The sequence below is a fragment of the Muntiacus reevesi genome, chromosome 3 (genome assembly GCF_963930625.1).
Source record: "Muntiacus reevesi chromosome 3, mMunRee1.1, whole genome shotgun sequence".
Classification (NCBI taxonomy): domain Eukaryota; kingdom Metazoa; phylum Chordata; class Mammalia; order Artiodactyla; family Cervidae; genus Muntiacus; species Muntiacus reevesi.
The window spans coordinates 5,714,184-5,784,766 of record NC_089251.1 but is presented as its reverse complement, the minus strand read 5'-3'; the positions used below and the strand labels follow the sequence as shown (position 1 = coordinate 5,784,766).

Here is a 70,583-nt window from a genome sequence, read left to right as displayed (position 1 = left end):
GCTCTTACTGTTTAGAGATAAAAGCAAGGTTGCAGGGATAAACCAGAAGGATGTAGAGCTATGCCTTTTCATAGATGTTAAATGCTGAGACCTCCTGGGAGAAGTAGGAAGTTATGAAGACTGGGCTATCGCCGAGAAGCCTTGCTTTATTTCCTCATGTGTTTATTTATTCCTTTGGGAAACCTAATTGAGCATCCACTCTTCTCCTTCTGTAAAAATAATTCCTGAGCACCTACTCTGTGCCACACAATGTTCCAGGCACAGGCGACAGTGCAAAGAAGGCCCTGCCCTCAAGCTCCCAGCCTCAGAGCCCTCTGGCAACCGAGGCAGGCCTGGCTGGACTGGGAGCACCTTCCTGCCGCCGTGCTCCACGCTCCACCCTCCTCGGTCTCTGCCACAGAGTGCTCACAGGCTGGGGGCTCAGTCCTTAGGACACAGCCCACAGCCTCCGCAGAGATGCCAATCCTAGCAATGGGCCCTTGCGAGCATCCTCTGGCCACTGTTTGCCAGAGTGCTCTGCGTGCACCCCACATGCGCTCCATAGAGTGGCTCTGGGACATGGCCGTTCTCCAGGAGGGACATGTGGCTTAGCCAGAGACTTAGGGGACTTGTCCAAGGTGAGTCAGTTACTAAGGGGGCAGAGCTGGGATTGGGCCAGGTCTGACCCCAGAACCTGTGCTCCTAACCGCTGGGTAACCTGGGCAGGGCATCTGTTGAAGGTTTCCAACCAGCTCAGGCCTTCGGGATTCACTTTTCTTTTCTTTTCTTTTTTTCACACTCTAGTGCATTGCCCTGGCTTTTCACTGCAGTGGCTTCTCTTGTCTCGGAGCTCAGGCTCTAGTGCGCAAGGGCTCAGGAGTTGTGGCTCCCGGGCTTAGTTGCTCCAAGGCATGTGGGATCTTCCCAGACCAGGGATCGAAGCCCAGTGCCCTGCATTGGCAGGCGGGTTCTTAACCACTGGGCCACCGGGAATCACCCCATCTGCTACTCAGACTACCTTATCTCCTAAGAATGCTAGAAGAGTGGTGGGCGTGGGGAAGGGAGGAAGGAGGAGAGAGATACCTCCCAGAGAAGAGGTGCGGGGAATCCTGTGGGGTGACGCTGCAAGAATCCCGAGGGGGACTTCCCGGTGCTCCAGTAGAGCTGCAGTGTGCTCACCTTGGACTGACCTTGGGCAGATCCCTTTAGCTTCCCGAGTCTCAGGTTCTTCATCTGTAACATGGGAATAACTAATAGTACCCAACTCGTAGGGTCATAAAACGTAGATAATGTAAGTAAACGATTTAACACGAGGCTGCTCCTAGTTCAGTAAACTCGACAACACCCTCACCATCATGATCACTTCTTACAATGAGGGGAAAATGACAGGTAAGTGTTCATTTCTATCCTTGAGTTATCTGACCTCCAATATACATTTTTCACCCACTTAGATATCCTCATTATGCCTTAAAGAATAAGATCTTTTCTCAAAATTGATTTCTAATTTGGAACTGTTTTCAATGTCTTGTAATACCCTATAATGGAAAACAATCTGAAAAAGAATTGATTTCTATATGTGTATGTGTTACCTGAATCACTTCACTGTACATCTGAAACTAAGACAAACTTGTAGATCAATTAACAAAGAAAATTATTATATGAGCAATGCACAAATACACACTGCTTGTTTTTTCAAAGCTACAATTAGGACTTCCCTGGTGGTCTGGGTTAAGACTTTGCCTGCAAGTGCCGAGGACACAGGTTCGAACCCTGGTCCAGGAAGATCCCACATACTGCAGAGCGACTAAGCCCATGCTTCCCAACTTCTGAGCCCATATGATGCAACTACTGAAGCTGTCTCACCTACAGCTCACACACCCCAACTAAAGAGTAATCCCCACTCTCCACAACTAGAGAAAGCCTGCAGGCAGCAGTGAAGACTCAGGGCAGCAAAAAAGAAATAAATGAATTAAAAACATATCATTATAGGTAAGACTGAAAAAAAAAGTGAATGTGAAAGTCTCTCAGTCATGTCCAACTCTTTGTGACCCCATGGACTATACAGTCTGTGGAATTCTCCAGGCCAGAGTATTGGAGTGGATAGCCTTTCCCTTCTCCAGGGGATCTTCCCAAACCAGGGATTGAATTCAGGTCTTCCACATTGCAGGCAAAGTCTTTACCATCTGAGCCACAAGGGAAGCCCATTTTACTGCCTGTCTTGTAGGTTCTGCCTTCTCCTCACACCTTCCCTCCCCTCCCCATCCTTCTCTAAAGTGTTAGTTTCTCAGTCATGTCTGACTCTGTGCGACCCCATGGACTATAGCATGCCAGGCTCCTTTATCCATGGGATTCTCCAGGCAAGAACACTGGAGTAGGTTGCCATTTCCTTCTCTAGGGGATCTTCCCAACTCAGGGATCAAACTCAGGTCTCCTGCATTGCAGACAAATCCTTTACCATCTGAGCCACCAGTGATGCCCACCATTCTCCATAGGTAATCTCTATTATCATTTTACTGCCTCTTCCTTGGGTGATTCTTTCCTTACATTTGTAAGTATATATACTTGTCCTTTGAAATAAACTGGGTGGTTTGTGTGTGCAGTACATCTGATTTATTTTTACATAAAGGTATTGTACAGGTCATATTCTCCTACTATTTGCTTTTTTTTTTTTTTTGCTCAGTAACACCTCCTGATTCACTGATGTCAGTGAGAAAGGAAGGAGGAAGGGAGAGGGTTCCCAGGTCTGGCAACTTCAAGACCAAAGCCTGCAACTTGGACTAGTCATTCCACCAGGGCACTTGAATTTGCTGGGTTCGCCTTTGCTCTCCCCGTGGCTTATATATTTTATCTTTACAAACAAACCACAATTGTTCTCTGCCTGAATCACCTGCAAGCCTCAGGTTCTGAAACATGAAAACATCTTTCTCTCCACTCTGTCGGGCCAGACTATCCCTTAGACCCCACCAGTGGGAGGGAAGCTTTCTATGAGCAGCATTTATTTCTTCTTTACAAGATTATGAAAAGACAGCTCAAGGGCTGTGGGTGTGAGGCGCAGGCCTGTTGTCAAGGCCTCTTTTCTTGAGCCCCAAGTCTTTGGAAGCTGTGATGATCAACAGGAAAAACCAGAAAGACATGTGTCACTGCAAAGCATGGAATACGCACCCAAGGGTTAAGCAGCCTGTGCTTTGACCCTGGAGTCAGACCCTGTCTTTTGGATTATGGTGAGAAAGATAACCCACTACCTGGCCTTTAGGACTTTTTGACCCTTAAGGCAATCCCAGCCACTGATTTTGTCTCCAAGATGAAGTGCCCTTAACCAGGAGTGACATTTTGGTGAAAATGCAGCCAGGTTACTTCCTGCTGCCACAGGGGGTAGAATTTTCTTTGGAAGCATCACATTTTTCCTGCTTCATGGCAGCCTGGTTCTAGAGAAGTGGTCATTGTTTTTCCCCCTGGCCTCCAAATCCAGAGCTGAGCCAAGTACAATACCAAGCTGAAGAGCAGAAAACCGGTGTTTCTTTTCTTTTTTTTAGAAAGCTGGTGTTTCTAAGACGGATGTAACATAGGAGCAGGACACCCATGTGACTGGGAGAGAGAAACCTGACAGATACTTCCAGCCTTCACTAGGTTCAACACACACACACACACACTTTTAACTTTATCCCTAATCTGTAGGACCTAAAGACTTGAGAATCTCTAGAAATCTCCAGGTAACAAATGGAGCGTATGCTCTAACAGGAGCTGTTCTTTTCCTTTATAACATGCAACTGGCCCCCTCCCACCAAAGGCCTACTTTATACTTTGCAGTGTTCATCACTGCTACCACCAGCACTCCAGCCCATTTCTGTCCACTGACTCATGTCTCTTTCCCGTCACAGATATCAAGGGTAGGCTTTCTTTATGGTTTGGTGATTACCTTCTGTCCTCTGTGACTCCTTTCGGGATTTCATTTCCAGTCCCCGTCCTAACTATCTTGTTCCTGATACCATTCTGTCTTGGTGAGGATGGATTATTGCAGGCAAGGGCCTTTCAGAGACCATACCTCAATAATCTAGACACAGGAAGAGCCTTTGTTGGTTGGATGGACAGATGGAAGGAAGGAGGTTTAATGTAACAATCCCTAGCAGTCATTAATTACTCTCTGTGCAGAAGGAAAGAGTTTCACAGGCAATCAAATGATTTTGCGAAAGTCTAGCCAGGAAAGAAGCTGTCTGTCCAATGCATAGTTAAGGATGAGAAGGGCTGAATGTGTCCAGCAAGGTACATATATTTTATTGATATATAGTTGATTTACAATGCTATGTCAATTTCTGCTATACAACAAAGTGACTATATGTATGTGTGTGTGTGTATATATATATACACACACACACATATATATATTCTCTTTCATCTTCTTTTTCATGATGGTTTATCACAGAATATTAAATACAGTCCCTGAGGGCATGTATATTTTTGAATGCTGTCTGAGCAGGACCCATTTAAATTCATTCCCTTTCAATCAAATCTGTTTCTTCTCGCACACACTCAAACTGTTTTGGGGTCACTATTTTTAGTGGACAAGAGTTGTTTTTTCCATTGTACCCACTTTTCTTCTGGTAACAGTTTTATTTTCTTCAAGCCCTTCATTCCCTTCTCAGGTCTATGGCTCTGAGATCTTAAAACACTGTGGCTGAGATTCATGGCTCAACTTTCTTCCCCCAAGATGGCTGATGCAATTTTTTTTTTCCCAGTGTGTTATAACAAAAGTTTCAAATAGACCAAAATTGAAAGAATTTAATAGTGAACACCTGTTAACCCCACCTCAGTTTCTCCTATGAACATTTCACTACATTTGCTTTATCTCCTGTCTATTCACTTAGCTGCCCCTCCCTCAAGCAATTAATTCATCTTATTGTTGCTGCATCTCAAAGTAAATTGCAGATATCAATACATTTCTTCATAAACCTGTATCATTTGGTACATTTTTTCCTAAATGTATATCATTGACCAGAGTACAATATTTGTCTGCATGCTTTTTCTCTCATTATAGAGTTTACATACAATAAAATACACTGATATTGACATACGCTAACTTCCATATGTACTGTGCAGCCCAAATTCCTATGAATACACAGAACATTAGCTTTGCCCCAGAAAGTTCCCTCATTCTCCTTTCCCATCAACCTCCATCCTCAAATTTCAGAGGCAACTACTGTCCTGATTTTTTCCACTTGGGATGTTTCCAGTTTTAGGCTATGATGAAGCTATTGTTACAATTACTATATAACTTTTTTTTATGGACCCATGTTTTAATTTCTCTTAGATAAATATGTAGGACTGGAATAGCTGGGTTAAAAGTGGGCGTATTTTTAATTTATTAAGAAACGTCCACTCTTTTTCTATTTGGTTGTAGCATTTTACAGTTCCCAAAACCATGTGTGAGCATTCCAGTTGCTCCATACCTTGTCAATATTTGATATCTTTTCAGTTATAGTTTTAGCCATTCTAGCCACCCAGCCATTCTGGGTGTGTGTTTTAGTTTGCGTATGTTTAATGACTAATAATGCTGAGTACATTTTCTTTGGGGGTATTGACCGTTTATTCATATTCCTTTGTGGTGTGTCTAATTTCTTTTTGCCCACTCAAAAAGATGCATTCACTCCAATGTTCACCACAGCACTATTTACAATAACCAAGACATAAAAGTGGCCTAAGTGTCCACTGACAGATAAATGGACAAAGACGATGTGGTATGTTTATACAATGGAATATTATTCAGCCATTTAAAGAATGAAATAATGCCACCTGCAGCAATATGATTGGACCTAGAGATTATCATACTAAATGAAGTCAGAAAAAAAGACAAATATCATATGATATCACTTACATGTGAAATATAAAAAAAATTATTCAAATGAATTTATATACAAAACAGAAATAGGCTCATAGACAAAAAAAACAAAACAAACTATGGTTCCCAAACGGGGGAGGGGGGGGCAAATTAGGAGTTTGGAATGAACATTTACACTCTGCTATGTAAAATAGAAAAGTAACAAGGATCTTGATGAACGTGAAAGAAGAGAGTGAGAAGGTTGGCCTAAAACTCAACATTCAGAAAACTAAGATCATGGCACCTGGTTCCATCACTTCAGGACAAATAGATGGGGAAACAGTGGAAACAGTGACAGACTTTATTTTTGGGGGGCTCCAAAATAACTGCAGATGGTGACTGCAGCCATGAAATTAAATGATGCTTGCTCCTTGGAAGAAAAGTTATGACCAACCTAGACAGGATATTAAAAAGCAGAGGCATTACTTTGCCAACAAAGATTCATCTAGTCAAAGCTACGGCTTTTCCAGTAATCATGTATGAATGTGACAGTTGGACTATAAAGAAAGCTGAGTGCTGAAGAATTGATGTTTTTGAATTGTGGTGTTGGAGAAGACTCTTGAGAGTCTCTTGGACTTCAAGGAGATCCAACCAGTCCATCCTAAAGGAAATCGGTACTGAATATTCATTGGAAGGACTGATCGTGAAGCTGAAACTCCAATACTTTGGCCACCTGATGAGAAGAGCTGACTCATTGGAAAAGACCCTGATGCTGAGAAAGATTGAAGGCAGGAGGAGAAGGCGTCAACAGAGGATGAGATGGTTGAATGACATAACTGACTCAATGGACATGAGTTTGAGTAAACTCTGGGAGTTGGTGATGGACAGGGAGGCCTGGCGTGCTGCAGTCCATGGGGTGGTAAAGAGTCGGACACGACTGAGTGACTGAACTGAGCTGAACTGATCATGGCACCTCATCCCATCAATTCATGGCAAATAGATGGGGAAACAATGGAAACAGTGACAGGCTTTATTTTCTTGGGATGCAAAATCACTGCAGATGGTGACTGCAGCCATGAAATTAAAAGACGCTTACTCCTTGGAAGTAAAGCTATGACCAACTTAGACAGCATATTAAAAAGCAGAGACATAACTTTGATGACAAAGGCATGTATAGTTAAAGCTGTGGTTTTTCTAGTAGTCATGTATGGAAGTGAGATTTGGACCATAAAGAAAGCTGAGCGCCAAAGAATTGATGCTTTTGAACCTTTGTGATGGAGAAGACTCTTGAGAGTGAGTGACTGGACTGAACTGAACTGAGACGTTCTGGAGGTGGATGGAGGGGGTGGTTGCACAGCAGTGTGAATGTACTTAATGTCACTGAACCGTACACTTAAAACTAGCTTAAATGAGGACTTCCCTGGTGGTCCAGTGGTTAAGACTTTGCCTTCCAATGCAGGGGGTGCAGGTTGGATCCCTGGTCGGGGAGCTAAGATCCCACAAGCCTCGCAGCCAAAAAAAGCAAAACAGAAAACAGAAGCAATATTATGACAAATTCAAAAAAGACTTTTAAAAATCTTTTAAAAATAGTTTAAATGGTAATATATGTAATCACAATATAAAAATTAAATATTTATTTAAAAATTTTAACTGATCAAATTTCAAAAACTAAAAATTGTGATATAAACAAGTATCAGCCAGGAGGAAGAGTAACAAGAACTCATCTGCAGCTGGTGGAATGTGGGTCCTCCTTCAGAAATATTGTCCATGATGGAGAGCAATTGGGCTTCATCTACCAAAGCTGAGGAGGTGTGTTCCCTATCACTCTCCCCACTCCCAGCAATTTCACCCCTGGGTGTATATCCTAGAGAATCTGCCAAACACTACATAAGCAGACAAGTTCAAGAAAGCTCATTGCCACATCATTTTGTCACAGAGAAAAGAAACATGGAAACAATTTAAATGGTGATCCATAGGAGAAAGAACACATAATTTCTGGTTTATTCATATAAGGGAATCACAGAGTAAAAGAATCTAAAATATGGCTACATATTCGAACTTGCATACACCTCAAAAATACATGTTGGGCCAAAAAAAAAAAGACATAAATGACAGAAGGATACATAGAGCATGATACTGTTTATATAGTGTTTAAAAGCATTACGCACACACACACACGTGAACACAATGACCATTAGAATGTATTTGTATGATGTTTAAAGGCACTACACACACACACATGAATACAGAGACCATGAGAATGTATATCACCAAGTTCAGGAAGGCAGTTATTACTGGAGAGGGAAGGAACAGGCAAGGATCACGGGGGGGTTACACAGGACTCTTCACTAGTAACTCCAAGGCTGATTTCTTATGTTGACATTAGGGACAAGGTCATTCATTACATCATTTTATATAATTTTTGTATGTCTGAAACATTTCATAATAAAAATAATAGATCAGAGATTGAGATAATATGATGGGACATTGCCAAAAGGGTCTACTCATTAATTTACAGAAATCATTGTTCTTTGAACGTGTACTTGGGCTCAATACTGGAGATACAATGGCAAACAGCATGGACATAGCGCTGCTTTCTCAGAAGTGATGGTCATGTGGGAGTATTAATCAGATCATCAGGTGAATGAATGTATAATTTAAAATAGGTGCTCTGGTTTCCAGAAAGCAGATTGAGCATTTTCTATGGGGAGTCTAACTGGCCCAAGAGGAACAGCTTTAAGATGCTGACATTGGGAGATGCCCACCAAATAGCCCAGTTGGACCATTCTACATTGAAGTCCACAGTCAACAATCCTCACCTATGCTCACTTAATCACCCACTCAGAAGCATGAACAGGCCACCATGTATTCCCAAACATTTGAGGAAAGTCTGCAACGTGAAAGATGGGTACCATAAAGCCTACCTACTTGATTGATAGATAATTACATACATACATACAATATGAGAACAGTGACCTGTAAGCAACATGAAATGTGCAATGAGAGTAAAATTTTATTTTAAAACTATCTTTATCATCCTCAGGGAGATAAGGAAAGATATTCTATCCAGGAAACAAGAAAAAAGTGCTACTTTTTAAAGAAAGGAATATTGGGAGAGTGAAGAAGAGCTCTTAGGAATTAAAAACATGAGAGCATAAATGAAAAACCCCACAGAAAGACAGGAAGATCAAGTTGAGGGGATATCTCCATAAAGAAGAGCAAAAGACAAAGAGATGGGAAACAAGAGATGGAACAATTCGAGGACAAGTAGAGAAGGTCTGATACTCAAATGATAGCTCTAGAGAGATGAATGGAGAAAATGAGGGGGGAAATCCTCAATTAAATAGTTCAAGATAATATTCCAGAATTGAAGGATGTTAATTTCCACATTGAAAGAGTAACTGAGGGGTCAGCATAATGGATGAAAAAAATATCCACTTCAAGATACACCACCATGGAATTTCAGAACACTGTAGGAAAAAAGGAACACTGGATATTAGAAGCCAATGAATGATATCTTCGATGTCCCAAAGGATGATTATTTGCAATTCCAACTTCTACAACTATCTGAACAGTTAGTTAATTGAGAGGGCAGAATGAAGATTGTTTTGGACAAGCATGGTCCCAGAAAATTTACCTGTGTGTATCCTCACAGGAACTTACTTGAAGATGTAGTACTGCTCTAGGAAGAGCAGGGTGGTATGGGGCAAGATTGATACTCTTACTCTGATGGTGAGATACAGGGTAACTTTGTAACCATCCAATCACTCAACATTGCTCTTAGGAATGTCCCTATTCCTCATCAGTGCTGGAGATTCTTAATAATTCTCCTTTACTTTTACATTTGATGTTGAGATGCTCTTTAGCCTGCATTTGAAATCCCAGTGGATGCTTGACATTAGAAAAGAGGACCAATGAAAACCTCTAAATGGAGAACACCCTGCTCACAAAGAGTTACTGCTGGGAATTCTTTATGCCTCAGGGAGAAAGAAAAACAGTGCAAATCCTGCAATGGGAATGCAAAGTTTCCCCAAATTACAAATGACCAGATGCCAAGGATCCTTAGCATAATGAATACTGAAAACTGGAAACACCCATACAAAACCCTCTAGGCTAACGGTCTACTCTACAATACTCCACCTTCATATTTTGTTTCTCTTAATTTCTTTAGAAAATCACATTACTGTTCAGAAATAGTTGCCTTTTCTCCCTGGAGGTGGATTGGGTTTCTCTGCCATTTGGCCAGTACTTGACCACTTGTCTTGTTTTGGTCAGTTAAGTGTGAGCAAATGTAATGCCTATCACTTTTGAGGTAGAAGCTTTAAAAGACAGGTCGTGATTTACCACATTTTCTTTCCTTTTTGCCTCGATGATGTTTGATGTTTGAGACAGAGGCTGTTCTATCAGCTCTGGTTGAAGAGTGAAGACAATGTGTCGCAGAGTTATAGTCTACCTGTCAAGTTCTTCATGCAGCATGAATGTTCATGTTCCGGTGAGAAATAACCTTTCTTGTTATAAGCCACGACAGTTTTGAGGTTTGTTACTGAAGCACAACCTACACTTTTCTTACTGATATAATTTCATTTTAGAGTGGCTTCTAGTTGCTGATATCTAAGGAGGCATTTCAATGTCATCAGGAATGTATTTCTAAACCTCTGAGTGGGAATGGCCTATTTACACGACAGTCTCATATGCAAAATGAGTAACCACAGAGTATGTGAATTTTTTTTTAACCTCTGAGAAACTTATTTCTACCCAATATGAGCAAAATCATTCCCATTCACTAATTTCAGAAATATTGAGAGCCAACCAAATGCCAGTCATTGTGTTAGGTACTAGGGAGAACAAAGAGCAAGATGATACAGTCCTGGTCCCAGCAGAAGTGTTTTATCCTAGTAAAAAAGACAGATAATAAGTAAGTACATAGTGATTTAAAAGCAACTGCAATACAAGCAAGGATGATGAAGTCTAGGGTGTTAGTAGAACATAGAACACTGGACCTGACTGGGTCTGGGTCATTTTCCTTTTTGGTGCCCCTAGAAATATTAATGAGAGTTGTCCAAAGCTACTCAATCACTAAATGGGAAGAATGGGAACCTCATTGTCTTATTTAGGCATTCTGTGGTCTTTGGAATAAACCTTGAACTGTGTCTTACATTTGGACCAATCACCCTGTTTTCATTCAAAGGGCCAACCAGCTGGAACTTGGATGAATCAACATGGTACTCAGTCGTGTCTGACTCTGAGACCCCACGGACTGTAACCCACCAGGCTCCTCTGTCCATGGAAATCTCCAAATAAGAATACTAGGATGGGTTGTCATTTCCTCCTTCAGGAGATTCCAAACCCAGGGATTGAATCTGGGTCTCCTGTATCTCCTGCACTGGCAGATGGATTCTTTACTACTGAACCATGGGAGAAGCCCATAAATCAACGTACTCACCTCAGAATTTTTTAAAATATTCAAAACACAAGTATCACTGATACTGGGTCAGTAGAACCATTCTCATTTCGGAAGGCTGATGCCATATCCTTGATTTTTTAAGAAAAAGAAAGTTAAAATACTAGCAAACCCAGGCTGGACTACAAATAAATGTGCTGGCATGTTTTGGCCTGCCTCATCACAGCACTTAACAGCAGCAACACAGCCAGATATGTGATTTCCAACATTTCAGCCAAAAGTGATCATCTCCAATATTGCAATCTTGCCAAATTCTTTTATTTTACCACAACCTGTGGAGAAGGAAATGGCCACCCACTCGTGTTCTTGGCTGGAGAAACCCATGGACAGAGGAGCCTGACTGCCTCCAGTTCATGGGGTCGCAAAGAGTTGGACATGACTGAACAATGAACACTACACACCATAATCTAGCAATTAATCCAACTTGGTTTTATTCAATTCAAAATAAGTTTCTAGGTACCTAGGGATACAGGGAAAGATAAGACTCAGTCTCTCCTCTAAAGGGACTCAAAGTGGAATAGTGAAGTCACTAACAAAGGAAGAATTGTTCTTGGATTATTGGCCAATTATGGCTCTTACTACTTTGCAAAACCTACAGTCTCCTATTAGTCTAACAAAAAGGCTCAAGAGAAGTCACACTTGATTTTTTATCTTTATTTTCCCTTTCTTAGAGCTCATCTTCCTTTATAACTTCTTCAGATAATGCATTAAATGGTTGACAACATGACTCTCCATTAAAATTCAATTCCTTGGCACCATAAGGCTTGGAAATATTAATCACGACGGTAATCTGGTTAAGCCAAAGAGGGACACCCCAATTTGGACCTACCACTGACAAGATGGGACTTCCCTGGTGGCTCAGATGGTAAAGAATCTGCCTGCAATGCAGAAGACCCAGGTTCAATTCTTGGGTCAGGAAGAGCCCCTGGAGAAGGGAATAACTACCCATTCCAGTATTCTTGGGGTTTCCCTTACAGCTCAGTTGGTAAAGAATCCGCCTCCAATGCAGGAGACCCTGGTTGGATTCCTGGGTTGGGAAGATCTGCTAGAGAAAGGAAAAAGTTACCCACTCCAGTATTCTTGCCTGGAGAATCCAATGAACAGAGGAGCCTGGCAGGCTACAGTTCATGGAGTCACAAGACTTGGACACGACTTAGTGACTAAACTACCACCACCACCGCCACCACAGACAAGATGCATGTCAAGCCTCTAAATCTTGTTTCTTTGCAGGGGGAGGGAGTTTGCTCATTTGTAAAAATCCACCTCAAAAGCTCAAGGTGTCCCAGTATTAAGATTCCTTCTCTCGCTTTTAAATATCCGTTATCTAGTTACTTAGGCATTCCAAGAAGCCCTCTAGCAACACTGTTTTGACTCAGCAAAAGCAGTGAAGCAATGATGGTCCGGTGGTATTTTCTGCTTCCCCAGAGCCCCAGAGTTCGTGAAGGAATGTGTCAGAAGATACTGCCGCTGGCTTCCACAGAAGCGTCCTTTCAGAGCCGTGTCGCTAGGCAACGCCAGGTGTGGCATTAGCTCATCCTACTGCAAACTGATGAGGCTGCAAGAACTCGGGCCCAGGATTCTGCAAACAAGGGGCACTGACATTTTTGTCGTGCTGTTGCTTGCCCTCCAGCCACCCTCTGGGTCCTCACGGTGCCATTTTAAAGCGCTTAGTTCCAATATTTCTAATCGATGGTCACTTTCTGAGAGGGAGAGACAGGGTGCCGTCTGGGAAAGCCACGTCACTCCCCTCTGGGTTTCCAAACACCCGACAGCCGGGCATCTCGGGCCACAGACACACGCCTCAAAAAGCCTCTCACGAAATCGTCGACAGCCCTGGATGAAGTCGCGTCTGGAAATGGCCAGAGAGCGACTCTGGTACCCAGACCAGACTACGGGGCCCGCCCCCCCACTTCCGGCCGGACCGCGGTCACGTGCCCCGACTCAGCCCCGCAGACGCGGCTCCTCTCGCGTCGGCGAGCGTCCCGGCTTCCCTTCCGCCGGAAGTGGGGCGACTTTCCCTTTCCGGCTACGGGTCCCCAAGTGGAGCGGGAGGCCGGACAGGGGATCCGAGCGGCGGTGGCGGCGGCGGAGGCGGAGGCGGAGGCGGCGGCGGCGGCGGGGGGCGGTAATGGCGGAGCTGGTGCAGGGGCAGAGCGCTCCTGTGGGGATGAAGGCTGAGGGCTTCGTGGACGCTCTGCACCGGGTCCGGCAGGTACGGGCGCGGCCGGCCGGCGGGAGCACGGGAACCCGAGGCGGGGCCGGGTCGGGCCTGATGAGGGGGAGGAGGGGGTCTGGTCTGGGGGCGGGACGTAAACCTGGGCTGACGCCCCAGCTGGGCGCTTGGGCAGTTTCTTGGGGCGCCTGCAGCCGGGAGGAGCCATGGGATGAGGCGCCAGTGGGAGGACCAAGGCCCAGACTGTCGGGCGGGTCTCCTAGGTTCCTGCAGCTGCTGGGAAAGGGTTGACCCGGGACGCCTGGGCCCTGTCGCGCCCTCGCGCCGTGGCGGGGTCTGGACCCGCAGGGCAGCCAGCATGGAGTTCTGAGGTTTATAGGGGTAGGGAACTGGGGGACTCACGGAGTGAACCTGGGTTTGGGCAGAAGGGGCCTTTCTCAGACACAGTAGATTCTTAAAACTGGGGAAACAGCCTCTTCAGACTAGGAAATTAGAGGGTAGTTTACTTTTGAGGGTGCTCTGGGAGAGGGGAGTTGTTAAGTAGATGTGGACGGTCCATAAGACATAGACATTCCTTATGGGCAATAGTTTTTCCTCTTTCAGGGAGCATGTGATAATGGAGTCATTCCAGCAGTGAAATTTGACCATCTGACAATGTCGTTCATTTTGTCAGAGTTAAATAAACTGATTTTTAAGAGGTTGCAAGCTTCCCTGGAGAATGAATATGGGACCTGCCAGAAATACTCTTTGGTTTCTGGTATGATGCTTAGAACAGAACCTGTACTGTGTGTGAAACTTAGTGATAAGTTAGCTCTAACATTTAAACTTCTTTGCTGAGTGTCTCATGCTCATCATTTCTTCCTATTTAATTGTAGGCATACTAACGGATTCTTTAAAAGTTGGGCTATAACTAATTACTGCTTGATTCCTAACAGAAAGCTACAGGACCCATTGTATTAGAAGAAAGTCTCAACTCGGTCGCTTGAAGATATGGTCTTTACACCTCTTTCCAGTATTCCAGGGGAGGGAACCCTACCTGTTTCCCAGATACTGACTTTTCATTTTAATACTGATGCTCCTGTAGACATTGCATTGGATCCCAGAAGTTTCCAAACCTGTGGTTCAGCCTAAAATTTTGTCCGATGACTTGTTACTTACTGCCTAGGCACCGAGCACTATGCTAGTGAGTATCCATCTTACTTAGACTTCAGAGCCTGCCAGTGGCTGTGATGGATGAACAGTGCCCTCCAGCTCCCCTCCCACCACCCTGCTTGCCGGCGTGTTTCACTGCTGTCCTCTACAGTACAGGGTCCTGAACCTTGTTTCTGACTGGCTACTAATATGTAATGGCTTTTCACCCTGTGCTGGTGTGTGACAATCACCTTGTCGGCCTCTGTATCCAGGAAGAAGTATAGTCACTACCCTAAAGAGCTCAGATCCTCAGTTTGCAGAAGGCCTGTAGTTGAACATAAAGTGAATTTTGAACCATTGAGAAGACTTTCTGCTTCTCTTGAGCCAGTGGTTGAACTCGTATTCTTGGACAACCTGCTCAAGAGGGAGGGAGACCCTCTGTTTATATGCTGACCTAATGTGGATTGTTGAAGCAGTGGTGTTTACTACTAGCAGAGGAAACTTCACTGGAACTGTTCCCAGCTCTGAAATGCACCATTGACTGGAGCAGTTTTAAGCCCAATGGAGACAGTGCTGTAAGTGTATCACTTCTGAATGTTAACAGCTGGAGGTCGATACTATCTCCAAGGACTGATGGCCTTAAAAACTAAAGAAAACACAGGTTTGTGGGTAATTTTAGGTTTATTTATAGATTTGCATTGGGCACGAATGGGATGTTAGAAATCTAAAATATTGTGTGCTTACAGTAAAGCTTATCTCAAAGGGCCTCATACTATTTGGGCATCTGGTGGTGGTGTTTCTACTTTGCCATTGTATACACAGCATGTTACAGAGGTGTGATCTCCTCCCCCCGCCACCCCCCCCCACCCCTCCCAGTAACTGGAGATAAAAGACAGTGTATTTCTTTAAATGATTACAAAGCTTTCCCTTCTCTCAGGTACCCTTGTGAACACCAGGGGTGGTTGGTAAGGCCCTCATAAGCTTGTCAGGGCACACTGAGCTGTCTGATGCTCAGTTTATCCAGAATATCACAGTTGAGTCTGAGTTGACCCTGCTGGGATTTGAACCTGCGGTTTCTCTTCAGTCTGGTATGTGGAGTCCAGCACCTAATCCACTAAGCTTCCCTCCTAGCCTCTGGAAGCCTCTTGTCATATCCTTTGGGTGCTTTCCAACAAAGGGAGCCAGTTGTTGCTGTTAGTTTGCCCTGAGCCTGGCATTCCTAGATCTGAAGGGAATCTCTGAAGATGTCATATAAAATTTAAAATCTCTGCAGCAGCATGAAGTCTGGTGAGTTAATAGTGTTTGGCCAAAGGGCTCACGTAGCCATCTTGTAGGGAAGTACACACACGTGTAGAAAGATGTTCTAATTTGATCCCACTGGTGAAGATCTAAAACTGCTGGGTATTAAAAAAAAAAATCACGTCCAGTTCTCGGATGTCATTGACTGGTTAGCAAAATGAAAGTGTGTCTTCCACTCATTGTTTAGAGAGCACAGGGTCCTGATAAGAATGGGATGTGGACTCAAAGCCAGGTTATCCTGTACTGTGGCCCCACTGCACCTCTACCCTGACTACTGTCTCTCAGGCTTTCAAGGGAACTTCATGGAAATTACGGATGAATAGATGCAAACCTGTTTTGTCTTGTTTCCTTTTCCTAAAAATACAAAAGCATTCCTGAAAAGCCCACTGTGATGATTTAGTAGCATCCATGTCCAGGTTCACCCATCCACATGTTACCAGGACAGTGTCACACCACAGTGTGTTAGAGGTTCCCAGCAGCCTTCGATGAGCTGGGCCAACTGCCTGCCAGTCGTCACCCAAATAGACATTCTTTTGCCAGACTGCCAGGACTTTTGAAGACTTTAAGCTCCTATTTTGCCCTCAACTCGGTCAGCACCTCTGAACTGCACAACTCGAGAGGGTTCGGTTTCCTCACATACAGTGTATGTATGGTGCCTGGTGGCGTTGGGTGTCTGGGTGCTTCTGCTTCCAAATAATTGTGACCACGCCAGTGGAGAGTCTGTGGAAAGTAACGTTTTGACCAGTTTTAAGACCTAGAACCTATTCTTTACCAGCGCTTTTTTTGGGAGCTGGTGGGCGGCTCAGGGCCTCAGGAGTCCCACAGTCCTCCCGAGCGTGCTTTCCAGTGCCGCCAGTTCACACTTGGAGGCTGAGCAGTGGATGGTTCGGCCCGTGTGCTGTGGAGACACACTGCATGTCCTTTAACAGACTGTGCCTCCATCACTTAAAGAGAAGGCCTGTGTTCACTTCCCGCTGCACACCCCTGGAGGAAGGACGCCTTTGCTCACCTCATGTGTGATGTGTGCGCCTCACAGCAGAGTCACAGGTACTGCATGCTCAGTCGCTGTGAGTTTACTCCACTGAGACCATCTCAGGCATGCCTGCTGGTTGAGGAGCTCAAGTCATCATTTCACAAGGGACTAACTCTGGTGTGTGCATTCATTTGAGCTTCCTCAGACACTTGAAGAAAAGCAGTGTCTGCAGGACATCTGTGGGCTGCTCGGCATTTTACTTTGGTGGGACCCAGTAGAGGACCCTACAGGGATCAGGTTCCTGGGTAAGGGTTTTCGTAATGCGACTGAGCCCCTTTGGGTCACCAGACTTCATCTTTGGTGTTGAAAAGTAAGGGGTAAATAAACAGTGCATTCCACTGGATGCCTCTGAACACTTCTCATTTCAGCTGAGGCTTCTTTATCTTTCTTGTAAAATCTGACAGCCCATATGTATCATCAAACTAATGTTTCTGTTACATGTCCCCAATACAAATTTGCCTAGACCAGAGTTTTCAGACTGGTGGCCTGTGGACTGGAGAAGGCTCAGAGTGGTCCTGCAGGCCTGCGTTGTTGGACCACAGGGGTCCAACACTTGGTAACCAGAACAATTTCATGCAAAAATGGAAATTTCCAGCTCAGACCTGGTCACACTGCTCCCATGCTCTGCGGCAAGCTGGAGCTGAGTAGCTGGAGCCCAGTAGCTCCCCTGGGCATGTGATGTTGACTCTGGGTTGCCTGGGTTCCCACCACTTCATTTTACACTGCCCATTGGGTTGCCTAATTGGCAGCTCTTTTCCCCTCTTCTTTGTCCAAATTGTGAGTCCATACTGTTAAAATTTCTGTTGGCGAGAACTCTGGGTAGAGAGTTAGGACATCTGAGTCTCCTGCAGATAGCTGCATGACCTGGGGCCAGCTTGGCCTTTCCCAGGATTTGATCTATAAGTTGTTCATAGGTCTTCCATGGAAAAGGCTCGTGGCCAGAGAGGTTTGGGGGATACAGGGTTAAATAAAGGTGAATTGGCTTCTTCAGTTCAGGACTTCTCAGAGCCCTTGTTGTGTTGTTACACCCAGTCTTGACTAACTCTTTGCAACCCTCTGCCTGCCAGGTTCCTCTGTCCATGGAGTTTTCCAGACTAGAATACTGGAGTGGGTTGCCATTTCTCAGAACCCTAAGTTTGCTTCTATACATAAAGTCATACTAGGGTTTGAGATATGCATTGTAAATATGCCAAAGTTCTATCACTTCTTACCCTCTTTTTATGAAACCAGATCACTTCCTGTGGATCAGACTTTAGGAAACATTAAGCTCGATAATCTCAATGGCCCCTTTAAGCTCACAAACATTCAGAGCTTCCATCTAGCTAGATCCGAAAAAAATTTTGACGGTATTATTTTGATTCTTTTCCTGTCTAATGTGTTGTGTTGAGTGTCTATTCAAGCTTCTCCTCTCCCTAGCTTTTCTGTGCAATTCTTTCACTCTGTTAAGAATCATCCCTCTTGAAAATGTTTTGCATTTAAAGTTCGGTTACAAGGACACTTGGGAAAGAATAGCCAATACTTTAGGAAGCATGAACTGCATTTTTATCCTAATGTCAGATGATAGCAAATCATTTGCAAGACTGAGTAGCGTTCATGGAAATTGTGATGTGATTCAGATTGCCTGCCATTGTTTGAGGATCTGCTGAGTCCAAGGCCCCTTGCTGGGCGCTGGGCCATTGTAACGGTTAATAAGACAAGTTTACCGCTGGTTTTATCTTACCATGGTATAAGCTTCTCACAACAAGCAGGTGAAATAGTCAGGATCAGGGTTATAATTCTTGTTTCATATTTGAAAATAATAAGCCAAAGGTAGATAAAGCAGTTTTCTCAGAAGCACACAAATAGTTAATATATGCAGTAGTTCTTGGACCATGTCTTCTGTGTTCTAAGAGAGACTTGGTTCCTTTCTAGTGGTAGTTGGGTAGTTTTCGATTTCAATGAGAATTCTGCGGCAGGGTCTTCAAAAAAAGCATTGAAAGGATGCTTGTGGAATTAGATGGAACATAAGGAAGAGAGGGCTTTCCTGATGCCTCAGAAGGTAAAGAATCTATCTGCAAAGCAGGATACCCGAGTTCCATCTCTGGGTCAGGAAGATCCCCTGGAGAAAGGAATAGCTACCCACTCCAGTATTCTTGCCTGGAGAATTCCTTGGACAGAGGAGCCTGGTGGGCTATAGTCCATAGGATCCCAAAAGGTCAGATGTGACTGAGCAACTAACAGTAGGGGAGAAGAGTAATGGTCATGCCGTCTTTCAGGCCTTTGCAGGGGGCTCCTGGCTGGAAAAGTGTTTTGGCTTAGAGCCTCCGCTGGTCATCGCAGCGTTAGTCTACAGATAGGCTTCTCTGTATAAATTTAGCAAACATTTACTGAGTACTTACTATGTGCCAAACATTTTTCTGTGTGTTAGGGAAGTTCTTTAACTTTTTTTGGAGCGTGGACCTTTATAAGACTGAAAACTGAACTACGTCTCAGAAGTATTTAAATAGTTCTGTCTATTATTTCAGGAGGTTCATGAATTCTCTAAAGCTAACCCCTGGAGCTTCCAGTTAAGGAACCTTTTTCCTTGGAGTACCAGGATGATTGAGAGAGGTCCATGCCTCAAAGAACTCCCTGCAGTGAGGAGAGTATAATCAATAACTTCCTCCATGAGGTCGCACCACTTAAAGGTAGTTTGCACAGTGCTTTGCAAACAGATAAAAGAGTGTTTAATTCTCACCAAATGTGGGTGGCTTGTAGTTGTCAGGAAAAGCTACCAAGAGCTGATATCATATTTGATTGTTTTGGTTAATGCCAGTTAATAGGGCAGGATCAGACAGGGCCTCACCTCTAATGACAACAGCAATAGGTCCCATTCATTGAGCTTGTGTTGTGCTGCGTTCCAGGCAAGAACTTTTATATAAGCTCTCTAATTTGATGGTTGCAGAATACCCAGGAGGTAGTGAAGTGTAGTGAAGTGATTATTAAGATGACTTTGGATTCAGTCTATATGAGTTCCAATTCTGGTTCTGAAAATTATTAGGTTAGTGACTTTGGACAAGTTATCTAACATCTAAGCCTCAGTTTTTCTTATATGTAAAATGTAGATCGTGGATGGTGGTTTATATGTATATACACACACATATAAAACCACCATATAGATACATGTGTGTGTGTATATATATATATATATATATATATATATATATATATGGAATAGCTTGGGAGGTAGAGGTGGGTAGTGACCGAAAGGAGTTTGAGACCAGCTTCGAGGGTACCAGTTTTGTTCTGTTTCCTGATCAGGATTCACAGGCATTTTTGTATATGAAAATTCAAGTTAACAACTTGCCTGTGTACTTTTCCGTATTATTATTAATTCAGTAAAGGGTTAAAATAGCAAACATTTCTCATTACTTACAGTGTGCCCAGCATTGTTCCGGGTGCCTTACATTACTATCTTGGTATCCCCTCGAATACAGTTCCAGGCAGATTGGCTCCAGACCCCACAGAATTGAGACTAGTAGCTACTTTCTGAGGTCACTGTGAGGATTAAATGAGGGCGCCCTCAGACACTTGGTGTACAACAAGCTTGATATACAATCTGTCTTCAGAGTAACCTACATCGTGGACTTGACTCTGTATCCGTGGCTCTAGACCCTGCCCTCTGGGATTTGCTCACTCTTAGCCACTGGGTTCCACTGCTCTGGCTACATACTCTTTCTTCCAGCTGTCGGGAGTAGAGACTTTCCATCCAGCCTGTGAGTTCGCCAGGGGTGAATTCTCCAGGGCAGGGCCACTCGGGGTGACTTTAGAGCAGAGGTTCCAGGGACGCAAGTTGGGTTCCTCCTCTCCACGTGGTGGTGTGAGCTGTCCCCTCTGCTTGCTGGCCCCATGAGAGTCAACAGTGACTCTTTTAAGCAGCCCGGACACAGCGTGTGGATGACTTCCTGCGTTCAGATGGCCTTGCCTGTTTCCATTTAGTGTAAACTTATACTGAATGTGAAGTTGTGAAGAGACACAGCTTCCTGTTTGAATTTATAGAGTGAGCGACTCTGATGACAGAACCTAAAGATGTGCTCTGGGAGTAATTCATTGCCCTGGTTCCTAATGTCAGTGAATTGTGTGCCGCCTGTAAGTGGACCCTCAATGTTCTTTTTACTTCATATTTTAAAATCATTGTAAAATTTAGATTTACTTAAAATATTTTTGAACATTCATCCATGCATCTCCCCAAATTGCCTTGTGCTCCTTGGAAAACAGTGGTTTAGTTCGTCCCTGCATTTTTCAGGGAGCAAGACCATTGAAAGTGGAGGTCTTGCCCAAGGTCATACGCTGGAAGGGCCGGCTAGAAAAGCCAGACTCATGACTGACTGTTGGTCCAGTGCTCCCCTTCCCTTCTCCACATTTCCACTAGCTGCTGGCAGTGGAGGTTAAATGTCATGACATTGATTTATAAATATTTCATCTATTACCATGCTTAAAATAGCACAGGTAGTGAGGTAACCCACTCTTGCCGCCTTCCCCCCAGAAAGGGGGGAAAGTGAGTCAAGTAGCAGAAAATCAGTACCAGCGTTCCCTCAAGGTCGTGCTTTCAGATAAGCACTGGCATGGCCTTGTTCTTCTTGGAGTATCCTGGCTTCTGTGGCTATTTTCTGGCCTACTCCATTATTAACTGAAGAGGTACCTTGCTTCTCTTAAGCAGCTACTGTTCAGAATGGTCAGTTACAGACATGACGAATTGCTGGAGTTCTGTGTACTGGAACTCATTAGGCTTTAAGTCCTTGGGGAATGACTCTGGTTAAGAAAGCATTAGGTGGAAGAAAGAGGGCTAGTTAGCCTAGTGCCGTGATTAGTAGCATGGACTCTGGAGGCAGGCAGGCCTGTGCTTCAGGACTGTTTTTGCTACTTATAAGGTGTGTGACTGTGGGTAGGTCACTCAGCTTCTCTAAGCTTCACTTTTCCTTGTCTTAAAATGGAAGTAATACTACTAACCTCCTAAAGAATCATCATGAGAGAGAAATGAGATAGCATCTTTAAACTGCTCTTAGAGTGCCTAGACATAGTAAGCACTCGTAACACTTTAACTCTTATTATTTTAGAAGGCATTTAAAATCATTACTTAGAACAAGGTTGCATTTGTTTGAATAAAGAAATACATTGTTTCTTTGTTGCTATAAGGAAATATTACATTACAAAAATATTATTATAAAATATTACATTATAAATATAAAAATTATAAAGTATATTGTAATATACAATGTAATATCAATGTAAATTATGATATAATTGTGTATTATAATGTTAAAATATTTCTAACATTTGTTTAGCCAGGGTTCAAGTGCAGCTGTTGACTTCAGGGCTACAACTCTTAACCATTATCCTGTTCTACTTTTCTCTTAGCGAAAATTTCCCAAATTTATAGCTGCCTGAAGCAAACATGATTTAAAAACAAATCTGAAATCCTCAGTCATGTTTTAGGAGCTTGATTAAATAATCAAAGTTAGGAGCAGAAAAGCTACTATAATGTAACCATTTAATATCTCAGCTTTGGGAGAAAGTGACATTCTGGCAACTATATGAAACATACTATATAAATTATAAGGAAGGCCAAGGACTCAGCAATAACATCTTGGCTACTTTGGAAGGAAGGAAGAAGCTCTGGAAGCCAAGAGGCATCAACAGAAGAGGGTAGAGAGGGACTTCCCTGGTGCTGCAGTGGTTTAGATTTTGCCTTCCAATTCAGAGGTTACCAGTTCGATCCCTGACTGGGGAACTAAGATCCCACTTGCCTTGCAACCAAAAAACCAAAACCTGAAGCAATATTGAAAGAAATTCAGTAAAGACTTTAAAAATGGTCCACATTTAAAAAAAAAAAGAAAAGTGGATAGAGAATGTGCCAAATATGTAGAGCTCATCCTCTCTTTGAGAGTGATTGGGCACGCACGCTGCTGGGGGACTCCACTGATAATCACGCCCTTTTCCTCTGTGTTTCGGGGTCATCCTCACTGTCTCTTGCCAATATTTTGGTCTGTCTTTAAACCAATAATCTTGGGAAGCCCCACATCAGCCATTTACCTGCTCAGTTCGTTGCGGCAAATGAAAGGGTCTCCGTGGGGGCATAAACTACTGCAGTATTCTCACCTTTTAATCACTTGCTTTCACAGCTGAATCCTTGAAGATAATTTTTGCATCTTAAGTAAGTAGCCAGCCTTCTATTAGCTTATCCAAAAAAGGGCGTGATTATCAGCGGAGTCCCCCAGCAGCGTGCGTGCCCACTCTCAAAGAGAGGATGAGCTGTACATATTTGGCACATTCTCTATCCATTTTTTGCAAGTTGGTGGTAGAATGTTGTTAGGCAAGATTTATACAGTATTTTGTTTTAGAGCAAATGGCCACTTACCTTGAAGTTTGAGTATCGGAGATGGAGTTTCTATCAGCAGTCTCTCTTAACTTTAAGTCTTTAACTTAAAATAATATTTTAAAACAAGCACCTATCCAGGCTACCATCATCTGTAGCCTCGACAGGGCAAACTTTTCTTTTTTTAAGTTCAGATATTAAATTATATACATATATATGTTCTGCACAGCATATGATCTCTGTGAAATGGGTGTGGCTGTGTTCTAATGAAACTTTATTTACCAAGATAGGTAGTTCCCCAGCTATGGCTTGCTGACTTCTGGCCTAGAATAATTCCTAAATGGTATTGCTACTTTCGCCCCCTTATAATCTATTTCCCTTGTCCAAGGGCATCTTTTAAAATCATCAGTCAGCAAGTTACTTCTCTTACTAAGCCTTGTAGTTGCCTCCCATCACCCTTCATATAAAACCCAAGCCCTGGATTTGTCTGACAATCCAGTGGTTAGGACTCCATGCTTCCACTCCTTGGGGCACAGGCTCAATCCCTGATCAGGGAACCCAAGGGGGTGCAGCATTAATTAATTAATTCTCTCTATATACATATAATTCAAGCCCCTTCCAATGACCTCTAAAGCCCTACATGAACTGGCCATTGCCCATCTCTTGGAATACGCCTGGTTCTTTCTATTCTAGTGACATTGACTTCTCTTTCAGGCTCATACCCGCCAAGCTTGCTCTAGCCTCAGGGCCTTGGAACAAGCTGTTTCGTCTGCCTGGAATGCTCTTCCTCATCATGTAGCTCTCAGATCACAGCAGCCTTCCCTGATCACCCCGTTTAAAGTGGCCCTCCTGAGGCCTTTTCGTTAGTATCGTGTGTATCAGCAGCTGAAATGATCAGCTTACTGATTAACTTGTGTACCCGTGACTCCCCCTGAGTCGTCTTCACCACTGAGCCTGGGACATAGTAGGCCCCCAGCCCTTGTTGGGTGAGTTGCCTTGTCTTACAGCCCTGGTATCCGTGAAATGCTTTCTCGTGCAAAGCTCCTTTGTGTTCAGAGTATGTTGTTATCTTTCCAGAAACTACGAAGCAGATGGTGTTATGCCCGGAAGATCTTAGGCAGAGAGGAAAGGTACTTGCCCGACATCACAGAACTAGTAAATGAAAGGATGAGTCCTGATCCAGGGTACCTAACATTAAATTCTGCCTTAGGTTCTCAGTATCATGACTGTCTTTGGTTGTTTATTTGTCTAAAGTACTTTAATTTGGTTCCAGAAGCTGTCAGACTTCTGGGCACATTTGAACAACCTCAGGAAAGCTACCTCTGAAGGCTCTGCTCTGGGACATCTGTGCTGGCTGTCCCTTAATCCACCCTGGCTTGTTAGGCTTAACTGAGGGACTAACATCAAGAGCAGTTATAAGCATTCCTTTGATTGAATCAGAGTTCATTTATGTGAGCATCACATTTAATCCCTAATTCCTAGTAGATAAGTGTAGGGAGCTCTCCACAGCATCTGTTTCTGGAGGAAATTTAATAGCTGTGTTCTGTTCTTTAACTGACAGGTAAATATTAAAAGTTAAAGTAGCACTCATAGGTTATCTTGATTTCTCCAGAGCAGGAATCCTTCCAAACTAGCCAGGACAGACGGTCATCCCCCTGCTGTTTGGACTTCCAATGAAGAGCAACTTGTTTTATGTTTCCATATAGTTCATCATCAGTTTATAGGGGTTGAAGTTTTAAGATGACAAACATATTCCTAAAGAGCTGTCAGATTTGAACAAATTCATGGCCTTTTAAATATTGCTGGGGAATTTGTTCCTTAAGGAAACCCTGTGTTAAAATATTTGGAACAAAGTTCTTCATATTGTTGGCCAGCTTTTTTCCTTAAAATGTGGTATAGCTGTATTTTAAGTGATGACTTAAAAATTTGCTTGTGGAAGACAAGGTTTTGGAAATGTCATTTCAAAAGACACATTATTACTTAGACTAAAAGAAAACTCAGGAGTGCAAAGTCCTTATCCTGTAACATTGGTTTAATTAATCTCCTTTGGGTGGAGAAATGGGGTAACAGCCCTTTAAAGAAGACTGTTGTCTTCCTCCCTCCATGGAGCCATGATTTGTTACTGAGTATTTAAATCTGGTTCTCTCTGTAGATTGCTGCTAAAATTGATTCAATTCCTCACTTGAATAATTCCACACCTCTAGTGGACCCCTCAGTGTATGGCTATGGAGTACAGAAACGGCCCTTGGAAGACGGAGGTAAGTTGCTGTAAATACCTTTGCCTTTCAGATGGTAGTGAACCTGCCGGTTCCGTTGAAATCTGTGTCAGCCATTTCCTTAACAGCTTTCCCCAGCGTCACTCTAAAGAAGAATGGTTGAGGGGAAATATTTAAGATGATTTTCCTCAGCAGTTCTCCAGCATTTGAGTTCTTATTGGCCTTGATAATACAGGAAGTCTTTTCAGCTGGGCGAGAGGGTAACAGACAGTCTTCAGGCGTCAGCTTGGAAGCAATTTGTCTGCTTGGAGCTTTGCTTGCTTTAGCCCTCTGTCATTCCAGCGCACATGTGGGAATTGAAGTTCCCACTTTTCTCCAAAGAAAAGCTGATACTTGGGGCATGGCTCTGAGGAAGCCGTGACTACATGCTGACCTTAAAGAAAGGAAAGGGGAGTCATGACCTTCCTTCAGTCTCTGCTGGGTTGTTTTTTTTTTTTTCCTTCACCGTTCCCATTTATAACAGGCTCTCGCTAGGGGCGTCCATTTCTCTTTCCTTCATTCCTTTGTTTATTTCATTGGTTTGCTTCCATACCCTCCTCATCCCCAGAAGGATTTGAGGCCACTCAGAGTGCGTATCACCAGCACGTTGGCTGAGAGACTGAGACGGTCGTCTGCGGAGCAGGTGGACTCCCCTGTCGCACTCCACCTCCCACAGAGCGGGCTGTGAGGGCCGGTAACATGCTGGGCTGCCTGTGAACGTGCACCTGGTGGCCAGGCCGGAGCTCCCTCTCCCTGGCCCTCAGCCTGCACATGTGCCGAACCGAGTCAGTATGTCCGTATTTCTGTGATACAGTATTAAATGAAAGCAGTCAAGGTATACAGCCATGTGTATTGTGTAACCTCCTTTTCTTAAGAAAAAGGTGCATGTTTTATGTTCTTGGAAAAAAATGTAATGTGGCATGACTGAGTGCTCTGGTCTCTTTGAGGATCCTAAAAGAGGAGATGGCCATGGGTTTTATAAGTGGAATGATTGTATAGACTCTCACAGTGCAGATTTTAAGGGCACAACACTCAATTTGGGTGTCGAAGTTCTTGTCTATTTAAGAAAATTATCAGTGTTTATGAGCACACACACACACTCTTCCCCAAAGCCACTGGAGCTAAGGTGACCGTTTACCCTGCTCCTCTGAAACAGTAGGGGCTTCCCTGGTGGCTCAGATGGCAAAGCGTCTGCCTGCAGTGCGGCAGACCCGGGTTCAATCCCTGGGTCGGGAAGATCCCCTGGAGAAGGAAATGGCAATCCACTCCAGTACTCTTGCCTGGGAAGTCCTATGGACAGAGGAGCCTGGTGGGCTACAGTCCGTGGGGTCACGAAGAGTCGGACACGACTGAGCAGCTCCACTTCCACTTCGGAAACAGTATGCTATGGTCGTCTGACGTTTGATTGGAATCAGTGCTGTCTTAGACTAAATATGAGTGATTTCATTGTCTGCATTTTTGCCTTAGCGGAAAGCTGTCGTGCAGAGTAACCTTTTCTACCTTTTTGGGGCACTATGTTTCAGTTTCCCTTACAGGACATCAGTGTAGAAATAACACCACGTGTCTGACTCTGAGCATATGTATCGTTAATGGACAGTGCCTATCAGGCCACCATTTCCAGAAATGGAGATCAATGCGTTCCACAGCTCTCAGCCTTGTTTTCACCCACTGCATGGTGTTCAAGTGTAACACTTGTGCTTACAGAGGATAGTATGGCTATGTCCTTTGCCTAATGAGGGCCTAAAAATTTGCAAATGGAACCTTTGGCATCTTGCAGACTTTTTTTCTCCCAGTAAGAGATAAAGGTTCAATCCCTGGATTAGGAAGATCCCCTGGAGTAGGAAATGGCAACCACTCCAGTATTCTTCACTGGAGAATCCCATGGACAGAGGAGCCTGGCAAGCTACAGTCCATAGGGTTGCAAAGTCGGACGCAACTGAGCGTGCATGCATGCAATCCTTTGCACATCCTTTTGGAAGAATGTAGCTAGTAAGTCACCAGCAAGTCCGGACTCTCACTTGAGACTCCAGTTCATTATTATTTGTACATCGTTACCTCTTTTGAGAACCATAATTTTTTGCATGTCTGCCTTTGGGGGACTCAGTTCTTGTGATCAGAGAATGAATGCAGTTTCTCTCCTCCTCCAAAGTGTTAAGTCTACTTTTAGCAGGGAAGAACTGAGACAGTACCTTTTCACCTGGGCCTGGGTCTTCATCACCCACAGGCCTGTGTCTCTTACCACAACAGCACACTGTATTTTGAACTACAAGAAATTTCCCTCAGCATTGTGATTTGATAAAATTAATCCTCTCTTCTGTTTAGATAGCAGATTTTTTTCCCCCAAGTTGGTCTCTGTAGAATTTGAGATGTGCTGTGGAGCATAGGGAGAGTTGGGCATCTGGGGCCTGCCCAGCCTCTTGTCAGTTGTCCCCTGACAGGGCTGAGGTCACTGGGCCTGTTCTCTCCTCATGAACAAATATGTGAATAAACAGCCCGTCATGGAAAGAGATGCTCATGTTTATCAGGTGGCTTTCTAAGGATCACAGTCTCACTGTTTTGTGAGGTGAAAGCTGGAAAAGCAGAGGTGAGCAACAGGCAGGAATCCCGGCCCTTTTTCCTCAGCCATAAAGATTTCCCAGGACTTCGCAGTTTCCTTGTTTGCTTGGTTTGGCTCGGACATTTTTTGACGGAAGTTCAGCAGATCGCTTCAGCAGTGTGAACTTGCTAACTTTCCTGTGGAGCCGGGTTCTTTGACCTTTAGGAGGTTAAAGTGCAGTCCCCTGGAGGTTTTTTGGAGGTGTTACTTGGGTCTGTTTAAAAGTACTGCAACTGGTGAGTCAACCAGAAACAACCTCAACATAGGGCTAATTCGGGACGTTGGGATATGCAAGCTCATGAATGAATGGGGAGATTTTAACAGTGCTTGGCAGTAAAACAGAAGGAAAGGCTGGTTCCTGATGCAGAAAGCGATCTGGGGTCGTTGTGTTCCAAGGCAGTTTGGAGTTGTCCGTCAGACTGCCGGTTCAGGGGCCACTTGGAGCCCAAGAGCTTCACGCCCAGCTCCCAGGGCCGGCCTCGGTCTGCGGCCGCCCCGCGGCCTGGGCGCCCCGCGGCCTGGGCGGCGCAGCGCTCTGCCGTCCTCCAGCTTTGGGCTGGGTCCTTTAAACTCTGAACATCTGTCGTGGCACCCACGCTTTCTCGCGGTCTTTGAGGCGCGCCTACTCATTCGGAAAGGGCCCTGTGGGTCTCCGTGGGACTGCGTTCCCATTCAGTACCTTCTTCAGGCTTCCGTTGGACTCTCGGAACCAGTTCTATCTGGTGTGAGAGTCGTGGCAGCTTCCGGTAACCTGGGACCCAGCCCTTCCTAACGTGACCCCCGCCTCCTGCGCTCTAGGCCCGCTCCCCCGTTCTGCACCTTGCGGCCACCTCCTCGCGGGTCTTCTCTTTACCTAGCTGACTCCTCAGTCTCAGACCCGCCGTGGCTTCCTCCTGGAACCCTGTCTCCCTCCTCACCTGTGACTCTGGTCAGCGCCCTGCTCAGGCGCCACCTCGCCGCTTTGGTTTCTCCCAGCCCTGTTCCCCCGCTTCCTCCCATTTTCACACGCCTGCCTCAGGAGGGCGTCAGAGATGGCGCTCTGCCCTGACCTTCCACAGCAGCTCACCTGTCCTCTTCCTGGGGCTTGTCCCGTATGTGTTCTTCAGGAGGCAGAGACTGTCGCCTCCTGCTCCTTCCAGATTCCGCACGCCATGGTCAGAGAGATGGTTTCTTGATTTCCCTGCCTCGCCCCTGCAATGAGTAAACGCTCCATGTCCAAGTTCTCCCTCTGTGTATTCTGTGATGAGCACGTAGGAAATTTTGTGAAGAGTAAACTCCAAATTTAAGAGAACAGAACTAGCTAAGTGATTTAGAATTGCAGATAGTAGTTTAATCTACATCAGAAGTTGGCAAACTTTTTCTCAGGCTTGTAGGCCATACATAGGGTCTCTGACCCCCTCACTGAGCTCTGCCATTGGCACTCGAAAGCACTTAGACCGCACGTAAACAAGTGAGCAGGACTGTGTCCCCGTAACTGGTTGTTTACAAGAATGGGAAGCTGGCCCCCCTCTGGCCAGCCTTGTCAAATAATTAACTCTGACACTTGCTTAATCCTCAGTTAGGAAGGGGTACGGGGGAATCCCCCTCCCTCATTTCCTTAAACCTCCCTGTCTCAGGTTCCACTATCCAACTCTTGACTGCCAGAGAAAGCAGGTGATTTCTGACATTTCTGTGGAGCTGGCTGACAGATGGACGAGACACTCTTCCCACTGTCTCCTCCGTGTTTCTAGGGGCAACGAGAGCATCTTACCGAAGTTTTTAACCCTGGGATAGTTTAGGTCCTCATGTCCCCCTGAGCTTTTTTAGTTGAATGAAACAGACCACACACTGTCCCTGTCTTTTCTGTGAAGAGTGGCACCAGAACTAGAACCTGGGGTAAGTTAAGCACCATTCCTGCCATTGCAAGGGGCGGGGCTGGGGGTGCTATGCTAGTGATTTTGAAAATATGCCTGCCTTTTCTATCACAGATTTACCTCTGGTACTTTTGTAAGACCATTTTAGATTCACCACCATGTCTGCTCCTTGTGTGGAGTGAAGGAAGGAGAATTCTTAGGTGCACTACCAAATGAATCATTTACAGTGTGTGTGTGTGTGTGTGTGTGTGTGTGTGTAGTCTTTTCCAAGTTTCATTCCAGCACTTGTGGAGAAGGAGGAAAAAACAGTGAGGAGGAAAGATTGTTTGAGGTTCCAGGCTTTTCAGAGAGAGAAGAGGGCTGAGAGGTCTGTGCTCACTCGGGAGTGGTGAGGGCCGGTTCTTGCAGCTGCCTGCCCAGGGTGTCTAGACTTCTGCCCCTGCCCACACCACCTCAGGTGGGAGTGTCTACTTTGGAAGGAGAGGAACGTGTACCTCGGAGCTACTGCTATTTTCCTCACATGGGGGGTCATAGTGGACGCTGCAGGCATGAGGAGCCGAGACTAAAACTCGGTTCCTAAGAGTCGCAGGGGAAGAAACTAGGGGTGTTGTCAAGCAGTAGTCCTCAGGCCGGGGTGCGTGACATCCGCCCAGGGTGGGTGGGCGTGGACAGGCTCACGGATCCTCCTCCAGCTCTTGCACCTCTGTGCACACTCTGCCCTTCAACGGACGGCTGTCTGAGAATCGTGTCTGCTGGGGACGCCCCGTGGGACCTTCCCCTTTCCACGCCCTTTCTGCCAGCACCCTTCTTTAGTTTTTTTTTTTTTTTAATTGTCACTGAATTTATTTAATGCATTTCAGTCTTTGTTTTCATCTCAAAAGCAAAATAGTGTATTTACTGTTTGCTCTGCCAAATAATAAACTCCACTTTTACTTTTGTGATAATAAATTAAAAGGGGTTTTCCAGGTGGCACTAGTAGTCAAGAACCCACCTGCCAATGCAGGAGACATAAGAGACATGGGTTCAATTCCTGGGTAGGGAAGATCCCCTGGAGAAGGGCATGGCAACCCACTCCCGTATTCTTGCCTGGAGAACCCCATGGACAGAGGAGTCTGGAGGGCTACAGTCAAGAGGGTCACAAAGTGTCAGACACAGCTTCTTCTAACACTTATTGGCTAGAAGTCACATGTTCAAGTTATACTCTAAATAGAAATATTATCATTAGGATGCTTTTAACTGCAAGTAAACAAAATCCACCTCTGCCTTATACAATAAAGGTGATGCATTGGCTCATGTAAATGAAAATTCCAGTTCAAGCTTTAAGCAAGGGTTGATCCAGGGGCTACAATAGTGACACCAAAATGTTAGTTTCTTTCCATTTTTCCGCTTTATCTTCCCAGGTACTGTCTTCACCCTAAAGGTGAATTAATGAAATCACCAACATTATCATTACTGTATGAAGGAGGTCACTCAAGTTCTCTAAGAAGAAATAACAGATAAAGTAACAAAGTTGTTTGAATCAAGATATTTTCTCATGAAATAACCTACAGATTAAGTCATTTAAGGAAAAAAATTTTGTTGAGAGCCTGTTGAGGCCCATGATGGAGGAAACTGTCCTCCCTTTCTCTTTTTCTTTAATTGAAATATAGTTGATTTGCAATATTGTATTAGTTTTTGTTCCAGGTGTACAGTAAAGTAATTCAGTTGCTTTTTTTCATATTTCATTTTGGTGTCATTATAGGTTGTGACAATATACTGAATATAATTCCCTGTACTATACAGTAAATCTTTGTTGCTTATCTACTTTTAATATAATAGTTTGTATCTGTTAATCTCATGTTCCTAATTTTTCCCTCCCACTTCCTCTTTGGTAACTATAAGCTTGTTTTCTATGCCTATTAGTTTGTTTCTGTTTTGTATATAGATTTATTTGTATTATTTTTTATTCCACATATAAGTGATATCCCATATTATTTGTCTTTCTCTGTCTGACTTACTCCACTTAGTATGATCATCTCTAGGTTCATCCATGTTGTTGCAAATGACATTATTTCATTCCTTTTTATGGCCGAGTAATATCCCATGTTGTATGTGTGTATACATATATATATATATACACACACACACACATATATATATACACAACATCTTCTTAAGCCAATCAACAGTTGTTGGGCATTTAAGTTGTTTCCATATCTTAGCTATTGTAAGCAGTGCTGCTATGAACATTGGGTCCATTATCTTTTCAAATTAGAGCTTTTGTCTTTTCTGGATATATGCCCAGGAGCAGGATTGCAGGATCATATATTAGCTCTAGTTTTAGTTTTTTAAGGAATTTCCATACTTTTTTCATTAATGGCTGCACCAATTCATTTCCAACAACAGTTTAAGAGAGTGTTCCCTTTTCTCCACACCCTCTCCAGCATTTATTATTTGTAGACTTTCTAATGAGGGCCATTCTGACTGGTATGAGGTAATACCTCATTATGATTACAATTTGCATTTCTCTAATAATTAGTGATGTTAAGCATCTTTTCATGTTGTCCAACTTTTCATATTGTCCATCTGTATGTCTTCTTTGGGCTTCCCTCATAGCTCAGTTGGTGAAGAATCCGCCTGCAATGCGGAAGACCTGGGTTCAGTCCCTGGGTTGGGAAGATCCCCTGGAGAAGGGAAGAGCTACCCACTCCAGTATTCTGGCCTGGATAATTCCATGGACTAGATAGTCCATGAGGTTGCAAAGAGTTGGACACTACTGAGTGACTCTCACTTTCACTATGTCTTCTTTGGACAAATGTCTATGTAGGTCTTCTGCCCATTTTTTTTTTTTTTTAATTATTTTTTTTTTATTTTTCAGGGAGTTTTGTCATACATTGATATGAATCAGCCATAGAGTTACACGTATTCCCCATCCTGGTCTCCCATCCCACCTCCCTCTCCACCCGATTCCTCTGGATCTTCCCAGCCCAACAGGCCCGAGCACTTGACTCATGCCTCCCACCTGGGCTGGTGGTCTGTTTCACCACAGATAATATGCATGCTGTTTTTTCGAAACATCCCACCCTCACCTTCTCCCACAGAGTTCAAAAGTCTGTTCTGTACTTCTGTGTCTCTTTTTCTGTTTTGCATATAGGGTTATCGCTACCATCTATCTAAATTCCGTATATATGTGTTAGTATACTGTAATGTTCTTTATCTTTCTGGCTTACTTCACTCTGTATAATGGGCTCCAGTTTCATCCATCTCATTAGAACTGATTCAAATGAATTCTTTTTAACGGCTGAGTAATATTCCATGGTGTATATGTACCACAGCTTCCTTATCCATTCATCTGCTGATGGGCATCTAGGTTGCTTCCATGTCCTGGCTATTATAAACAGTGCTGCGATGAACATTGGGGTGCACGTGTCTCTTTCAGATCTGGATTCCTCAGTGTGTATGCCCAGAAGTGGTATTGCTGGGTCATATGGTAGTTCTATTTCCAGTTTTTTAAGAAATCTCCACACTGTTTTCCATAGTGGCTGTACTAGTTTGCATTCCCACCAACAGTGTAAGAGGGTTCCCTTTTCTCCACACCCTCTCCAGCATTTATTGCTTGTAGACTTTTGGATAGCAGCCATCCTGACTGGCGTGTAATGGTACCTCATTGTGGTTTTGATTTGCATTTCTCTGATAATGAGTGATGTTGAGCACACGGATCCTCCTCCAGCTCTTGCACCTCTGTGCACACTCTGCCCTTCAACGGATGGCTGTCTGAGAATCGTGTCTGCTGGGGACGCCCCGTGGGACCTTCCCCTTTCCACGCCCTTTCTGCCAGCACCCTTCTTTAGTTTTTGATGGCTCATCACCAGGAGTGGCAAAGTCCTCACACGCCTCCAAAGGGGTGAGTCCGTGGGCCTTCCCTTCAGTGGTTGAGAATCCACCTGCCAACGCAAGGGGTGTGGGCTCCATGTTGCCATCAGAACCAGTCTCTGCACGCTCACTAAAACACGCGTGTAACTGTGTTAATACAAAGCTTATTAAATACATATCCCAAATGTATATCTATATATGGCCCCTTTTTTAAAAATAAAAAGTTTATGAAATACATATGCCAAATGTGTATCCATATATGGTCCCATCTGTTTTCTATTTCATTTTTTAATAAAATTGGTTGTGCCCCCCAAACTCATTTCTTTACTGCTGGATGAAATGAAAGTAAGCCATGGTGCTATATAAGCATCGCACACTTTATTTTTCCTCTTCGTTTCCTTCCAGAGACCCCTGGCTGGGCTCTGGCGCTGGGGAGGGGTGCAGGTACCCCTGGAGACTGGGGTAGCTGCTGCTCATTGTGGAGCCTTCTGCTTTCCTCGCTGGACTCAGCTGGTTTATTGTGGCTCTGTGGGTCCTCGTTGATGTGCTCGGGCTTTCTCTGGTTGCAGAGAGCAGGGGCTGCCCTCCAGGAGCTGTGCCCAGGCGTCCCACTGTGGTGGCTTTTGTTGTGGCTCGCGGGCTCTAGAGCTCGGGCTCAGTAGTCCTGGCACACGGGCTTAGTTGCCCCAGGGCATGTGAAATCTTCCTGGATCAGGGGTCAAACCCATGTCCCCCGCATTAGCAGGCAGATTCTTAACCACTGAACCACCAGGGAAGACGGACTCTAAACTTCTTGAAGGCAAGTATGACCTTGCTCACCTTTTTATGCCCAAGACCCAGCGTGGTGCCCAACACCGAAAGACGGTGCGGGGGTCACCTGGGACAGGCATTCGCGCACCTGTGCCCTGTTCTGAGGCATCTCCGTCAGTCAGATGAGACTGGCAGAGACAGCCTCTGCCTCCCAGGGTGCTGTGGGACTGAATGGGTTTCTGCCGGGGAGGCACCTAGACAAGCCCCCTTGGAGACTAGCGGTGGGCCTTCCCCGTCACGGAGCACATTCAGCTGCAGCTGAGAGTGACATTATTGAGATAAACTTGGATTTACTCTCACTGTTTAGATAGTAGTATCAAATTAGTAACAGGTTACTTGCCTAGGGACTCTCAGCTGAATTTAGCCTGTCAGTGTGTTGTGGGGCCTAGGGCATGAGCTGCTGCATCAGAACACAGGAAGCCTTTGTGCTGTCCTGGGGAGAAGAGCTTTTGGAAAGTGCTTTGGAAACCGCAGAAGTGGCCACAGCTAACTGCTGGTGTGCTGACCTTAACTGGGCTCAGAAGGGCGCTGGTCAGAGTTGCGGAGCTGGGAATCCAAGCCCAGGCGCAGGGTGGCATGCTGAGGCCGAAGAGGAAGGGCTGGTTGGTTGGTTGTTTACTTTGCCGGTCACGGTGGCACTGTGGGCACATCCTCTCTGACCTGCCCTCTCACCTTCCCGGGTCCACTGCTGTTTGTGCGTGTTTCCAGTGTTAGAGGCGATGCTGGTTGCTTGGCCCCTTGGGCTGTTTTGAAGCAAGGTGGCGGGGTGAGGGGGGGCGCTGACATTTTGGTAGCATTTTTTGGAGCAGGTCAGGGTGGGAGCGGGGCGGTGAATGGAGACTATTTTTCCTTCTCTCTAAGGTGAAAAAATGAGTCCAGTGCCTTATTTTTTCCAAAGATCATGATTGAAATTGGCAGGGGATGACTCTCCAGAAAGGATTTCTCTTATTGTTTTTTCTCGTGGATGTTTTCTCTGGGAAGCTCGTCTTTTCCATCGCCCAGGTGGCGTTCCATTGTATAGCGTGTAGGGTAAAGGAGATCCACACCTGAGTGTGTACCTGCACACGTGTGCCAGGAAGTTTGGAGGCCAGATGAACCATGGTTGACCAGCAGGTGCCATTAAGAGGAAGTAGAACTGATTTTATTCAGCATTTTTCCTTTTTTACAGTAAAATGACTGTAATTGCATAATCGAGCTTGCTCGGCATCCCCATATGCCTCCCTCGTCTGACCCTGTTCATCCTGAAGACGGAGAGAAGCCCCCCTCTATTTGTTTGCCATATGAGTGTGGCCAGTGTCCCTTACCTAACTGCTGGGTTTCATTTTTAGGCACCAAATGGGAATGTTTCAGAAGAGAGTGAAACTTCAAATCACACTTTTCCTCCTCGAGCTGTTGCATTTGCGTGGAGGAGAGAGGCGATCTGTGCTGTTGAATAAAGAGTCCAGCAGCTTACAGGCTTGGGTGTGGATTTGAATTTGATTTCACTCTTCGGTGGGGGGCCCCCAGCAGCCCGCCCGTTCATGGGATGACAGTGCACGCCTCACATTTTCCATCTCTAAGCACCTCCACGTGTTGCCGGAGCAGTTGGCTGTCAGAAATGATATGGTGTGCGTGACAACCGTGACACATACTTTGCCAACAAAAAGGAATTTTCTTTTTTTGATGAGAACAAAATTTCAAATGGCTTTTGACCAGGAGCCCTCCACACGTTCTCCTGAATCTCATGAAGTCCTCTATGGCAGTGTTACCCTTTACTATGTTACTGCCGGCTTTTCTAGCTGAAGCGTCGATAGATCATCGGGCTCCTGACACGTCTTACCAGATAGCGTGGCAGACCCTCAGCCAAGGTCCGGCCGCGTTGCCCCAAGCAGGGACTCGTACCCGCCCTTTGGTGTCTGCATCGCTTCAAGACATTGCAGTTTCTCTGTCCTCACTGGTTTCTTTACCCCTAGAACGACTGTGAGCAGGGAAGCTGAGCGTGACCCTTGAATAGGAACAGGTGACCAGACTCAGCGGCAGTCTGTCGTGGGCCTTCTCCTTGCGCGTGTTGGCTTCACGCGTGCTGCCTTTGCTGTGGGCGATCCTCTCTCACAGTGTCCAGGGCCTGAGTGGGTGACGACGAGCCTTTTCTCAAGCTGGTGCTTGTCCACTTTTCACATGGAATAGGAAGTGTGGACACAGTGTGTGCGGAGCGAAGGCACTTGTCATATTCAGACTGGAAGCACAGAAAGAAAATTTTTAAGAGTTGATAAAAAACAACGCCATTATCTTTGAGATAAGCAGGGTAATAGTATATAAGGTCAGTGTTTTGGCTGTAGACCATTACTGTGCCATTGATCAAGGAGAAATGTGGTATATTGACTCAGTAGCTTTCTGTACTTTTTTGCTGTGTTATTTCTCCAGGCTTTCTCTTCTCCTTTTAAAACATCACGATCTGGTTTCTTTTCCTTGGTGGTTTTACGACCAGCTCCTCTGCAGTCCGAGAATGACAGGGTTAAGTTCAAACAGAAAGAAGAGCTGTTGGAGCCCTAGATTTCAGATGTCAGACATGTTCCTCTTTGTTCTGAGGCTGATGTAATTGATTCTTCCCCACTTAGCGTGGATCTGTCCTTATAACTTTGCCAGGAGACATATTTTTGAATGCTCTTCTTAGCATTTTGTAAGATTCATTCAGTTCCTCCTGATGCAGTTGAGATTTATACTTTTTCGTTGTCTGCTGAATGTGTTTCCCAGGCTGCATTTTCCAAAGAGAAATACCGCAGATTCACTTTTTGCTGATGTCTGGTGGAGAGACTCATCAGTAGCTGAAGGAGGAGAAATGAACACGAAGCGTGGCTGAGGTGGCATTGTGGGAGTGTAACTGCAGGCTTGGTTTTCATAATTAGAGCCCGCTGGGCAGTGTCGTCTCTGTGAAATGGGCTTGAAAGACAGTTGCTCACTCCTAGCGTCCACGGCATCTGGACTGCAAGGGTGGCTCAGCACAGGGGCCCGAGAAGGGAGGAGGCCAGCTCCTCATTCCTCTCCTTGAGATGCTTATGCTCTCGAGAGGGTAGGGAGGGTCGGGGGGATGCCCCGTGGCATGGCCAGCAGGAACATATGTGCACGTTCTTAGCAACTGCAGCTGCCACAGAGCAGTCCTTAACAATGCTTCCGAACTAGGAGGTTAAATCTTCTCATTTGTTTTTAAAAGGGAAAGAAGGGACCCTGGCCATTTTTTTCATTGAGTTTGGATCCCAAGCGGGAGGGAGGTAGGAAGTGAGAGGGATTTAGTGAGCAGGATTTTCTCCCAGACTGCTCAGCATGTGGACACACAGATCAATTTCTTATCCTGCGTTCAGCTGGACACTGGGTTAGAGACTGTTGATCACGACATCCCCTCCTGTTTCATATCATGTAACGCATTCATTTCAGCCACTGAGCCTAAATTACTGTTTGCTTTCCTTCTGCCTTTCTTTTTTTTTTCCCTCTGAAATGGTAAGAAGTCGTGTAAGGATGAAGTTAGTTTATCCGTGCTAATGCTTTGATTTTTCTTTTCTCTTTCTCTTTGCCACAGTAGGTAACCAGTTAGGGGCCTTGGTACATCAAAGGTAAGCAGTGGGTTATGTTTTATTATTTATTGATCATTTCTAATTGTTTATTGATCCACCATCTGTACTAGAGTGTTAGAAAGTCAGAGGTTGAGAGTGTGAAAAACCATGGGCTAGATTTCTTTTTAAGACTCAACTTTTTTTGTAGCCCTTTTCAAGACAGTGTAAGCTGAAGGGATAAACTGATACTTGGTATTAAAAATCAACCATTATTGTAAAACTGAACTGAAAAGACTTCTGGGATTTTGAAGCTGCTCTTTCTGCCCACATATGTTGAATTTAAAAGTAGAGAATGAGAAAATTGTCCTCCTGCTTTGATGGTTTTCCCCATGTTCTGTGACTCATTCACCTCTTTGCCTGAGAAAAGCCATGCTAAAGAAGTGTGACTTGCTTGGGCTTTCCCAAGATGGAGCTCGCGTTGCTCCAGGAGTCGGCCCAGAATGTGGAAGCCTGGGTGCCCCCACCCTAGTTGGAAGGCTCACCCCAGAACCTTGGATGGGTGCCCTGTTGATTTCCCTTCCTCAGTTTCCCCCCACCATTTTCCCATAAGCATTGAGGATTTAGAGAGATACAGAGACCTGTGGGCTTTAAAAAGGCCAGTCTGTAAGACAGGATATTTTTGGTCACAGTGTTACCCTTCTAAAAGAACAAAATATACAGGAAAGCCACAGGGGACGCCTTCTCCTCCCTCAGGGGTGAGGTTGTGAGCTGCATATTTGTTACTGTAACATATCATCCTTAACCTTCAGCATGGTGCTACAGTTACAGCCTCTTGTATTCTCTGCATGTTCAGGAGTTTCTACAATCACCAGGCACTTCCTCGTGACTTTTTTGTTGTTTCTTTATTTGCTTCGTTTGTTTGTTTTAATGAATTGAAATACAGTCATTTAACTGAGGTTGTGTTAGCATCACATGTAACTTTCCTATAAAGCCGTAGTTCGTCAGGATTTTACTTTGCAAGACATTTATACTTTGTGCCTTAGAGCAATTTCAGCCTTGGGTTTATAATAAGGCCTTATGTTCCCGGAAGCCCAGGGCAGCTCATCTTAACTACATTTTTCCCTCAGAGACAGTCTGCTAAAATTGTTTCTGCGAGCCGAGGAGCTGCCTGAGTGTTTGAGTGGGGCTGGCGCTGAATGCCTTCTAGTGAATTCCCCAGGACTGTCTCCTGAGAGTAGACAGCCTGCTGCTGCACGTGCAAACAGCAGCCCAGTGGCTCCGCGTCCAGGAGCACAGAGACCCTTCGCCACCAGGAGATGTCCCAGCAGGGCCCTTGGCCCCTGGTCCGGTGGACCATTCAGGCCAACTGAGGCCTGGCATTAACGTTTACAGCCTTACTGCTGAGGATGCCAGGGATTCCCCTGGGTGTGAATTCACGTGTCCCCAGGGTTGTAGAGAAGCCTCGTGTGTGTGTAGCGTGAGGACGAAAGCACGAGAAGCCCGTGGGCTCTGGCGGCAGCGCTGTTTTTGCTGCCACGTCTCTTCTAAGTGCTGCGCCTTCCCTGAGAACATGCGCTGGATCCGGTGCTTTACGTGATGGGTAAAGATCCAGCTGTGTGAGGGAGGTTTGAAAGTGCTTCCTTTTTTTTTTCTTTTAAACTACTTGCATTTAGTTTTCCTCCTAAGGTAAATGTTTAGATTTAATTGCTTTCTGGGGTGCTGGGCAAATTGGATATTGTCCACAACACACTATATGGCAGAATCTGAAGAGCTGTTTGAAAGAACCAGGGCAGCAGTTGTTCTTTTTTTTAAAAAGGCACAGAATGGATGGGGTCGCATTTCACAGAAGTCCCTTGCGGAATAAGCAAGGTAATCGTTCTGTACTGGTCAGCACCAATTAGGCCTCAGCAGGACACTGGTTCCATTTGGGACGTCTCATCTCAAGAGGCAGATAAATTAGAGGGTAGCCAGAAAGCAGTAAGACGATGGGGAAACGAGGACTGTTGACAAGTAGCTGTCTCTCTTCATCTGGGAGACCAGAATCGGAGGCTAAGCATGCCCCATGCCTCAGAGGACCTTCAGGTGCTCAGCATTGCTGAGGGTAACTGTAGAAAGAAAAGTCAGTTGTTACTGGAGCTGATGATTTCATGAAAGAGGTTTCTTGCTCTGACATAGGGAAAGGGGAGGCTTGGGTCTTTGCACAGAGTGATCAAAGGGGTCTTTAGGGGGATTACCTTTGCAGATGGTTGTAGACTTGTTGGCCATATTGGCATGATTTATTTGACGCCTCTGTCCTCTAAGATTGCCAATATGGGAAGTTTGGGGAGCTGAAAATGATTGCAGAATTCTTTATTCTGTGTATTTTTCCAAAATGTTCTTTGTTTTTAGGGCAGTAATAACAGAAGAATTCAAAGTGCCTGATAAAATGGTTGGATTTAGTAAGTATCCATGTTACCTACTTTTTCCCTGATTCCTGTCCCTCATATTCATTGTAATCCCCTTGGCGTGTCTGTCACCTGTAGTAGAATGCTTTGCACACTGCATTCTTCAGAGCTCCAAAGTGGGACTCCACGCGGGGCGGGGGGGCGGGGGATGTTAGGCCATGGGCTCCCCCCAACTTCAGCTGGGGTACCTTTTCTTGTCTGCTGTGTTTCACGCACAAGTTCTGTGGGCTCACTGGTTTCTTGTGCCATGAGCCAAGTGTTAATGAAGTCATCCATGCATGGTTAAATGTGGAATAAGGGGCATATTCTGACCGTTTCATTTGTTTCAGTTATCGGCCGGGGAGGTGAGCAGATCTCACGGATTCAAGCAGAATCGGGTTGCAAAATTCAGATTGCCTCAGGTAAGGGCTGCTTTTTTCATAGATCTCAGTGTGGTAGAAACGAAGTCTTCATTATAAAGTTTTTTAGACGTAGTACCTCTGTCTATTGCTTAGGAATCAGGGGCTTGGTAAGTATATGCAGTGGCTGTTTTCCCTGCAATGGAGCTGGCCTCCCAGGTGAGAACCAGAAAAACCAGAGCAGAAGCAGGTCCCGGCGAAGCCGCCCGTCTGGCCTCTGGGGAGACAGACCCCTCTGCAGCTCTGGGCCCGGTGTGGTCCCTCCCGAACACCTGCTGGTCTCAGACCTCTGTCTTCCACCCTGGAATGTGATGTCAGGCAGCGTGGGGCCTGGAGGCGTGCTGGTGTGCTCTGGGCTCACTGCTGGGTCTGCTCACCGCTCCCCTGGGGTCGCCGGTCCCTGCCCTTTGTGGAGAGGGGCCGGCTGGAGGCTTTGGCTCTGAGCACGTGTGATGCTCAGCTCAGGACCTTCCCCACTGGGGTCATCTTGACCGCGTGAGATGGAGAGACACAAACTGAGGAAGAAGAGTTGTTACTTTCATTTATAATTTCATCGTCTAAGCTGGCCCGCTTTCCGCAGCAGAGGACAGGATTTATGGGACGTGTGCTGGCAGAAGTGTCTGTCATTTTAAAAGATATTCTGCAGAGCCTCGAAGGCAGTTACTGCTGTTAGCCGTTTGTCTGTCATTTTTTTGACTATGAAGTTTCAGAGGCAGTTTTTTTTCTTGTTTGTTTATTTTTAACTGGAGGATAACTGCTTTACAACGTCGTGTTGGTTTCTGCCGTACATCACCATGAATCAGCCATAGGTATACATTTGTCCCCTCCCCCTTGAACCTCTCTCCCGGGGCAGGTTTGTTTTTAAGAACAGAGTAAGTGTCCTATGTGGTGTTAGAAAGTAAGGTTGTCAAATGGCCCAGAACCCTCTCTTGTCAAAAACGGCCCAGAACCAATTCCACATGGATGTCACTGTTCCCTTGGAATATTTGTGCGGCTACTGGTAATAACTCTGACGTACGTACCATTAAACTCCACATGAGTATGCCTCAGCGCTGCCGGCAGGTACCCGTTAGACTCCTCTGCGGGCGGACAGGCTGAGGAGCACCGGGCTCAGTGACCCTGGCACTTCCTAGCACACTCGTGGGTCAGGTGCCAAGTGGAGGCTGGTGATTAGGACCAGCGCAGAGCCCGCGGCTTCGTCCTTCCTGCTGCCCCCTGCAGTACTTGTTTTCGTTTGGAGAGTCCAGGCTGAAGCTCCCAGCTTCATATTCTTTCCACAAGTAGGAGCAGACTGTTCTTCTGGGAGCCAGGGCTTCTGTGGGGCTGGTGTAGGAACCAGCCCGAGAGACAGTCTGTACACAGAGGCGAAGGCACACGGTTGCCCGCTGCCCACCAACACACCTCGTCTTCTTGGTTCTTCTTGTAGAGAGTTCTGGGATTCCAGAGAGGCCCTGTGTACTTACCGGAACCCCAGAAAGTATTGAGTAAGTTTATTTTATTTACTTTCTCCTTTTCACTCTTCTTGCTCCTTCCCCAGCCGGGGAGAAATGGAAGGGCAGAATTGTGGCTGAACGCTGTCGATCTGTGCCACAGTCTGGCCATGAAACGCAGATGCTTGCTTAGAGAAGGATCTGGGAGGTTGCCACGCCAGGGGAGTTGTTGTGTTACCTTAAACATATGAGGTATCACCTTTTTTTCCCAAACCCTACAGAATTTCTCACAGCTGTCATAACACCTACTTCCTAAAGCAGGTCCTCCAGAGTGTCCGTTCATCCTGCCTGAATGCTCTCATTAACTCACTTCTTCCTTGTTAATAACCTCCTTTACCTGAGCAGGTTTGGATCAGTTAAGCCTCTCACTGTGGGAAGCCTTGAGTATCCGGCCATCAGGTCTCTTGCCTAGGGCTGGTCCCATCGCCCTTCTGATACCTGTGAACCCAGTGAGTCTACTCTTGGTGGCCACTGCCCCACTCAGAGGGCCCTGTGGACCAGACAGAGGATGTTTTGCCTCTTGGGGCCCTTAGAGCAGCCTTAGGACAAGCCTCGCTCTCCCGGTACATGCAGGCCCGGAGGCCTGTACCAGATGCGGGCCGCCTAAGTCCCAGAACCTCCTGGGAAGGGGGAGGTACTCACCCCACGTCTGCTCCATCTCCTCTTTCCATCTACTGAGCAGCGTCACGTCTGGGGACAGGGGTGCCGAGATTATGTCTGGCTCAGTAGGTAGGACTGTTTTATTGTTTCCCTTTCTCAGGGAGCCTAGATGAGTTTAAATTCTCTTGTTCTGCTGTAACATTGCAAGCAGTGAACCAGAATAAACACCACTGGCAGGTGTGCATTAGAGGGCAAGCAGGATGCTTTTGCTGGAGTCAAGGCATTTTTCTTCCAACGCAGGTTAATCTAGTACACAGGCAAAATATTAAAAAGCTGCTGTAACTGAGAAGATGCACACGGCTGACTCTACACAAAGGCTCAGGACTACAACAGGCAACATCCATTTCCTGCCGTTCTCCTTCTTCCTCCTCTTCTAAACATTCCTGCTTCCTGTTCTGCCCAAGCAGTCGAGGCAGCGGGGTTATAACTTGAGTAGAAAACCGTTTTTTTTTGTTTCAGTGCACAGTACAGCCATCCTGTTTAGTAGCTATTAAAGGAACCACAAAATAGATCATACGTGGTGATTCAAAGAATAAACACTGCAGATAACAGCCAGGGGAGATTCTGGTGCAGAAAAGGAAATTGGCCCAACAGAGGACCTCAGTAGGCTGGTTTGTACTATTTCACCATTATAGCCCCCCTCACCCCACCCTCGCCCCGTCTCCAGGTACATCAGCGTAAAATTCCAGGGGAAATGCAGGCTCTTGACAATCCGAAAAGCACAAAGCAGGTGTATATGGCCATACAGCTGCACCGGGGCCCTGCCTCCATTTCTTCCCTACCGTTGAAACTGAGCCGGTGACTCCTAGCCCTAGTTGAAAAGTCACCCAAGCAGTATGGTTGGTTATGGAGAAAAAATTCGGAGTTTGAGGATTCAGATGATGACTACTAACCCTTGCTTTCTTTCTTTCATCCCGTCTTCTCCTTGCTTTCTCTTCTGCCCTTATTTAACCACCGTCCATTGAGCGTGTGCTCTGTGAGGAGGGTTGTGCTGGACTGGGGCGCAGAGAGACGCAGGGGGATCAAAGGTAGGCTCTGCCACCAGGGCCGCTGACGTTCGAATAGGAGACAGGCACGTGTGTGGCATGCACATGAGATACAAGGGCAAGCAGAGGGCAGACGTGAGGGGCTGTGGCGGGACGTTGCTCCTGTGGTGTGTGTGGCTTTTAACTTCCAGCCCAGTAGCGTGGCGGATGGCAGAGACCTCCCGGGTAGTGGGGGCAACAGCTGGAGCTGGCTGGAGGGCAGCCTTGACCCCTTCTTGTGTTTCCCCGGTGCTGTTTGTCCCTTCCTGGGCACCCAGAGCATTTATTTAACCATTGGTTCTCTTGTGGTTCTTCTCCCTCCCAAAGACAAGCCAAACGGCTCCTGGGGCAGATTGTGGACCGCTGTCGGAACGGACCCGGCTTTCACAATGAAACGGACGGCAATAGCACGATCCAGGAGATTCTCATCCCAGCGTCAAAAGTGGGTCTGGTCATCGGCAAAGGCGGGGAGACGATAAAGCAGTTGCAGGTACGTGACTCCTGGCCGAGCAGTGCTTCCGGAGGTCTTCACTTCCTCCATCTTCCAGCTCGGGAGGTTTTGTCATGGCTCTGGCTTGCCTGAGCTGGGCTGGCTGTGCACCATGGTGCAGAGCTCCCCCCAAAACCTCTGCGCAGGGGCTTCCACAGTTCTGAATATCTACTGTGGCCAGGCTTGATGCCAGCTGTGAGACCAAGGCCTGGGGTCCCCCTGAACGGGCAGCATCCACTGTGGCAGTGAAGCCCTGTTGAGACTCTCAGATGAAAATCCCGTGTCCAGAGCCAGCAGCACTCCTGCTCATTAGTTGTCAGGTCATAGATGCAGTCGTGTACTTCTCTAAGGCACAGGGTCCTCGTCTGTAAGAGCAGGGAGGTGCTGGCCTCGCTGATGTCATGAGCTAAAGTATTACCCATTGTTTTTAATTTACGTGAGACCCTGAACGACGTGCCCACTACTGAATAAATGCTTCATGAACTGCTCTGAGCTCCAGATCCCTCGTCTGAGACACGTGGGGCCAGGCGTGCTTCAGGATCTAACACCCCAGCAGGTTCCGGGGCTGCACCCTGTAATCAGGTGGAGATTCCCACGGCTGAACATAGTACTAGTCACAGTCTGAGAGGAGGACTGGAAGGGCGCTTCCATGGGTTTGGGTTGGTTTTGCTGCCAGATTGCTTTAGGAACAAGCTCTCATTTCAGGGCTCAGGGCCTTTGAGGTTGCAGGTCAGAGTTGTGGCCTATGTGCTCTCACAGAGCCGAGTCCTCAGAGGCCGTAGGCTTTCTGCTGAGGACTTGTGTGCGCCCACAGGAGCGGACCGGCGTGAAGATGGTCATGATCCAGGACGGCCCATTGCCCACGGGAGCAGACAAGCCCCTTCGCATCACCGGAGACACGTTTAAAGTTCAGGTAGGAGAGAAACGGTGGGTCAGGCAGGTCCCGGGTGTGGTGGCATCACTTGGTAGTATACTTGTTGTGTTTTTATGTCATTTGGGAAATCGTAAGGTGGGTGATCCTTGATTTAAGGTAAGCTGTCTTCTCCAAGTTTGAGGGTGAGAAGAACTGGGTCGTGCTGCCCAGTACCAGGACTGCTGGGCCACAAGTGGCTGTTGGAATCGTTCAAATTAAATAAAAAGTGAGTCCCTTATTTACACAGGCCACGTTTCAAGTGCTCAGAGCCAGCTGTACATGGCTACAGCAGGGGCAGCTGACACACAGTTTATCCACAGTGCAGACCATTTTGTTGGCTGGTGCAACTCTGATCAGATGCAGTTTCTGATACTGACCTGTGGTCAGCTCAGATGTAGGTTCCCTGTGGCTTTCGTTTGTTCCCTTGACCCATTTCGACAAGACAGCTGGCTGAGGTGGGAGGTGACTAAAAAGATGCCTGGACCACGGAAGGCGCGTGCATGCCCTCATCGCAGGCGCCCTATGTGCCTCGGAGGACTGCCCCCAGCGCCGAAAGCGGGCAGGGGCTCAGGTCTCAGTCACCCAGGGGCTCCACCCTCCAGCTCTGTGACTGCTGGCAGGAGTGGGTGTGGGAGCGTGTCTGTCCCCATGAGACAGGAACACTCGTTTTTCTGCCGGCCTTTGCTGCATTTTGAATCGCCCCAGAGCAACACACCTTGGAGAGCCAGCCCGACAGCGACAGCTCTCCTCTGTAGGGGATTTGAGGCTTTGAGCCGGCCAAGGCTACCAGTCTCTGGCCAAAGATTTCCCCTAGTTCTTAATACTGTCATTCAGCTGAGCTCAGATGATGGTCCCTGGTAGATAGCATCTGATAACACTTTTTTCTGGTCAAGGTCTTCATATAAAACAATGGTTTGAAAACAGGATTGAGGGCAGGTGATCGCGCTGGCTGCTCTGCCTAGGTTCTGGTCAGCAACACGGCCCTTCACACCCTCCCTTCACTCAGCCCCGTCAGGTCCCCCAGAGTTTCCAGCCTCTTTAAATGCAGAAAGACTATACCTAACCCTTCCGCACTTGGCTCATCCAGTCCAGCCTGTGGACTCCACTGCTGTGCATTGTAGAGCTCTTCAGTTGGAGGGAAGAACCGGCTAGACAGAGAAAAGCCACGTCCCAGAAAACCTCCACTCTTTCCTTTGCTAGTGGAACATTTGGTTTTTGTTTTTTTATAGAAAAGATACCTGGGCAGAGAGCTAATTTTATTGATGTTTCATGAATTTGCAGGAAAATTATTATAAAGGAAAGTTTTTAGTTTTTATTTTTTAATTTTAAAACTGTATTTTTTGTATTTTTTATTTGGGAGAAGCTGTCTGCTGTATTTAGGGTAAATTGTTCTTTGGTGTTTTTTTTTTAATCTTCCAAATTTTTTATTATGAAAAATTGCAAATATAAAAGTTGAAAAGATAGTGTAGTGAACATCTGAATACCCTCAACCTGCTTATACCATTTGTGTGTGTGTGTCTATATATTTTTTAGTTTTTTTGCTTTACCTTTTGTGAGTAAACAGCTTTCTGGGCTTCCCAGGTAACTCAGTGGTAAAGAACCACCCCCAGCCAATGCACGAGACGAGGGTTCAATCCTTGGGTTGGGAAGGTCCTCTGGAGAAGAGAAATGGTACCCCAGTTCCAATATTCTTGCCTAAAAAATTCCAGGAGCCTGTCAGGCTACAAGTCCATGGGGTTGCCAAGAGTCAGACGCAGCTGAGCACACACATACAACATTTACCTCTAAATCCTGCAGTGTGTGTCTCCTAAGAAGAAAGCTCCATTCTTTATTATAAAGCGGCCTAAGAAAATAATAATAATGCCATGACATCATCTTATAGTCAGTCCACATTCCAGTTTCTCCAAATGTCCTAGGACATTGCTGTTTTGGTTTTTCTTGTTGTTTGATCTGATTTTTCCAGAACCTGGACCTTTTCTGGGTTCCCACAAGACCTTGACTTGTTACATGTGGTTGCTCCTTCGCCCTGGCTCCTTGGGCTGGTGCTGGCCCGGGTGGGATGGACTGACTCAGGGCTCTCCCAGGGGAGAGGACCCTGGTTGTGCCTTAGAGATGGATCGGTGTGGGGCATGGGCTTGCCTTTGGGAGGAGACGCTCGAGCTCTGCAAGCCAGAAGGTATTTGCAGGTTCCCAGGCTGACCTCTTCCCTTGACCTCCCCGGAGCTTCTCTCCTGAGAAAGCTACCCCACAGGCAGAGCTCTCAGATACCCCCTCTCCCCGCCAGAAAGAGAAGGCACACCCCAAGTGTGGTGGGACGACTGTAGTCGAGTTCTGACCCAGCCCAAGTGTGCTGACCCACCTCCGGCTTTAGCAGACAGTGAACCCGTATCTGTGTGGACACTTAAGATTTGATATACACGCTGTGCTGCTCACCAGCAGCCTGCCCCCGTCCCGTGTAACAACAATAATCATACAACACAGTGAGTTCTCCCATAGCTGAGCACCTTCCAAGGCTTTGAGCCCAATGTAAGAGGGTTTAATCTTTCACCTGGTGTCATGTGTTTTTTCAGGATTGTTTTCCTTAATGCCTTTTATCTGTGTTTATGCAGCAAGCGAGAGAAATGGTCTTAGAAATCATCCGAGAGAAAGACCAAGCTGACTTTCGAGGGGTGCGCGGTGATTTCAGCTCTCGAATGGGAGGAGGCAGTATAGAGGTATGCTTGAGTTACAGGTTAGTAGGCAAGCTTAAGGTTGAAGGTCATGTTCTGTTGGCCTTCAACCTTGAGCAAATTATTTAACTCGTGTCTCATCTGCAAAACCCGACAAGTATGCTTGCTTCCTGGGGGTGTATGGAATGAGTGTCAGCTGTAGTGAGGGATGCCAGCCGCGTGCATTTCAGGGACTAGGGTCTTTCCCCCTGGCTTGGGGTTGTGCTTCAAAGCTTACCCCACTGCCCAGATGAAGACCAACGTCCAGGTTTTTGTGGTGACCTGTGTTGTGATTGTATCTAACCCCTAAGCCTGTTTTACTGATGAGGTGGAATGGGATTGTAATGTATCCTTGATGTTGCTACAGCATGAGTGGATCTTGCAGACATGATGCTTGATAAACTCAGCCCAAATGCAGAAGGTCAGACGATGTATGGTTCCACCTACATGAAGTGTTAGACTAGGGAGAGAGACAGAAAGTAGAATAGAGGTTACCAGGGGCCGTGGTTTCACAGATGCTGACTGCTTATTGGGGGATGAGAAGGTTTGGGGCATAGGCGTCAGCGATGGTTACACAGCACTGTGATGGTATTTAATGCCGATGAAATGCACGTTTACAGTGGTTAAAGTGGTAAGTACTGTGTCACATGTATTTTACCACAAAAGAGTGAAGGACCGTGTACAAACGTGTATGGTACATTAATGCTTATTTCATAGAATTTGGAAGATAAATTTTTAATCCTAAATATTTTTTAAAATCTTTTATCAGGTTTATTCTTGCTTTACTTCATTTTTATAACTGTTTTTGATCAAGTCTCAGACCTGCTAGATGCATTTAATGGACAGGAATACATTCATCAACCACAATATTTTTCCTAAGAGAAAAAAATATGCTTTATTGTATCATTTCCAGAAATATGTTGTAATAAAAATTGTTGCATGTATACACACTTACACCAGACTTGCAGAAAAGACAGGTTTGCAGGAAAATGCTGACAAGGTTTTGTTTCTCTGTGCTCAGGTATCTGTGCCTAGGTTTGCTGTCGGGATTGTGATAGGAAGAAATGGGGAAATGATCAAAAAGATCCAGAACGATGCCGGTGTGAGAATTCAGTTCAAACCAGGTTGGTTTTGATGAGTCTCGAAATCCTCAGCTTTATGAAGAAGTGAAGACCACCCCACGAAACGCGGACTTTGTTTTGTTAGCCCACTGCATGTTCTCGGCCACCCCTCTCACCCTCGCTGTCTTCAGCAGCATGCTGTTACCAGATTTCCAGTCCAGTTTCTCCTCCGGCCCTCGTTTCTTCTGTGGATTTGCTGGCAGGGTCACCCTTCATGCACCAGAACACGCTAGCCCAGGAGTGTCCAGGCCTTTTTCCTTTTTTTCTTCAGACCCGTAAAAGTTGAGTGGGGTTCAACATTAACATTTCCAGCTTTTAATTTGCCAATTAAAGATTTAAAAGCAAACACCTTAGTTTTTATTTCATAAGATTAAAGATAAAACCATTTTTAAAAAATCGTGGACTTCCCTGGTGGTCCAGCGCTTAAGGCTCTGCGCTTTCACTGCAGGGGGTCCCAGGTCAGGGAACTGAGATCACACAAAGCCCCGTGGCATGGCCAAAAAAAAAAAATCTTAAGGACAGTTCTTTAAGTGTTAACAGTTTACTTTTATGAGCAAAATTGTCTACAGTGAATTTTCCTCATCTCTCTGAAGATGGGAAGACATGATAGACTACTATTTGGAAAATACTGCCATAGCTTAAGTCTGTTTTCAAGTTTAGTTTCTGTAATTTTTTCTTTTTTTAGCATTTTATTTATCTGGCTGCGCTGTGTTTTAGTTGCAGCATGTGAGATCTAGTTCCCTGACCAGGGATCCAACCTGGGCCCTCCACATTGGGAGTGTGGAGCCCTAACCACTGGACCACCAGGGAAGTTCCGTGATACCTCTTTTAAATGGCTGTAATCGCGTTAGAAATGAGGATTGACAGAGACTGTGCAGAAAGCCACACATGTTTCCCTGCCTAAAATGTGTCCTGAATCTAGAGATGTGTTCTTCTTACTCCTTCAGTGGTGGTAGGAATACTGACTGCGAATCACATTGATGTTTGTTTTCCTTCTGAAGCAGGCTTTTCCTAATCCCAGCTCTCCTGTCTTGTTCCACAGATGACGGTATCAGTCCGGAGAGAGCTGCACAGGTGATGGGACCCCCGGACCGATGCCAGCACGCAGCACATGTCATCAGCGAGCTTATTCTCACAGCCCAGGTGGGTCTGGCTCTGCAGAGTTCTCATGTCGCACACTGGAGAAGCACCCTGGATCAGTCCTCCCTCTCAAGCCCGTTTCTGAAAACCAGCATTCTCGTCAGTTACTCCCTCCAAAATCACAGCCAGCGGCTTCTCTCCATCCATCTTTTAACTGCCTTCATTTTATTTTGTCCCTGCCAGTTTGTTATTCTTCTGCGTTTTTATTATTGCAGAATCTAGATTGTCTTTAAGTTCCTGACTATTTAAGCTGCTTGAGGGATTCACAGTGCAGCTGGCCAGGTTTCAAACAGTTGGGCACACCTATTATAAAACAAGTCAAGTCTGCTCTTAGCTTTAGAAAGCACTTTGTGATCTGCCAGAATTTTAAAGCTGTCTTCAGGCATCAGATTCCGTGCTCACATTCACATTTCTCTGGAATGTGAGCGGGCTTGTGTGACACCTCCCCCCGCTGTGTTACACGTAGCTCTGGGGAGCTACTGTAGCTGGTGGTCGGTTGTCATGTCATGTCCCCCAGGTTTGTGGGAAAAATATGAGAACAGTAGGGGCTGAAGAAAGAAGCAAGAGGTTAGAAGCCACCATCCCATCTCTCCTGTAACCTTTGGCAACCTAGCCATTGAGTCCCTCTGGGCATAGTTTTCTCAGTAGGAAGCCAAGGGGGTTGTTTGTACCTGGTGGTACACCCCATATGATCCCCTGAGTCATCTGGGGGTACCTGCTGAGGTTAGAGATTTATGGACTCCTCCCACCCCAGATTCCTGAATTAGAATATCCAGGAATGGCTTGGGCTTTGCCCACAGTCTCCAGTCAGTTCTTAGGATGAGGCCGGTTCAGAGAAGAATCACAGATTGCTCTCTGACATCCTTCTTCGTGGTAAGAACTGATGATCCCAGAACTGCGAAGCTGCGAGATGAGGAGGAGACAGCCCTGTCTCCCAGAGCCCGAGGCATCCCCTCCTAGAGTCAGCTGCGTGTGTGTGTTCTCATGTAGATCCCTACCTTACCTTATTTGCTGGTCGTCTGTCGCTCCAAAAGCAGAGTGCCGCAGGAGGCAGTCGTCAGCTCGGCTTCCTGCTGGTCTAGATTCCGGGTAGACATTCAGTTCACTCTTGGCCGATGGCAGCCGGTTCACATGCTCTGCTCTGTGTCACGGGTCTGTGAGCTGCCCCGTCCCTGAAGGAGCTCTCAGCTCCACCGGGTTATCCCCCTCAACATTGGAAAGATTTTCAGGGCTGCCACTCCTGAGCGCCTCACGGGATAGAAGCTGGAATGGCTGCTTCACCCTGGAGAGAAGGGGGTCTTCCTCTCCTGGGTGTCGGATGAGGACCTTCTCTCTGCTGGGCGAACGGTGAGAACACGTCAGAGGCCCTTCCAGCCCCAGACCTTGGGTGGGTGTGCCTGGCTTCCCCTCCTTCTTTTGAGGAGTGAGGTAACCAGTTTGGGTTGGTCTGCTTTTGTTTTTGATCCTTTTATTCTTTTTGCTGGTTGGATTGCAAGGTGCTGTGCTTTAGCCGACTCTTTGTGACCTCCATGGACTGTACCCCGCCAGGCTTCTCTGTCCACGGGGCTTTCCAGGCAAGAATACTGGAGTAGGTTGCCATTCCCTTCTCCAGGAAAGAAAGTGAAAGTGAAGTTGCTCAGTCGTGTCCGACTCTTTGCGACCCGATGGACCGTAGCCTACCAGGCTCCTCTGTCCATGGGATTTTCCAGGCAAGAGCACTGGAGTAGGTTGCCATTTCCTCCTCCAGTGGATCTTTCCAACCCAGGGATCGCACCAGCATCTCTCAGTTCTGCATTGGCAGGCAGGGTCTTCACCACTAGCGCCACCTGGGATTGCAAGGTACTCTGACTCTCAGAGCAGAGTCGTATTGTTTTCTACGGCAGCCTTGTTGGGGGAGGGCCCACAGTCACCCTTGCCACTCACATGTCACTTTCAAAAGCCCATACGTAGCTCTTCAGCATCTAATACCAGGCTTCTGGTAGGCTCAGCACTGAGAAAACCAGCTCCTGATGCCTGTAGATAAGGGCCCGGGCCCTGTGATTAAAACTCTGGGATCAGGCATTGGGCTTCAGACTTGAGAATTTATACCTGACTGCCTGTTTTAGTCGGGTGTGTTTGTGCTGTTTATGTAACCACATGATTTGTCCGCACACGTCTCCTTGAACGTTCCTGTGATTTGTATTAATTCTGGTTTTAAAGGAGCACTTCAGAATCTGAAATGTGGGAGAGGTGCTCAGGTCCTAATGTGTTGCTTTGATTACATCCTGTCACTTAGCCTCCTCCCCAGAGAGGAAAACTAGTGCTGGAGGCAGCGACAGAAATGTCACTTGAGCTCCGCTTCCTTCCCAGGAAAGAGACGGCTTCGGAGGCCTGGCAGTAGCCAGAGGCAGAGGCCGCGGCCGTGGCGACTGGAGCGTGGGGACCCCCGGGGGCATCCAGGAGGTGACCTACACTGTGCCGGCTGACAAGTGTGGCCTCGTCATCGGCAAAGGTAAGCAGTGCGCGGGGGGCTGGTGCTCCCCCTCTGGCTGCTTGGCCTGAAGGCAGACAGGCCACAATGTCCAGTACCTCCGAAGCTCGAGGTTCACACCATTTTCGACACTTGACCGAATGGGCCAGGTGCAGGGCTTCTGCTGCCTTCGAAGGCACCCTCCTTGCCTGGGCCTTCTCATGAATGGGGCAAAGTGAATACTTTATCACCGCGTGGAGACAGATGTTATACAAGGGAGACCAGCTGCCTGTTGAAACAGCCTAGGTTTTTAGAAAGGTGCAGGTGAGGGGCCCCTGAATGTTTGTCAGTGGACTGATTGGGGATTAACTCACCTCCAAGGAACTTGGAGGAACCGTTCAGATCATTTCCTCAAGCAAAGATTGCTTTCTGACTAGTGTGTCTTTTTTTGCCTTACTGGATTTGGGTGTTTGGTCTGTATTGACACAACACGTGAAAATGGCTTTTATCTTTTTAGCATGTTTACCATGAGTAACAGATACCCTGTGGAGGGAAATAAAAATTGATTTGCTAGTTGTTTCTAGGAGTTTTAGAGAACATTAGGTAAGAAGCCCTTGTTACTGGCTAATGTGGCTCCTTCCTTCAGTGAAAAGCAAGGGAGAGAGCAGACTGGTTTCTGGGCCATCTGAGCTGGCTCGGCAAGAAAGGCTGCTGAGAGCAGGTCTGGGACTCTGAAGCAGTAGGCCTGGCTTCTCTGCCCTCTAAGCCGAGCCCCTGAGCTGGCAGGAATCTCTTGTTCAGCATCGGGTTTTCTCTTTGCTTCTCAGTTCATTCCTTTTGTATGTATTTGACAACATATGGAAGATACAAATACCGTTTTCTCTCTAGAGTTCTCCCAATTTCTGTGATCACCAGGCATCTCTTAGCTGGTGGAGGGGTGCTGGCATCCCACAGAACATGGCCCGGGGACATCTTCACCCCCAGAAAGCCGAAGCTGCCGTGGCTCGTGCCCCCGAGCTGGCCTTTAGTCGTCTCCCAGAATCTGTTCTGGGCCCCGCTCTCAGACACTGTGTTTTATGCTCTCTTACGACGTTTCATCTCCTGTTATCTGTGCTGTCTTGGGCATTACCTCTCAGAGTTGGGAGGGATGCCGTGAGCTTGTTCTGGTTTTCTGGCAGGGCATGTTCATGCTGGGAGGTGTTCGGTGGGCCTTGTTAGCTGCCCAAACGCCGCGGTCATTCAGACATGCGGCCCAGACCGTCAGCTGGCCTGCCGCCGTGACGACAAAGCCAGCTGACGCCCTGCAATTCGAGAGTCAGATCTAGGTTTTTCTGTGCTTTTCGAGAACCATCATGTCAATGAGGGTTTCACGGGAAGTGTCTTCTCCAGAGCTGGCGGAGCCTGTCTGTCATTGCTGTGACGGTTGCTCATAGTCAGTGAAGCCTTGGCACTCACAGGACAGCCCCTCTGTCCTCTGTCCTCTATCAGGTCCTCCTGAGCGATCCCCAGAGGAAAAAGGCAGTAGAATGCAGCAGTCACGGATGCTGTGTCCTACCACTCCAGGAGCAGCCTCAGAAAACCAGGATATATTTCACTGGGGCAATAGCTGGGGTCTTTCTGTAACTCCCTCCGCGCAAGGGCTGGGTCTGAGGTCTTCCTGTTTTCTTGGAAACAGCGCCGGGGTGAGGGGCGCCACACGCAGGCAGGCCTGCTCCCACCCCCTACCCCTCACTCCCCCCACTTACAGCCCTTGGACAGACGCTGCGCCTCCCTGGGCCCCTGCTGGATTTCCATGATAAATACAGCAATGGTGACAGATAGTGTGGCCAGCCCTGCTCTTGTCAGCCAGGCCTTTTAGCAGGTTTGATTAATTGCTTTACGATTTCACGTCCAGCCGGGGGGCCACTGGTGGGTTGCTTCTGCCCCCCATCAGGTGGAAGAATGGAGCAGGCTGCTGAATGTGCCTGGAGACAGCCACCATGTGCCAAGCTGGTGACCTCATTTTGCAGGAAGATGAACTTAAATTAACTCCTTCCGGCCCCTCGCAGTTTGCCGGGGCCTCCTCACTGTATTAGCATGCGCCTGGCGCCTGGGGAAGAGTCTGGGGCTGCAGGCCCGAGTACCCGACCGGAAGGAGGGGCTGGCTGGGCCTGCGGGCTCTCAGGCCTGGGCACACACGCCCTTTCATGCTCTTGCCTCCAGGACCAAGCGGTCTGGGCAGAAGTGGGGTGTCAGTAGAAGGGTCTCCCACCTAGTCTTAGCTCTTTATCACTCCCCCCAAACGCTCTTGCCTAGGAGCAAAGCTGCTTTTCACGATGCAGAGAAGATAAAATTCACAACCTGTGGGTAAAGGTCAATTGTTTGGGGGCTGGGAGGAGCTTGTACCGACCGGAAGCAAAGAGAAGCTGCTGAAGACTAGGACTTTCTTGCCTAGGCTGGCGCTGCCCCCAGGACTGTGTGTTTGCTTGAGGCAGAAAACACAGGGAAACTGTCCTTACACTGTAGAGGACCTTCAAGAAAATCATCCATTCAGCCTTTGGGTCAGCTGGGCTTCTCTTTTTATGAGTTTGCTTTTAAACTGAGCACCACCCTAAACCCAGCTAGCATCGTGCCCAAACTGATGCTGAACGAGGCTTTCCTGAATGCCCACAGCCGCCTGGGTTCCTTCCTGTGATTCTGAGGGCCGCTCACGCTGCCTTCAGGGAGAACGGCCAAACCCAGACCCGGTCTTTGCTCCCAGGCCCTCGTAGAATCCCATTGTGCTTTCAGGGTGAGACAAGACGAGGAGCAGGCTGTGCCTGTGGGTGGGGCCCCTCACTTACCTTCGCCTTGATGCTTTGTGTACACGTGGCTTTCCAGCTGTGCGGGTGTGGGGCGGGCTGGGGAGTGAAGGATTGTGGACACGTTACAATGAAATGACAGCTGGAGGTTGGTTTTGACTCTGGGTGGGGAGGGGTGACACAGAGACCGATGTCTAGCCTTTGCTTTGATCCTTCGGGGCTGCCTGGTACCCTGCTCCCAATTTTATACAGACTGTCCTCAGTTTTATAAAATCCTGTGCTCCAAATTCTCCTTGTATTCTGACTTTACCCCACCCCAAAGAGCAGAGCGGATCTGTAAATTCTGTGAAATTTGAAAAGAAGAATCAAACCATTGTTAGGCTGTGGAGCTTTTGTTACGCAAATTTCATTAAGAGACTGGGACTCTCCCAGGTTTTCAGAGTCCAGCTACAGTTTCATTAGCCCCGCTCCACCCAGGCCTCGGTGACCGCCACCCTCCACCTGCCTCTCCGTCTAGACCGCCCCCACCCTTGGAGAAGGTGGAGACTTGAGAAGTGACAGGATGGGGATTAAAGGCCGGATGGGTTCTGGATGGGCTCTGGGTGCTGCTGGGCCTGTGGCCGTCTGTTCGACCTGTGGCGAGAGGGGACCAGCTGTGCAGTCACCGCCCCCCACCCCCGCCAGGGCCAAAGACCCCCATTGTGCCAGGGAGGGGCCCGTGGGTGGCTGTCCTTGGGCTGAGAAGGAGGGAGGCCTTCCCCCGCTGAACTCATTGTGTGTAAATCTGCAGTTGGGGCGCCTCAGTTGAGGCAGGGACCAGTGGCTGCTCTGAGGGGTCTGTGCCTCAGCCTGGCTCAGAGAGCAAGACCAGCTTCACCGCAGAAGTCTGGTTTTACACTTGAGACAGCCCTAGTTTTGGCTAGAACCATTCTCAAGCATAAGTGGAGAGGATTTAGGACAACTCCTAGGACAAGCGCTGGTGGGCAGAAAACTCCCCTTCCTCCCCTGGAGCGGAATACCGGGTGAGCTCCAAGCTTGGGGTTTGCCGCAGTCACCGCTTACCTTGCATCTGTCCTCCCGCCCACAGGGGGCGAGAACATCAAGAGCATAAACCAGCAGTCGGGAGCGCACGTGGAGCTTCAGCGGAACCCCCCTCCCAGTACCGACCCCAGCCTGCGGATATTCACCATCCGGGGGCTCCCTCCGCAGATCGAGGTGGCCAGACACCTCATAGATGAGAAAGTTGGCGTACGTACGCGGGTCCTGCCGCCGAGTCGGGGGGGTTTCTTTTGTATGTCCGAGGTACCTGCTTCCCCCGAACCTCACACTTCCTGGCCTCCGGGTCCTCCGGTGCCGTGAGGGCAGCAGCCCCTCCCCCATTGCCGAGGGGCGAGCTCTCGGCGCAGGGACAGTGGCCAGGCCCCGAAGCGCAGGGCTCCCCCGGCCACCGCCGCTCCGGCCCGAGCCGCAGCCCCGCAGGCTAGAGGAGCAGCCGGGCGGCAGCCTCCCCCAGCTCTGCCCCCGGACCCCCATGGGCCTCGCCCTGGCGGCCAGCCCCGCAGGCAGCGTTCATTGACTCTGGCTTTAGTTTCAGGCGCCTCAAAGCAGATAAAGAAAGGGAGTGTTGATGGAGGACAGATGGGCCACTGCTCACCTCAGAGGGGCCGTAGAGTGGCAGAAAGAGCCGTGGGCCGGCCTAAGTTGACGGGAGAGTCCAGCAGGTTGGTCCCTCCCCCAGGGCGGCACGCCAGGGCAGGCGTGGTGGTGCAGAACTGGCGGCGTGGTGCATCGGCCACCGGAGGGGCAGCAGCCGCTCCCGCAGTCAGGCCCTTCCCACGGGGAAGGAAGGCTAGTGAGTGCCGCAGGGTGCCTTTACCCCACGAGTCTCTGTCTTCCCAGAGGCTGTGGTTCGTCCCGGGGCGGGCCTGGGCAGAGGGCGCCGGTGCGGCCGGCGGGCAGTGAGAGTCCCCTCTGTGCCCTGACAGGGGACCAGTCTCGGAGCTCCTGGACCCTTTGGACAGAGCCCCTTCAGCCAGCCGCCTGCCGCACCTCATCAAAAGTGAGTCTTCTGCACCCATGTGGACTACGAGAATTCCCTGTCCACCCAGAAGGCCCTCCTTTCCAGCTGCTCCTGGGGATGCCAGCCGGAAGGCCGGGGCATGGGCAGGACCCATCCCTGTCGCTCTCACCCGTCCCCGTCGTCCCTCTGGCCTGTCCGTGGCTCACTGACCAGAGCTGGGCTAAGAGCCTGCCCAGAGGGCAGAGGGTCCTCTGGCCGGCCAGCCTCCCCAGGGAGGGCTTCCTGCCCTGGGCTGGGTCAGGGAAGGGAGTCTTGTGAAAGCCCTTCGTGTGTTGGGTCCGCAGCCCTTGTCTTTACCTGTTTCCCGCTTTCTTTTAGCACCTTTCCTCCAAGGAGCTCAGGATGCTTCCCAAACATTGCTGCTAAAGTGAACGGAAACCCCCATAGCGCCCCCGTGAGGTGAGTGGCCTGCCTTTGCTCTGCGCCCTGGCTGCTCCGGGAGACCTTGGTGCTCCCCGGGGCTGGGGAGGGGGGACTCCCTGGGGAGGGGTGTGGCCTGGCCTGGAGTGAATGGCGCTTGTCCTCCGCAGTGGTCCTCCCGCCTTTCTGACCCAGGGCTGGGGCAGCACCTACCAGGCGTGGCAGCAGCCCACACAGCAGGTTCCAAGTAAGTGATCGGGAGGAGGTGGGACCCCGTCCCAGACAGGCCTCCTGGGGCCTCGGGCGTACCTCCAGCTGGGTGGGGACACAGGGCCTGACGACTCCTCAAACCCTTCTGTCCCACCTACCCGTCCTCCTCAGGGCTGCAGCCTTCACCCCTGTTCCCCGGCCAAGGGTCCGAGAGGCCTGCGAGCCCTGAGAGTGTGGTTTGACCTGAGGACCCCTGCCCCGCACCCTGCCTCCCCCCACACTGGGTGCCTGCCCGCTCTCCACCTCTGGACCCCAGGCGGCCTCCTTCCTGTCTGCTCTTCTGGCACCACCTTAGGACGGGACTCTATCTCCTGAACTTTCAGAAAACACACAGTTAGAGAATCTACTCTCAAAGAAAAGTGATTGTAAAACAGAAAGAGGTTGTTGGAATCATACCCATGCCCGCTCTGTAGCCCCGCATCATATTCAGGAACTCATTCTTGAGTTCTCTTGCTGGTAGAGCTTATTTTTCATAGGCTTCCCCCCAAAAAACCAAAAGCCCCACAAAATTGTTTACCTTCTGTTCTTTTGTTTTTGGACATCTGAAGGGCCAGCCTGGCGGTGTTTTGAAAGCGCTCTTCAGCGCGTCGGCAGGCTTCCCTCGGCGCCAGGCCACTGGACACGCTGCAGCTTTGCTCTTGGGCTGGGCCTGGGGTTCCACCCCTTCCCGCCCTGCCCCGCCCCAGCAGAGCGCTGGCTGTGAACCCTGCCCGAGGCACCTGTCAGGTCCGTAGCTGGAGAGGCACCCAGGAGTCTGGAGCCTGGCTGGATGGCCTTAGGCGTGTCCCCCCTTCTCTGGGGCTTCAGTTCTGTTGTCAGTGAAATGAAGGATTTGGATTTGATTTCTAAAGTACCCATGAGCTCTGACACTGCATGGCTGTATTTTTTACCTTCTCTTCCCCAGCATTTTGTTAACAAAACGTCTTAAACATGCAGAATATCCTTAAGAACTGCACCACGAACACCTTCACACCACCCAGGTCCTCCCCTCCCCATAGCACTGTGCTCACTCACCTCACAGCCCGGTACACTTTCTTTCCTCCTGTTCCATTAGAAGGCACCCCCAGCATGGGAAGCGGCCTGGCCGGGCTCCCCCGTGCCCATCACCCAGGACAGAGAGCCGGGGAGGAGCCCCTGGCTGTGGGGAGGCTCTCCCGTGAAGCTGCAGGGTTCACGTCCATCTCTGAGTAGGGGGCTCCTGCAGAGCCCATCCCACTGCCGCCCCAGGCCCAGCTGGGTGAGGAGCCGGCAGAGGCACATGGACGCAGTCAGAGGAACACCGCTCGTCCTGCTTTTCCCAGCCTTCCTCTGCGGTGTGCTTGCTTTACTCGGGAACTGAGACTTGGTTTTAGTCTGTGAAATCTTGTTGAGAAGAAAAATCCTGTTGTCCACGCCCTCCACGTCTGAGCGGGGTGCTCCCACTGCCCCATTCCTCATGCCTTGCCTTCTTGTCATCAGCGTCCAAGTCTGAGTCTGATCCTGCCCCAGTGTAGGGAGGGGACTCTTTCCCCAACTCCATTTCCCTCTCAGTCCTCAGTAAATTAACTCTTAGGGAAAGCATTAGGCCATGAAACCTGATTTTGAGTACATCCTTCCTGCCTGAGGATGAGATGGTTGGGTGGCATTACCGACTTGATGGACATGAGTTTGAGCAAGCTCCGGGAGTTGGTGGTGGACAGGGAGGCCTGGCGTGCTGCCATTCACGGGGTCACAAAGAGTCAGACACGCCTGAGCGATTGAACTGAGCTTCCCACCTGCTGCAGGCGGTGATTCTAGCCGAAGGAAGGACATTGGTGGGGCCTTCACAGGTGGTCATACAGGCCAGCCCTCAGCAGAAGAAAGGTCCCGCCTTGTTTGTGGTCAAGTCTAGTAACCCCGCCTCCGTTCCCCAGGCAGACTGCTGCTCTGCGCCTCCCACCCCAGCCTTTCTGCACCCAGTAACTCAGAGAGGAGGGCAGGCCTACCCCACACGCGCCCTCCGCCCGCCAACCCACCCCACACATGCCCTCTGCCCGCCAGCCCACCCCACACGCGCCCTCCGCCCGCCGGCCCACCCCACACGCGCCCTCCGCCCGCCGGCCCACCCCACACGCGCCCTCCGCCCGCCGGCCCACCCTGGGCAGCACGGGGCCAGGTGGGGGTCAGGTGTACATTTTGGCATCAGTCCCTTGCTGCGTGTGCTTCGTCTTGTCATCTTGAGCACAGTTTCTGGAACTTTCCCTGTGCCTCCTGTAATTTTCTCCTTGTCCAGAGGCAGCCATCAGTCTTGGAACAGAAAGGGCAGGGGAAGGGAGTGGTCAGTGCCACTTGGACTCTGTGCATTTGAGGGCCGACCCAGGGAGCGGCAGACAGCACTCGGGGCCTCAGGCTCTGCCCCCGGAAGCCCAGGTCTCTGACCCGGGGGGATCGAGGCCGCTCCTGCTGGTCGGCCCAGCCTCAGGGGGCTCAGTGGCGTCTTCCCCCGCTGGCCTGGGTGGGGCCTGTCTCCTCCCCCAGCCGGCCTGCTGCCTCCTTCCTCCCGGGCCACCCGGGCCAGTGAGCGAGTGCAGAGAGCGGGGCTCGGCGCCCGTGGGCCGGGGAGCCCGAAGGCCTGACCGCCTTTGTGTTCTCCACACAGGCCAGCAGAGCCAGCCACAGAGCAGCCAGCCCGACTACAGCAAGGCCTGGGAGGACTACTACAAAAAACAGAGTGAGTGCTTCCGCCTCTTCTCAGGGAGGTCCCCATCCCGGGGCCCCCACGCCTGCGGGCTGCAGAGCCCGTGGCTCGCTGTCACCTTCGCCGCGTGCCCTGCGTGCGTCCATCTGGGCGTCTGCCTTGTCTCCTGCCCCGCCGCCCGCCCCAGCCCTATCAGCGAGACTCGCGGGTGTCCTGTGCCGCCCTCCGCTCCACGATCTTCCCTTCCGGGCTGCACCCAGGGCGAGTGCTGGCCTGGGCCGTCCACGTGAGGACCCTTGGTTAGGGGCCAGACCGGCCGGGGGCTGTTGGCCGTCTTGCCACCTGGCTCTCCCTGGCCATCACGGGGCAGGTGAAACGGGGAGGACGTGAGACTCTGAGCAGGATCTCTGAGGCTGGGGTGGGGACTGAGGTGTTTCCTTCCAGAGTAAGCTCTTCGCTGTGCCAGTTTTCTCCACTTACTCAGTTTTTTTAAAAAAGAGAAGGAGAAAACTTAATAACAGCAACCAAAAAAAAAACTTACCTCAAGTGAATCATTTAAAGTGAGTCCTGAGCCCTCTGTGTGCATCCCACATCTGCTGAATCAGCACGTTTGGGTGTGGTCAGAAGGGGTGTCTCGTGTCTTGAGTCCGAAGGATGTCAGTTGCTGCTTGGAAGAGTGCGGTCAGAGCAGCAGTCATCCTGTGTTTGGGAGCCCCTCTAGGGGCCAGGGCGGGCGTCAGCAAGGTCACTGTCACCTGGAGCGCCTGGTGAAGGTGCACGCGCCCCGTCCTCCCGGACCCCACAAGCCCCACGGTCCAGATTCTGGACCCACATGGGTGGGGATGCCCTGTGCCGGCGCATACACACACACCCCCGCCAGGGAACCTGCTTCCTCGCCCTCCCACCTCCCAGGCACTGGCAGGGAGTTGCTGGACAGACAGACGGATGCAGAGAACGTGACTGATGAGAGAAGCGGACTTGGTGTGGAGCGGGGCCCAAGCGAGGAGGCGCTGATAACCGTGCTATCTGCAGCCCCGCTTGGGCAGACCACATCTGGCTGGACCGCGTGGGCATCGGGCGCTCGGTCCAGGCGCCCACTAGGCTCTGGGAGGCGGTCCCTGCAGGCTGACCGTGCCCTTCGCCTCCCAGTACCCAGCTCTCTGCTTTGTCCATCAGGTCACGCCGCCAGCACCGCGCCTCAGGCCAGCACCCCGCCGGACTACACCATGGCCTGGGCGGAGTACTACCGGCAGCAGGTCGCCTTCTACGGGCAGACGTTAGGGCAGGCACAGGCCCCCAGCCAGGTCTGTAGCCCCTCGCCAGCGATGCTGGGACCTCCCAGGCCTCCGCTTCCCCATCCCAAGCCCTCTATGTGTGCCTGACCCCGGGGCCTGAGCTGTACAGAGCCGCCGCCCTGGCCCCCTGCTCGCCCCTGCTGGAACAGATTGGAGCCTCGTAGGGAAACCCAGACTGCCAGGCTGAGCAGCCTCGGTGCCTTCCTCTGGACCCAGGCTCCCAGTTGTAAGTGAGCGTGCCAGGCTGAGCCAGCCCTGGGAGGCCTGGCACTGCGCCTGGGGACTGGTGGCCACGGCCCAGTGCTGTTCTTGAAGAGGGCGGGGTGGCCAGGCTGTCACGCTTGTCCCCGGTCGGCAGTGGGGGCAGCAGGCGGGGGGCGAGTCCACCGCTTCAAAGGCCAGAAACCAGAGGGGCTCGGTCCGGAAACAGTTTTCTTCCAAATGCGGGGAAGACGGGGGACCAAGTACTCCCGCAGGCCGCGTTTCAGGTGACCTGATGCCAGTCAGGTCCCTGGGGACAGTCCCTTGGTGACCACAGGCCCTGAAGCCCCAGACCAGCCCGTCGTCTCCCTGGGAAGCTGGGCCCTGTGAGGACGGGGGTCGGGGGAGCGGCAGGTGACCGAGGAGAGGTGTCACTCGCTCACTCCCCTCTCCCTGCGCGGAATCCCTGTGGAAGGAGGTGCCCGAGCCTCGTGTAAGAGTTTGTCTGGGCCAGAGCCTGGGGTGCGAGGCCGGGAAGGTGCTGAGACATCGGTGCTCACGCGCGTGTGTGTGTGTGTGTGTGCACGCCCAAGCGTGCATGTGCCAGCGCCCGTCACCTCTCTGCAGACAGAGCCCCCGACAGCAGACCAGCATGGGGCTCCGCCCTCAGACTAACCCGTCTCCCCCTTCCCTCCACAGGAGCAGTAGGACCGTGACCCGCGGCTCCCCTCCCCTCAAAATCATTGTGAGCAGAAACCTATTTGTAACAGAGGTTTTCAGATTTGCAAACCCTTTGATGAAGAACCTTTGTTTTGTTCTGTGAAACACTATATTTAGATTAACAGAATTTTTCTAAAAATCGGGAGAATTAGTTACTAAAAATCGCTGATAATTTTTGTTTCATTATTTTTGTTTGTTACTTCAAATGTGTAAGCTCTGGGAATCTTTTTGGAGCAATACCTGCAAATTCTGGCACCAGAATGTGCCTCAGAGCAGTGACATTTCAACATGGTGTGTTCTGTTTTTGTTTTGTTCGTGTGTCTTTTTATTTACAGTTTTTTCTGTTGCAACAGAAAAAGTGGCTTGGAAGTCTTAGGTGGTTTGTAACAAATTCTTTAAAAAAATTTTTAAACAGTATTTAAATATTCTTAAATGTGTAAATTCATTAAATGTTTTACTTCTAATTTCTTGTATCTTGGCTGTCTGGTTTTATTGCATTTTTTAAAAAACTGAACTATTATGTATTGTAATTAATTATGTGAATTCTGAATTGAGACAGATAATTGTATTGCTGTCCAACAGGGATCGGGAGGGGGCATTTTATAGGGTTTGTATAATTTCTAGAGTTCTAAAGGGGTTATTAATATAAAAATGTTTTTGTGTGTTTAGCAGATGTTTTTTCATGTCTCCATTATCTACCAGTTGCAATTGTGTATCTAAGACCTCCAAGCTTGTTTTAAAAACAAAACAAAAAACCTTTCTCTATTCTCTCAGAAATATAAATACTGTTATTTTTAATATTAAAAATGAATTCAATATAACTTTTAACAAACACTGTGGAACATTAAACCGCATAAAAATGTAGTAACTATTTTTTAATTCCAAGGTGTTTTTTGCTTTTTTCTTTTAAATATTTTCTTAATATTTGTCAAATTAACTAGATGAATAAATAAATCTAGCATTAACCGCAATATGAATTAAATAATTTTGATTTAATAAAAGGGATAATATGATTTCCAGTGTTTACTGTAGGTATCTTGTACAGGTAACATGTATTTTTAAAGGAAAGGAAAACGGAATTGAAGCTATTTTTTTCTTGCATTTTTCAATTGACCTGGGGGACATTCCGTTTGAGATGTACTGAAGTTACAGTGTCTGGGGGGGATTTCTCCTTTTTTTCCTTAAAATGCTTGAAATGTCTAACTATTAAAAAAGGCAATTGGAAAATGTTATGCATGTTTTTTAAAGAAAAAAAAAAAGACGTGTTCTTTTTATTTGACTGACAATTCATTTTACACTCTACATAATAAAATTTCCACAAGACATCTTGTGGGCAAAGTATCTTTCAGTCTGTTTGCTTCCCGTCTTCTTGTTATTCCCTTGGCCCCTGCCCGCTGCCCGTCCCTGCCCACCCCTGCGCACCCCCGCAAAGAAAGGCAAGGCGTCTCAGCCCATCCCCTTGTGCTGCGTGACCCCAAGCTGATCGGAGCACAGTCTGCATTTGCAACTCCTTTGTTAAACTAATTTTATCTTAATGGCTACGCATCGTCTGACAGTTTTGACTTTAGAGCCTTGGTTACCATCAGCCCCTGTTACCTGTCAGTCACATCTACGCATCTCCAGACATGGGTGTGACACCAAGAAGCCTATAACAGGTCTCCTTGCATGGGGGCGCTGTCCTCGTAAGTGGAGCCAGATTCATTGAGGGGAGTCACGATCCGGGAGGCAGGGGGGGTCCACGCATGTTCCTGTGGCTGAATCAGCTGCCTCCCGCCCATCACCCCGCACACCCCTGGGAAGTCAGAACCTAAACAGGGCGGTCTGGACGTGACCCGATGCATCCACGGCCCGGGCCCCGCCCCGTCGCTGGATGGGTGCTGTTTTCTCTGAGCCCACAGCAGTGGTGGGACCTGGGCAGCTGGGCAAGCTGGGAAGTGTTTCACTGTTTTCATGAAGGAGACAAAAAGGGGTGCCCTTACTCACAAGTTGAAGCCAGGGAGGGCCCTATGGATTCACGACACATGGACACAGTGTGGGCCCTGGACTGGAGGGTTTTTGAGGGGGCAAGGAGATGGGTCTTTGAACTCTTTCCTGCTTCCTTTCCTGTTGGTGGAAGCGACCAGCTTTGAACAGAGCTCTGAACTCGCCTCTCTGCTGTGAGCCCTGCGCGAGGCAACTCTTCGTTCAGACACAGGGCTGCAAGGAGGACCCTGTTTAGAAGCTCCTTATGGCTCATTCTCATGGCGTGTGACTCCCGTTCTGGTCCCTTTTCTTCTCTCTATCCCAGGCTCTTAAGAGGAGGGGGAAAAAAAGCATCTGTGGCTCCTTTAGGCCAACAAGGGGTGTGGAGAGCCGCCCATCTGTAGCCATTCTGAGGCCTGTTGAGAGCCGGAAGACAAAAAGGAGACGTGGCATCTCCGACTACACCTCTAGAGAATCGACTTTGACGTTGAGAAATTGAATAGTAAAAGCCACTTGGAAAGAAGGAGGGGGTCGCGCCAGAGAAGGGCATAAACGCTGATGGTGGGAATGGGATTTAGGGAGACGGCATTACAGAGAAGACTTCCTTCTAATTCATCTTCCAAGCTCCGTGCCAAAACAGCATTTGGCATGGTTCACAGGGAGCGATTGTGTGATAATGAACCCTAAGGTGTCCCTTAATTGAAGACTGAGCATTGCGGTTTGTGCCAAGAGTCATAAATGGCGCAGGCTTGCGGGAGGATGCATTTTCTTAAATGTATCGGTAAGTACAGATTAGCGCTTGTCCCCAGTGAAATGCCCATACTATAAATTATGGAAATCTCTCTCTCTCTCTCTGATGCAACCTTTTATTGAGGGGGGGTGGGGTGCAGTACAGCGGGAGGAGGGGGGAAAGTTTGCAAGCATATGAAATTTGGCCTCTCATTAACATGGCGCCCACGGAAGATGGTTTTCATCAGCAGTCTGGTGTCCTGGAAGGCTAAAGTGCTTGAAATGTACCAAGTTCAGCGATTGTGTTCCATTAAGAAAGCTGCATGGTCATCACGGGAAGGACAGTCTGTGTGTTGGGGGAGGCGGCGGAGGCGGGGCGGGGGCCCAGGCTGTCTGCAGAGCTCTCGCCTCACCTCCCGCTCTCCATCACACGGGCACGCCTGGTCTCTGCCAGCCGCCTAAGCTCAGGTTCCAAGGACCCACCCAGGCTGTTCCCCACCCACCCAAGAGTTTGGGCCCGGGGTGGTGAGTCCTCCAGCCAGGGTGCCTTCATCAGTACCCCTGGTCTCAGGTAGGAGGCGTCCCTCTCAGAGGTGATCATCTATGACATCCTCATGCAGTCAGGTTGGCTGGAGTACAGACCGCGTGGTGCAGGGCTTGGTCCAAGCTGGAGTCTGGACGCCATGGAGCCTCTGCTTCTAGCTGGCTAGAGCAGCACTGTTTCCTGAGCCCACGTCTGGCCCGCGGGACCCAGCTGGGGTTTTTTTAAGATGGGCTAATGCAAATGGTCCTGATAGACTCTTTGAGATTAATGGCCAGAAAGTGGACTGACACTCAATCCCGCAGGGGGTGCTGGTCTGGGTCCGCGTCTTGGATGGGTGGAAGGGCAGGTGAAGGCAGCCCTGGAACAATGGGAATCTTTGCTGGCCTTTGTCTTGCAGGCCTGTGAGTAGCATCTCCCGAGAAGGTTCTGGCCCCTTCCAGACATTTCCTCTGCTGGGGGTCTCCACACCTGGGGAGCCAGGCAGGTCCACGCTTCCCCTTTCACAGATGAGGGCTCAGAGTCAGAGGCAAGTCAACTGCCTTTATCTACCCAAGTGCGCAGGCCATTTCTCTGCCAGGTTCTATGCTCTGCTTCACCTAAGACTTCAATCGAGAGAAACACAATTGCCCACCAGGAGCTCATGGTCAAGGAGCGGGGACCCTGCCATCTCCACCAAGTGAGGTGCTTGGTAGGAGGAGGAAACAGTTGTAAAAGTTGGTGCCACGTGACAACCACGGACGAGGCCCTGTCAGTCAGTCATCCTCACTGATCCTGTATTTGCAAATTCACCTACTCACTAAAATGTATTTATAACCTTAAGATTAATACTCACCACACTTTTGTGGTCATTCCTAACAGAAAAAAAAAAAATCGAGTTGCCTGGTTCCCATGTTCCCAGCTGAGATGAACCAGGCAAACAGTCTGCCTTCCAGTTCCAGCTCATCCCATAAGCAAGGCTCCTTCCTCCCAGCACTCTCCTTAGTGCCATTTATTTTGCATTTTTGTGCTTTCTCTGGGTGATTTTGCATTTACAATGCTACCCCTGAGGTAGGACTGTCTAATGATGTGCTTTACAGAGAAAACACAGGTGCAAGGTAAGCTTTCTGCAAGCATGAGGTGCTGTTGGCTGTGAGTTCAATATTAATGAATCAGCAATAATACTCAGGCCACCTGCTTTAAAGAGCCACCTCATTGGAAAAGACCCTGATGCTGGGAAAGATTAAGGGCAAAAAGAGAGAGGGCAGCAGAGAATGAGATGGTTAGATGGCATCACCAACTCAATGGACATGAGTCTGAGCAAGCTCTGGGAAATTGTGGAGGACAGAGGACCTTGGTGTGCTGCAGCCCATAGGGTCGCTGCAAAGAGTTGGATACAATTTAGTGACTGAACAACAACTGTGTGTATATATATGCATATAAGATGTCTTTAAAAGAGAAACACAAATGAAGCAAAGTTATGTGCTGGCCAGTTGATTGAAAAACTGCAGTGAGCCTATATTTCCCCAAGGAGCAAGGGTTCAGCATTCACAGGTTCAGTGTCTCTGTAACTTTATAGAACATCACACTGCAAATAACAAGAACAGACTGTAATTTACTTTCCTGCAAGAGCCCCATGGCTCTGGGTACCCACACGGGAGATGAGGAAACAGGTTTGAGTAGGTTCTTGCCAAAGTCACACCCCAGATCTGGAGATCGCAGAGCAGGACTCAGCCCTCAGTTCGACTGTAAACCCTGTCCATCGTGCCCCGCCAAGGACAGAGACAGACATGTTCGAGGGCCCCCTGGTTGGTTCTAGAGAGATCTAACAGGTTCAGCCCACCTGGGGAACAGAGTGGAAAGTTTAAACATACAAACTCAAGCCACTGCTCAACAGTCTCCTCATCCACAGTGTGGGGATAACAACTGCCTCCCAGATCTTGGGGCTGAGTGGGAGGGTCCATGACTATATGTAAAGCCCTGGCTTATCCTGAGCTCTCAGGAAGTAGCAGCTTAGAGCAGTCACTGAGTCCACGGCTTCTGACTGCTTTGATGTTTTTTTCTGCTCCTCTCTGAGGGCCAGGACAGGCTGAGATCTGAAACAAATGTCAGCTTCAGCACGGATCCTCTAAGCTTCCCCTGGGGTCTCTGGGTCTCCCCAGGACACATGATCCAAGGCCCAGCTCATGGGTCCCCCAAACTCTGGGCAGCTATAGGAGATGCGTGCACACTCAGTCATGTCTGACACTTTGCAACCCCACAGACTGTAGGCTGCCAGGCTCCTCTGTCCATGGGATTCTCTGAGCAAAAATACTGGAGTGGATTGCCATGCCCTCCTTCAGGGGATCTTCCTGACCCAAAGATGGAATCCAGGACTCCTATGTCTCCTGCATTGCAGGCAGATCACAAAAATGACTTTAAAGCTGCTAGGATTTTGATTGGGATTGCACTGAATCTATAGGAAGAATCGACAACCTAACAACATTCTCTTCTAGTCTATGAACGTGGTATATCCCTGTCTCTTGTTTAGTTCTTTGATTTTGCTCTATAATTTTTATGGTTTTTAGTATATAAGTCTTGCACATTTTTCCATTGATTCCTGGGTTTTTTATATTTAGCTGTTATCCAAAATGATATTTTTCCATTTCACTTTTTTGGCTGGTGATAGAAATATAATTTATGCTTACACATTAACTTTGATTCCAGTGACTTTACTTGAATTCTTTATTAATTCTAATAACTTGTAGATTTATATAGCATTTCTATGTTCAGAATCATGTCATTTATAAATAATGATGGTGTCTTTTTTTTTGCATTTCAATCTTTATACCATTTGTTTCTTTTTATTGCTTCCTATGACTGGCCAAGACTGCCAGCACACTGTCAGCTGAAAGGAGGAAGAGTGGTCTTGTTTGCAGTCTTAGGGCACACTTTCAATAACTCACCATTAATTATGTGTGTTGTACAATTGTCGTACATACATTTTATCAGGTAAAGAAGTTCCCTTCTGATCCTATGTTGCCAGTTTTATCATGAATGGGTGTGGAATTTTTCACATGCTTTTTCTGCATTTTTTTCACATGTTTTTTCATAGACATCATCACATGAATTATCTCCTTTTTAATTTTAATGAAATGAATCACATTGATGAGTATTCAATTTTGTATTAATTTTTTAGTGGAGTGAGCTGTTTTGCAATGTTGTGTTGATTTTTGCTGTATAGCAAAGTAAATCAGCTATCGGTTCAGTTCAGTCGCTCAGTTGTGTCTGACTCTTTGTGACCCCGTGGACTGCAGCACACCAGGCTTCCCTGTCCATCACCAACTCCTGGAGCTTGCTCAAAATCATGTCCATCGAGTCGGTGATGCCATCCAACCATCTCATCCTCTGTTGTCCCTTCACCTCCCGCCTTCAACCTTTCCCAGCATCAGAGTCTTTTCCAGTGAGTCAGTTGAAAGAAAAGTGGAAGTGTTAGTTGTTCAGTCATGTCCGACTTATTGCGACCCATAGACTGTAGCCTACCAGGCTTCTCTGTCCATGGGATTTCCCAGGCAAGAGTACTGGAGTGGGTTGCATTTCCTACTCCAGAGGATCTTCTTGACCCAGGGATGGAACCTGGGTCTCCTGCATTGCAGACAGATTCTTTACCACCAAGGAAGCCTATAAAAATATAGAATGTTTCATGAACTTGTCATCCTTGTGCAAGGACTGTGCTAATCTTCTCTATATCATTTCAATTGTAGTATATGTGCTGCCTAAGCAAGCATGGATTTTCAAATGTTAAACTAGCCTTGCATTTTTATTTATTTACTTTTTCAATTATTTTTATTAGTTGGAGGCTAATTACTTCGCAACATTGCAGTGGGTTTTTTCATACATTGACATGAATCAGCCATGGAGTTACATGTACTCCCCATCCCGATTCCCCCTCCCTAGCCTTGCATTTTTAGAATAAACTTCACTTGGTGGTAATGTATTACCTATCCTTGTATATCATTGGATTGATTTGCCAATATTTTTGTTTAGGATTATTGTGTGCATATTCATGAGAACAATC

At 47.9% G+C, this 70,583-nt stretch overlaps 1 protein-coding gene, 1 non-coding gene and 1 pseudogene across 6 annotated transcripts; 1 reads left to right on the top strand and 2 right to left on the bottom strand.

Annotated features, from left to right (window-relative positions):
- Positions 1-13,318: 13,318 nt before the first annotated feature.
- Positions 13,319-64,650, top strand: FUBP3 (far upstream element binding protein 3). 5 transcript variants are annotated; one of them, XM_065928242.1, is made up of 19 exons: positions 13,319-13,464; positions 25,375-25,480; positions 38,145-38,175; positions 40,504-40,553; positions 40,889-40,960; positions 42,384-42,441; positions 44,460-44,622; positions 45,437-45,535; positions 48,145-48,249; positions 49,265-49,367; positions 50,407-50,507; positions 52,854-52,995; positions 56,821-56,981; positions 57,719-57,792; positions 58,132-58,212; positions 58,344-58,420; positions 61,061-61,132; positions 62,276-62,403; positions 63,295-64,650. In XM_065928242.1, the coding sequence occupies exons 1-19, from the start codon at positions 13,381-13,383 to the stop codon at positions 63,301-63,303; spliced, it is 1,716 nt and encodes a 571-aa protein (XP_065784314.1). In that variant the 5' UTR covers positions 13,319-13,380; the 3' UTR covers positions 63,304-64,650. The 5 variants fall into 5 exon arrangements, with proteins under 5 accessions (XP_065784314.1, XP_065784316.1, XP_065784313.1 ...); XM_065928241.1 differs by having other exon boundaries at positions 13,320-13,464; positions 38,142-38,175; XM_065928243.1 differs by lacking the exon at positions 13,319-13,464 and adding an exon at positions 24,299-24,352 and having other exon boundaries at positions 38,142-38,175.
- TRNAG-CCC (transfer RNA glycine (anticodon CCC)) lies at positions 50,102-50,174 on the bottom strand. Its single transcript has one exon. It is a non-coding gene; the product is annotated as a tRNA-Gly (tRNA).
- A 5,540-nt stretch (positions 64,651-70,190) lies between the features above and the next one.
- LOC136165711 (U6 spliceosomal RNA) lies at positions 70,191-70,289 on the bottom strand (annotated as a pseudogene).
- Between the last annotated feature and the right edge of the window lie 294 nt (positions 70,290-70,583).

Excerpts from the sequence above, each read along its gene's own strand:
- FUBP3 (XM_065928241.1), top strand. The coding sequence starts at position 13,381 with ATGGCGGAGCTGGTGCAGGGGCAGAGCGCTCCTGTGGGGATGAAGGCT. Across the intron at positions 45,536-48,144 it reads GAGACACGTTTAAAGTTCAG|CAAGCGAGAGAAATGGTCTT; the intron begins GTAGGAGAGAAA and ends GTGTTTATGCAG. Across the intron at positions 50,508-52,853 it reads AGCTTATTCTCACAGCCCAG|GAAAGAGACGGCTTCGGAGG; the intron begins GTGGGTCTGGCT and ends CTTCCTTCCCAG.